Below are 72,089 nucleotides of genomic sequence, written 5' to 3'. Positions count from 1 at the left end.
CTCACACCTAAATAGAAAGGCCACATATTGACATAGAAAAGCACATCATCATGTTTTATTATATTTTTACTTATTTTCTTAAACCTATACTAATGATATTTTAATCTGCTTTCCCTGCCTGTCTCCAACTTGGGAGTTTTGCTGTATTAGTACAGTCCATGAGAGTTTTACACCATTGGTCCAGGGGAAGAAAGCATCTTGTTTCTTAAGCAACACATATTGCCACAAAACATAAGTAAACATTTCAATGTCATTCAACCTTTTGCTAAACACTATATTCAAAAATATATGACTTGGATAAAGGTTATAAATGAACAAAAATGAGACAAATGCATGCTGATAGCAAGAGCTTTTATTCTATTAATAGTATTTAAAAATCATGTGCTATGTTCATAATTTAATTAAAATTTAGGTATTGTAAAAAATTATTCATCCAAAATGAACCAGAAACCCCACTGCTAAACAGTTATTTCATATTATATAGAAAAAGACTATTTCATTTGGAAAGACTGTGTGAGACAGTAGAAAGAATGAACTTGAAATCACAATTCATGGTTCAAATCCTGATTCCACCATTTTACTAGCAAAGAGACCTTGAACAAGTCATTACCCTTTATTCAGCTTCAGCTTCCTCATTTCTAAAATGAAGGGATTGGACAAGATGATCTCTAAGGTCCCTTGAAACTCAACAGCTTATGATTTGCTGTGACATTTTGTTAAATGTTTGTGAGCTATATGAAGGGTCATGAGAAAGCATTGCTCAGAATTGTCAGAAATTTTTGTAAGCTTTTGGAGAGGTGAAAAGTCCAAAATTGTGTCTGTGATTAGAGTGCAGAATCTTAAAATCGCATCAACAGCCCCTCTGGTTCCCTCTATGCTTTTGTGAAGCCAGAACCAGAAGAAAGTCAGCTCTGCCAGCCAATTTCATGGTATTTTTCTCTGCGTGGGCTGCATTTTCATTGTGGTGATATCAAAACCTTGACCTTTCCTTTATTTTTTAATCCTTATCTTCGATTTGAAAGATTGAAAATATTTTTAGAAACATTTCTAAATGCTTTGACAAATACATTCCAAAAATATTCAGGAAGGATTTGACACACACAGTATAAGCATAAAAGGCAGAGGAGAACATTATTTAGAAATAGCTATCTCTATGTAATTGCATCTTATTAAGAAAGAAAGCACTTGTGTACTTAAAGTTGCATATCCAATGATAGTGTGTGCTTCCTATAGCAGTATGAAAATTTCAGAGGATGGATAGGGGCCATGTGGAAGATTCTGAGTCTGCAATGCTCCTAATTTTCCTTTTTTTTCTTTGCTATAATCTGTAAAACTAGAATTTTAAAGCCATCAAAAGAACTTTAAAGATCAGCATATCCAGCTTTATAAGCCATCAGCCTATTTAGTTTTATTGATAATTTTCAGGTTAGCATTGTAAAAAGAGGGTGACCAAATGTAGCATATTCCATTTTCTGACTAGTTGTACTTAAAATATTAACAGTAACAGGACTGGAAAAAATATACTCTTATAGGCAATCAATGTATTTTGAAAGATAGGACTAACTAATGAAGAGGAGCCAGTAACTTTACAATGTTGTTGGCTCACTCTTTTGATTACCTAATCTTGGCTCTCTTTCCTTTTTTTATGGTCCCATTCCTAGAAAAGGCAATTTTTCTTTATTTTCTCTTTGCTCACTCACTTTTCAGTTCTTTGAAATTTGACTGCTGTCCCTGCTACCTGACTGAATCTGCTCTCTTTAAGGTTGGTCAAGACCTTTTCATCGAATTCTCCTTGGCATCTACTACATTTGATGCAACTGACCACTTCATTTTAATTAATCTTCTCCTTTCTTAACTGTCTTAGCACTTTACTTACATGACCTGTCAGCCTCTTTGCTCTTTTTTTTTGTGTCATCTTTCCTGACTGCCCATTGTCTCATTTGTTAACTGGTATTGCTTCCAAGGTTCTCTGTCCTTGGATCTCAGTCTTCTTTTCTTCTTCATACATTCCCAAGACTTCAATGATCATTTCTCAAACTGATATCTTCAAAAGATCTTTTTCCTTAACATTAGCCCCACATTTTGAATTAACACTTAACATATTAAAATGTAACCTTCCCTATCTTTTCTAATTTCCCTATTTATATATCACCACCATACTCTTAGATTTCTACATTTAGAGCCATCTTTGACTCTTAGAATCATAGACTTAAAGCTAGAAGTGACCCCCAAAGGTCATCTGGTTCACTCTCATTTTACTTATGAAGAGTCTCCTGGAGGTTAAGAAATTTATCCAAATTTGTCATGGTCCTTTGACTCTAGAATGAGTGCTTTTACCAGTGTACCACACAGCCTTCAAAATAAGTAGCCAAGTCATGACACTGTATCCCCCAACATTTCTTGTATCTATTCTCTCTTTTTATTCCCATCCCAACCACTTTACTTCAGCCTCTCACCTCTTCATGCTTACACTTTTGGAATAATCTCCAAACCAGTCTTTCTTCGTTCCTTCCTTCCTTCCTTCCTTCCTTCCTTCCTTCCTTCCTTCCTTCCTTCCTTCCTTCCTTCCTTCCTTCCTTCCTTCCTTCCTTCCTTCCTTCCTTCCTTTCTTTCTTTCTTTCTTTCTTTCTTTCTTTCTTTCTTTCTTTCTTTCTTTCTTCCTTTCTTCCTTTCTTCCTTTCTTCCTTTCTTCCTTTCTTCCTTTCTTTCATAAAAATTAATAATTTTGAAGAAGAATAAAATGAGCAAAACCAGCACAATTTATATAATAGTAAATACACTGCAAAGGCAAGCAGGTTTGAAAATTGTACGAAGTAAGATTAACATAGATAATCATAGACCAATTGTGATTCCAGAGAACTGAGGATGAAGCATAACATCCAACTCCTGACAAAGAACAAATCAGTCTTTCTTGATACCAGCCCTACCTTTGATAATCTAAGCTCAAATTTTAGCCAGAGTAATCTTAATAATTCAAATTATGTCACATTCTATTAAAATATTCAGTGGCTCTACATTGTCAAAAGTTCATAATCATCAGCAATCTTTCCGGAATATAGTTTTTTTAAAAAGAGTATCTTAAATTTCCCCTAATTATGGCAAAACTACCTTGTTTGTCTCTATTAATTTCGAACTGTCTTCTGCTCTATTTATATTTTTTTGTATTGTATTGGCACTGTTTTCTTTCTTCTTTTTGGATTACTATCACTATGCATCAATTTTACTGTTCCATTTCCTTCCCAACCCCAAAGGAGCCCTATTTATGGCAAATAAATGTTATTAAAAGTCACTTGGATTGTTAAGTTGATTGCTTTTTATTTTAAGTATTTATCAATTTCATTTAAATTTTAGCTTAGGATATAATTGACCAAAATTATTTTCTGATAATTTTCTTTATTTCTTCTTCATCTACTATGAATTATCCATTTTCATAGTTTGTTAAAAATGCTTTTCTCTCTTAAAAGAATTACCTAAATAAAAAATAAGTGCATTTTAGTTTTTTATACAGTTGCTAGTTTAATTCATCAATATCATATTTTTGTTCTTTCACTTTTTTCCTCTGATTTGCAAAGTTACCATTATTTTAATTAAATTATTTTAAAATTTCTTACTTTGGTAGTTTTTTAATCAGATATCCAATTATTGATCAATTCTTCCACTCTTTTACCAATAAAAATACTTAGAAGTAGCCATTTTATTCTAATGACTTATATGACTTCATATCAAAAGTTTTGGATATTGTTTCCTTCCTGATACTTTCTTTGATAAACATTATTTATTGTTTTTGTGATTTGTTCTTTTACTACACAATCTTTAGGTTTATATTATACTCCCTTTAAGTGTGAATCCTTTCTTCCAATGTCCTTTGCTGGTTGTAATTTTATACACTGTAGTCAATAAAATGTTTTTAATAATTCTTTTTGGTTTGTGCTTTTAAAAAAGCCTTTCTGAAAAGTATTTTAAAATATACTCATGTATTAGGGAAAATTTTTTATATGCGCTATACAAAGCTAGGAAATTTATATACTAATTCTGATTCCTACTTTACAATCATTAGAGTTATAATTCTGAATATAGCTAATGTTCTGTTCAGGTCATTAACTTTTTTTTTAACTTTTATAATTTTTCTTGATTTGTCTAGGCTTGAAAGAGACACATTGATGTCTCCAAATAATTTAATTTTGCCATCTCTTTCTCTGTGTATCTAGATTCCCCCCTTTAAATACTTAGATACAATGCCACTTGGTGCTTATGTATGAAGTTTTGATATTTCATTATTTTTGATGCCCTTAAGAATAATGTTTGTTTCCCCACTTATTGCTTTCATCCACATCTATTTTTTGTTATTTAGTGGTCTGAGATAATGATTACCATTTGTGCTTTTTCTGATTTGATTGATGCATAATAAAGTCTCAGAATTTTCAGATACAATGATTTAATTAAAAATATACCCCCAGGTAAAAAAGTCCACAATGATAGAAAAACCAGCCCCAAAGAGGCTCCATTTATTAGCTAATGAATTTTATTCTGAGAAGTGGCCCATACCCTGACAACCAAAGATGAAGAACTCCTGTAATATTCTTGATCTAGTGAAGTGGCTACTGATACTGGAGATTACCCTGATTGCAGGTCAGCTCAAAGATCTCCAGGAATAGGCTTCCCCATCTCCAGTTCCCTGGACAGACTTCTTTGGGGAGCTGGTTTTCTTTCCTGTTATAGCTCTGACAGATTATATGTGTGTCATGGACACATACCTATATGGAAAGCCTAGAGGCATACTCTTAAGTTAAATAAAGAACATCATCTTTTTAGCAGAGGGTCCTTCTAGGGGGCACTTCCAAGCCTGGTTGGAGGCAGTCACAGGATATCATAACTGGGCATCATCATTCATGCCAGGTTTTGCTCTGGCAACTTTTAGCTATTACCAATCTCCCCTGGTTTCTCTTGTGGATGAAGAGTTACTATCCATGGTCTCTTGATGGAAAATCATTGTAAGAGAGGCAGCGATGATGACAGGGTGGTAGGAGAACCACTGAGTTGAGAAATAGATTGTAACAAGAGAATGCTACGTCACAAATCAGATACTTTGACCTCTGCCCTGTGTGTAGAGTGAACTTCAACACTACTTTGTATTTTCATTGTATTTGTATTCATATTATACCTTAGTGAAAATCTTCTAGATCTACCTCTTTTCCGAAAGACTACCATTCTGTCTAGTCTGAATTAAAGTGACTTATTACTCATTAAATATCAGCTGGAAATTGCTGGTATAAAAGATATAAAGGAATTGACATGGGCATAAAAGTTGATAAGGGGTCACAATGTTTACACAGTTTTCAAAATAAGTATAACTGAAAACTGACTGTGAAAACATGTCCCAAATCACCAATAATAAGAAAAATTAAAATTAAAATAATATTGAGGTTTTACTTTTGAAAATGTAAATGGGTAAAGATGACAACAGATAGCAACAGTTAATGTTGGAATGACTGTGAGAGGTCAGAAACATGAATACATTGTGGGTGGAATTTCAAAGTGATCCAAACATCCCGGATATTAATTTCAAATTTTGCAAGAAAAATGACTCATCTCACCAAACTCTTTGATCTAACAATACCAAAAGAATCAAAGACAAAATATATGCCAAATATTCATATTACTTTTTGGAATCAAAATATCAGAAATAAAGTGTTTGTCCATTGATTAGGAAACTACAGAAAAAGCTAGGATATATGAGACTAATGGAATGTTATAGTGCAATAAAAAATGATGAATCTGATGAATTAAATGACACTTAGTAAGATTTATATTATCTGATGTCAGTGAAATAAACAGAACCAAGAAAACAATATGTGTAGAAACCTCTTATTAAAAGAAACCTAACTCTTAGTATAGCTGAAAAATCACTGAAGGTCCTAGAAACGTGATAATAAAACATCTCTCATCTCATGTCAGAGAAAGTGGGACGATGAGAACAGTGTATTACATGATCATTATTATTGAATGTTTTTGCTTTGCATCAACGTATTTAAAAAATTGTTTCTCTCTTCCTTTCCTCTTCTTCCTCCTCCTTTCTTTTGCTCCCCTTCCTTCCTTCCTTTTTTTTTAAATTTTCCCTATTGTTTGGTTTTTAGTAATAATAATAAGTAACATTTATATAGCTCTTACTATTTTCCAGGCACTCTGAAATTACTATTTCATTTGATCCTCACAACAACCCTAGGATGTAAGTACTTTTATTATCCCCATTTTACAGATGAGGAAACAGAAGCAAACAGAAAATAAATAACTTGACTGGGGATCACATAGCCCATTACCCTCTAAGGCCATATTTGAATTAACTTCTTTCTAATTCCTGGCCCAATGATCTATCCACTATGCCTCCTAGTTGCTCATTTTTATAAACTTTTTTCTTTTTCCATAATTCTCTTAATACTTTGAACCAAAATATCAGTTTGGTTTTCCAATTTAAAAAATTAGTCTGTCACCATCAGCAGAGCAGAAGGAAATAAAACAATGGTGTATACATTAGAAAATGCTGAGACTATTCAATAATGAGTTTGACTTCATCTCCAGACATTTGCAGAAGAAGAAAGAAGGCAGCACCTTCTTAATATTCTAAAAAAACAACAACAAAAAACAACTTTTGACTGTAGGCCACTTAGTTAAGTATCACTTAGGGACAAACAGCATAATTTATTGGAAAGAGAAATTCACTTGGAGTTAGAATATCTTTGCTCAAATTTAGAATATCTAGGTGTGAATTTTGGTTTGCCACTTTCTAACTATGTTGATCACTGGCAAGCCAATTTCACTCTTTAAACTTCAGTTTCCTCATCTGTAAAATGGGGATAATAGTTCCCAAACTACTTACCTCACAAGTTTGGTAGGAGGAAAACTCTGTAAAAGTGAAAGTGTCATAGAAATATGAACTGTTAGGGATAGAAAAAGCAATCTAAGTTGTTGCCAATCATCCATGCTAATTAAAGATTACTCTGGTTTGAAATCAAGGATTTGATGCTAAGCGTAATTCTATTTTATTAGTCCTTTCCTAGCTATGCTTCTGACTCTCTAGGATGTTGACACCATAAGTCAGCTGCTATCTTCCCCCTGGAACTTCCCTGTAGCATGCTGGTCATTTTCTTCTAAAGGCTCTTTATTTTGAGAATACTTCTTGACCAGTCATACCTTATTCCCCTCCTAGTTGTGTCTGTTACTGACCAGGTCTTTGCCACCATAACTCAGCTGCTTTTTTTTACCTAGAATTTCCCCGGGAGTCTTATTGCCCTAGAATGTCCTACCATCATGCTGGTCCCTTTCTCTTCTGGGTGAGTTTCTTCGGGGGACTCCCATTTTGGTCATACACTTGGGCTGGCCAAATTTCATTCCTTTCCTAGCTGCATTTCTTACTCTAAACTTCCCATTCTTCTGCTTCCCCTCTCCAACATTTCAGCTTCATTTTATGGGTTATAGTTTTCTATTAGAATATAAACTCAACTGCCATCTTTTTTTTGTTTTTATTTGCATCCCTAGTATTTAGCACAATGCCATACACATGTAAGGCACTTAAAGCTTTAAAATTTATGAAACATTTTCTTAATAACAACCTGCTCAAGTAAGATATTCAAATATCATTATTTCCATTTTACACATGAAAAAATTAAGTTGCAGAGAGGTGTGGAGTCTATCTATTATTTTCATAGCTGCAAAGTCTATCTGATATAGGATTTATACACAAGTTATTTCTTTCTAAGTGAAAAGCTCTTCACCTATATTACAATGAAGTCAAAAATTCCAGAGCCACTGAAACCTAGATTTAAAGAAATTCTAAATTCTTGAGAGTTCAGGAGGGGAGGGATATAGTTTGAAGCCTATAACTTCAGAAAACTCATGAGGAGAATTGTTATTACATGCATTTGGTCAAATAAAATATCTTTTCAAAAAAATAAATTCTTGAGAATTTGAGTTGCAGATATTTTTTAATGGCATCTTTTGATAATTAAAATGTTTGGGAGCAAGGGAAATATACATATCAATTATGACTGCTGAAATATGTTTTCTACTGTGTCTTGGTTTTATATAAATATAAGATGGTCGCCAGGGAATATATTCCCAATTTATGAATATGCCCAAGCCAACTGGGTTTTATAGAGAAATTTAATTTATAATACACTGATTAATCAATAGAAAAAGAGAGAAAGTAAGAAAGGAATAAGAATGAATAAATCAGTCAGTTGGTTTTATCACTCACCCAAGGTCTCTCTAGGTAAGGCTTCTCATGCCAACCTCAGGCTCCACCTTCAAGAGAGCCTCCTTTCAAGAAATGTTTCCAGAGAATTCTCCTCCTTCAGAGACAGCCTTCTCTCCTGGTCCTCCAACAGAGCAACCTCCTCAGTCCTCCTTCAGAGCCACCTCGCTCAGAGCAAAAACCTCTCAGAGCCAACCTCTCCTCAGACCCCGCTATCTTCAAGGAAACCATCTAAGTCCCCTCCCCTCAGTTCTCAGATCTACTAATCACTGTCGATGTCTCCCCTGTGCCAATGGTGGCTCTAGCTTAACCCAGGACTGCCCAGAGGTCTGTTTCCTTTGCACATGTCTGTTGTAGGTCATATTCTCAAATAATTAAATCTTGATCTATGCTGCAGCCCTTCCTAAATCCTGTTAGACTGAGTAGGGTGGAGATTGTAAGTGCCAAGACCTGGTTCTGTCATTCCAAGTATCTCTATTGTATCAATTCTAAAATCAATCATGACTCAAAGAACTTCCTGTTCTATGCTTAAGCATAGGTCAAAGCCCTTTCCATTGTTTAGCAAAAGGTTTCTGTCCTAAAGTAGTCTTAAGTAGAGAGGAGAAGGATCCTCCCAATGCCAAGGGGTTTCACATTCCAATAGAGTTCTTACTATCAGTAGGTAATTTTTTCCAAGTATGAAATTTCCAACATTCATAAGTCTAAGAAATTTTAAGGTTTACAATCTCAAAGGGAAGGAATTGATGATCATGATGGCGACCACAAAACTATTTCCCTTTAAATTGTAAATAGCTACTGTCTCAGTATATGAGATAACATTTCAGCAAAGCAATACTGCCACATTCGCTTCATCTCTGATTTGTGTGAATTCAACCAAGATTTCAGATGGTTGCTTCAAGTCAAAGTGAGTTCTAATTACCCATCTGATTTTCATGTAATTTTCAGTAAACCAGAATTTCTACTGTAGCTGATCATCTGGCAAGAGGTAAAGGAAACCCTGAATTCTCAGAGTCCTTTGCAATCCTCTTTGAAATCAGCTTCTGAAATGTTTAAGAAATCATTGTTATTTTAAGGAGGTACCATCATATTTGTACCATTTGGAATGGGGTAGGGTAGGAAATAGGGCATAATTTGGAAAACTGTGGGTAGAAACCCAAAAGCTCACTATCAGGAGAGCAAGACAGGCATCTAAGCCATCCTGCTAGATAACTGCTCCATTCCTTAATCAATCAATAAAACAAGGAGCCCATTGCTAAGGGCAACAAAGAAAATAAAGAACAAGCGCTGTCCTCGAAGAGCTTCTGTTCTAAAAGGGGAGACAACCTGTAAGCAAGCATGCTCATCTAAGATACAGACAAATCTTGGGAGGCAATGTCAGAGGGAAGGTGCTTGGCCATTCTGGCTGCATAAGAAATGGTCGTTTAGCTATGTCTAAGGGAGAAGCCAACGCTTAATAAACCTTGCAGCCTCCTCCACAGTACAACTATTTTCCAGAATAGTTTGTAATGGCTCAGCAAGGAGTTTCACCTGCTGAGGAAACCCAAGGAACACCATCCCAAGACTAACTCAGTGCAAACCCTGTTGGCAGCTGAGGGCTATAAAGAGAGGAATTTGTGGCTTAGCCCTCTAATGGCATTGCAATACTAAATAGGCTCATGTGTTTCCTTGCAAGGAAAGGACTATTTGCACTGGAAAACATGCTGCTGAAAGCTGCTGAATTCTGTATTTAGAGAATATTTTAGAAGCTAAGGTCAAGGCAAATACTCTGCTTCCAGTGAAATGTTTGTCATTTTCTCATATAATTGTACTTGGCAACCAAGAATAGTCTATTGGGTGAATGATGGATTTATTTATTATTTTTTTAAAGGGAGTCATTTTTAGTTTAAATATTGCTTTAGAACAACTGGGAAACATAGCCTTCGGGGTTATTTATTCCTCTTATACCTGGTGTTAATTAGACGATGGGCTAGAATTTTCTCTGTTGGATTGATTGCTCTTAATGAAATTTAACTCTATTCTCTAGGAGAGGATGACATAAAGAGTAACAGCCAGAGATTACTGAGCTCAGGGTTAGTGAGGAGAGAGTGGTGGGGCTGGTTTGAAGTCGAATCAGCCCCTAGGTGGGGGTGTTGTACTGTTAAACAGGGATCCTTTAGGGTGTTCTATTTGGTTGAAGAATGCAAAAAATAAAAGCTGCACAGCCTGTGTGTGCTAGCCTTCCAGCCACCAATTTAACCAAGTTGGTGTTTCATGACTTGATTTTGTCGTTGCACTAAATGAATCTTTCCTGAACCCAGCAAAATAAAAACCCAATTCTTCCTCTCCTCCCTGCCTCTTCCTCCTTCCCCATTCTCCTCCTAACCCCCAGGGGTAATGTGGAATTTTGTATGTATGTATTTATGTATAGGTGTCTATTTTGAGGCCAGGTCAGACTTCCATTTCCCTGTCTGTGCACTCCATCAGGGCTGGACTGCCTGGTAGGAACTCTTGAAAGAAAAGAAAACTTATTCAGCTTCTGCTGAGTCTAGGTTTCACAGAATATTGGCACTCAAAGGGACCTTGGGGATCATGCAAGCCCTAGTTCATTACTCTTAAGAAATCTAGGGGCATAGAATCATAGATCTACAGCTGGAAGGGGACTTAGGGGCCACCTAATCCAACTGCCTTGTTTTATAGAGGAGGAAACTCATGATAGGTTACACCAATGACCCTCAAAGAGATGGAAAGACTTGCCCATGGTTAAAGAAGTCATAAAATGGCAGAGCATGCATGGGTCGAACCAAGACCTTTTTTCTAATTACTTGTTTGATCTCCCTGTTTGCCTACAAAGCAAATTTAGACTTATTTGCCTTGGCATGCGAAGATCCTCTACAATATATTACCCTACTTAATAATCTTAATTTAAGCCCTTTAATTTTTCAGATAGGGGGAAAAGAAATTCAGAGAAATTGAATGATTTGCCCAAGGTCACAAAATAAGTTAGCAAGAAAAACCTAAGTCTCCTGATTTCTACATTAGTATTCTTTCTATGATGCCATACCTGGCTGGCTCTGTCAATTCATAAATCTAGATACCATGAAGATTGGATTTGGCTATCTCCTGATTGTAACAATGAAGGTACTTAGCTCTTCCTTTATTGTGAAGATTAAATTGTAATCCCCTGTCTATTTTTAGATTTTAATCCTCAAAGTGTTAACTCAGTATTTAAAGTAGATCTACCCATTTTAACTACAAAAGGTGTTAACTAACCAAAAAAGGTATTATCTAACTACAAAAGGTGTTAACTAACCAAAAAAGGCATTAACAAACCCCAAAAGGTATTAACTAACTACAAAAGGTGTGAACACCCATTTCATACATTGAGTGGGCAATCATGGAAAGGAGCCTCAGCTGTGATTGGTAGACGTAAAAATTTAGGGGAGGTGATGCAAGAGAAAAAGGTCTTTAAATAGAGGAAACAGAGGCACACAAGGAGGGGAGATAGATCAACAGATCAATCAGTCACTCAGAGTTGAACTAGAAGACAGTCACTTGGATTTGTAGTGAAGAGAGTCACTCAGAATTGGAGTGAAGACAGATACTCCAGGAGAGACTGGAAGACAGACACTTGGATTTGGAGAGAAGACACTTGGCTGTGGAACTGTTACCCTGGAGGAGCTCATGCAGGAGACGTCAGACTGCTTTCCTTTTAAACCATCACCTTGGTGAGTATAAAGGCTGACTTTTTTCCTTGCCCTTTCTGGAGGTGTGAACTTCCAAGAAAGGCTTATTGTCTTGAGACTCCTTTCCCCTGACTGGTACCTTAGAATTTCTAAATGCCTCAGAGGAAGCTGGAGCTTTCTCCCTGTCTCTCTCTCTTCCTTTTCTCTCTTCCTTAAGATCTTCCCTGTGTTGTAAATAAACTACCAGTAATTCCATTTACTTTAGTAATTCATTTTTGGGATTTAGTAATTAAATCCCTGGCAACCACCAATTAAATATTTGGTCCAAACACATAGATAATAAATTTAACAATACTAAAAATATCTTCTATGTGGCACAATTGGAATCATAAGATTATAGTTTTGGAACTATAAAGGACCCTTAGAGTCATCTGGTTCAATGCCATAATTGCATAGATTAAGAAGTTGAGAGAAACTGAGTGCCTTAGAGCAGGTCATAGAATTAGAAAAGGGTAGAGACAGAATTCACACCCAGATCTTGGGATTCCAAATTCAGTAGCACCCTTTTCACTGCACCATTCTACCTCACATAGGTAAGTCTATTGATCCTTGGTACCTTGGCCCTCACTCCCACCTCTTTTGACAATGCTTTTCCAAAGGTACAAGGACTTTCCAATCACCAAATCTAAAGCTTTATTTTCAATCTTCATTGTTCCTGATCCCTCCATAGACTTGACACTATTTGGCCACTGATTTACTCTATAATTCTGGCTTCCTGTTTCCACTCTACCTTTTTTCCCCCTTCTGTGTCTCTATTGAAAACTTATCCACTTTCCAAGTGATGTTGATATTTTCTTAAGTTTCATGCTTGACTTTCTTCTTTTGTCAGTCTCTATTTTTCCCCAGGAAAATACATTTCTTCTTTTTTAAATTATAAGAACTCTTAACTTTCTATCTTACAATCAATACTATGTATAGGTTCTAAGGCAAAGAAGTTGGAAGGGTTAGGCAGTGGGAATTAAATGACTTGTCCAGGGTCACACATTTTATCTGAGGTCACATTTGAACCCAGGACCTCCCATCTCTAGGCTTGGCTCTCAATCAACTAAGCCACCTAATGGCCCCCAAAACATACTTATTCTTAAAATTTTTATTACAACTTCCTTGCCAGAAACTCCCCAAACACTCTCACTCTCAAACTCTCTCATACTTTCTGTCTGTCTGCCTCTTGTCTTTCTGTCTGTCTGTTTCTCTCTCTCTCACACACACACATACATTTTTAATTCTCAGTCATTTCAGTGAATCACAACAATACAAATCAAGTACATTTACTCTTTTAAAAATTTAATGATCTTTTGCTTTGGCATTATTTCAATTTCTGGATACATGACTTTCTTCTACCACTTCCCTAGAGAATCTTCCCTTGCAACAAAAATTTTGGGAAATATGATTATATGATCATATATGTTCAACCTATATCATGTTACATGACTTCTTGTGAAGGTGGAGGGTATAGAGGAAAGAGAAAAAGAATGAGAGATAGATTTTTGGATATAGCTAATGTGGGAATGTGTTTCCTTGGATTTACTATATACTGTTATTAAAAATCATATATATTACATTATTGTTATGTTACATATTATGTTATACGTAAAAAGTGGAATAATAGGTTTATTAAACTAACCATTGACACATCAACCAAGTCTGATGATATATGGAATATTGCCTTGTCTGATATCCACTCACCCAAACATCATGAAGAAAGGGGAAAGGTTTTATTTTCTCAACTTTTTGTTTGGGGAAAATCTTGGCTTATAAAAATTCAGTGTTCAATTTCACCCCAGATCTGTCTGTATATTTGTCTATCTACACACAAATGCACACACATAAACCATTGAAATCTCTGGAAATTCAGCCCTTTAATTCCAACTGTTACATAAGCACCTCAAATTCTACTTGTATGAAGTTTGTTATTTTTCCCTAAAAAGTCCAAGTCCTTTTGATTGACCACTTTTTTCCCCATTACATCATAGTTCACCCATGTTTTTCACATTCAAAAAATTTGATATTATCTTTGATTCTTCTTTCTCTCTCCTCTTTAATTGATTACTAAGGTTTCATTCCATGAACATTTTATTTGGTACCTACCATAAGCAAAGTATGAGTGAAGATTATGAAGTTATGAAGATAAGCAATGAATCCTAATGATTAACAAACAGCTGCATATCTTAAGCCCCACCTGTCACCTCTGTGGTTTTTCTCCCTTTATTGCTCTTGGTTAGGTTCTAGCACTCACTTTTCTGGACTATTTTGATGACTTTCTAACAGACCTTCAGGCTTCCATTCTCTTTCCCTCTAGTCCATCTTTCATACTACAAAACAGATTTCTTTGTTGTTTGTTTGTTTGTTTTGCATAGGGCTGGGCTGGTTACATTTTTCTTTTGTTCATAAAAGCTTCCTACTACCTACCAAGTAAAGTTCCAACTTTTTATTTTTTTTTTTGGCCTGGCATTCAAGGCACTCCAAAATTTAGTAGCTCTTACCTTCCCAAAGAGCATCTTGGTGGCAGAGTGGACAGAGTGTTGGTTCTGGAGACTCATCTTCCTGTCAAATCTGACTTTGAATATTTACTAGTTCTGTGACCCTGGGCAAGTCAATTAAACCTGTTTACCTCAGTTTACTCAACTATAAAATGAACTGGAGAAGGAAATGGCAAACAACTCTAATATCTTTACCAAAAAAATCCCCAATGAGTTCATAAAGAACTGGGCACAACTGAATAACAATGGTACCTTCCCAAACTTTACTCACTTTGATTACCTCCAGGTTCCAGTCAAGTTGAACTACTCACTCTAAATACACTCTAAACCTTTCCTTCTTCACTTTTCCCCAAAGTCTTCAATATTTCCTCTTCCTCTCTGTAATGGCTAAATTTCTAGCTATTTTTTAAAAGCTCACCTGAAATATCATCTTTTCCATAAAGCTGATCAGATTCCCTGATTCTCTAGGCAATAACAACCTTTCTTTTCAAACCTCACATCAAATCTTGCTTGCAGTTTTTGGGTTGCATTTATCATATAATATTATTTATTCTAGATATCTACATTTATGTCATATTCCCCTATCCATGAGGAATCACAATTTTGTATATTCCCAAATAGCCCAATGCTTCACACAAATTGCTTAATAAATGTTTGTTGATCGTGTTAAATGTTTTCATATTTCTTTTCAACTCCTCTGATGCAAATATTCTTCTTTTGCCTTCTCCTTCTCCTTTTTTCTCCTAACAGTTGCCATTCATTATCTGTTGAAGGATGGGTGGCTCACATGGATTTGCTTTATCTATACTGGGATTTAGTACATAGCACTGAAATCTTACTTGAAGGTAATTCTATAATGGCAAGCATTTACTGTGAGAATTTCTTTATTGGGCTAAAAAATCAGGAGAGTCCAAATATGATTTAGGGAAACATATCAACCATTTTGTGTCAAGAGTGATAGAATATGCCACTCCATGACAAATATCTCTATTCCATGCCATCTTTTTGTGCTGTATGTTAATCACCTTGACCTTCCTAGCCTTCGTTCCCATGATTCTCAGGGTTTTCAACGTTTTTTGTACACAAGTTTCTCAATATTTTTGTTACCACTTTTTAAACCATTTTGATATGTATCAATTTTATGAACATATGATGAGAGGGAAGGATTTCTTACTACTGAAATATGTTCATATATTACTTTACTAACAAAATTCCATTCCATCAGTTTGCAGTTTCTAAGAGGATGTGGCAAAAGGTGGGGAAGTGAGGAAAGGAGTCTGGGAATACAATGGTGGCGAGATCATTTGAGGAAGAACCATTCAAAAGCTAACAAGGGTGCCAATTCTTTTGAATGGAAAATTGTTCAGGGCTCAAGCAAAATTTTTAAGCCTAGCTCAGCTCATGATGTGGCAGCTCCAACAAACAAACAAATAACACAAAATAAAACAAAACACAAAACAGATGTTATCCTAGGATGTTAACAGAAGCATCATGTACACAACCCAGGAGTTGATTTACTCTTTGAACTTTGCTCATGTTGGGTCAAATGTGGTTTGTGTGTGTGTGTGTGTGTGTGTGTGTGTGTGTGTGTGTGTGTGTGTGTGTGTGTGTGTGTGTTTAGTTTTGGGCGCCATAATGTGGAGTCTTTAAGTGAATTCTAGATGGTCACATGAATGGAATATTGAAGAGGGGATTCCTGGGCAAACAAATAATGGACAGGATGACCTCTAAAGCCTTTTTTAGTTCTATAATTGGGCTATTTTGTGAGAATGAGGTGATCTGGCCATTGGGTGGTTGCAGGATCAGTCATACCATGAGAGCCTTTAAAACGTGAGACAGATGTGAGGAAAGTCATTGGAGTTATACCTTAGAGTTGAGAGAATTTAGCTGTGAAGCTTAGCTAAACTATGGAGAGCATCTGACCCAGAGAAGCCAGCAGAGATGCTAGAAGCAGCACAAGGGCACTGCAAGAAAGGCAAACAAATTGGACGTATGTTAATTGCCTTGACCACAAATATTCCTTTACATGTGATTTTTTTTAGTTAATACATATATTTGTTTGATATAGTCAATATATGTATGTACACTTTCCACTAGTACTGTGTATATTTGGGGGAGACTTTTATGGAGATACTCTGTAGTTTTTACTCTCATTAATACCATTTAAGTAAATGTATCTGCTAATTAATTGTGACATCTGAATATTAAAGACAAATTAAACAGAGTAGGTTCATGGGCTATAATTTTTAAACTACAGACCCACAGAGTACTTCAGTCACCTCCAAGAGGACTCAACTTATAAATGTAGAGTTTGTTTTTCTATTACCTTCTCTTATCAGTAGTATTTTTAAGAGGACTACCACCAAACTCAAGCTATATCTATGTTCATCTAGGGAATATGATCAGGTTCAAGCAAACACCTGACCACTTTTTCTCCTTGATGAGAGGTGAAAGGGCTCCAAGATCTATATCCGAATCTTGACTCCTTCATAAAAGGAGTTAAAGAGTGTTTTCTTTCTCAGTTTCTGAAAATAATATATAGTTATTAAGTGTAAATCAACAAAAATCATGACTCTTCTATTCTGCCCACCTCCCAGGGTAGATCATTGTACCTAGATCAATTTCATTTTCTAAGATTGAATTGCTTTGGTTATTTCATGTTTTGTAAATTTGGGAATTTAATAGTTTTGTGTCTAATGCTCCAAGTCTTTTGAATTTTCAGTTTTGCTAGTATGTAATTTTTTTATAGTTGGTATACTATTAGTCCTTACAATCCTATTCATTTCTTCTATGTTTTGATCTTTAATTTTGTAATTTGCTTTTCCTCTCTTCTTTTTGATTAGATTAGCTAAAAGTTGATCAATTTTGTGAGGTTTTTCAAAGTATCAGGTTTTAGATTATTTTCTCAATTCTATGGTCTCCCCTGGACCTATTTCTCCATGTCTGATTTTCAAGATTAGTTCTTTCATTATTATTTTTACTTGAACTTTTATTTATTTTCCAGTTTCTTTTAACTGCATATACAGTTCATTAACCATTTTTTCCCTGTTTTTGTTCATGTATAATTTTTACTCTGCGGATTATTTTAGATACATGCCAGGAACTTTTATCTCATTAGTGTGATTATTTTTTACCCCTTTGAGTCCCGAGTCCTGGTTTTTAAGGATATTATCTTCCTTTGGGTTTGTATCTTTGCTTGTTTTCTCTATATTCATTACTATTTGCTTACTTTATAGCCTATGAAGAATATGTTTAGTATTTCTGCTTTTTAACACTATATTTTCTCTGCCATAGTACAAGATCCACTTTTATAGATATCATATGGTATTTAATATATTAATATAATTTAATAATTAATATTAAAACATGGTTATATATTCTTTAGAGCAGGTAGATGATACAGTGACTAGAGTGCTGGGCCTGATTCAATTCACCTTCCTGAGGTCAAATCCTGCTTCAGATACATACTAGCTGTGTGATCCTGGGCAAATCACTAAACCCAGTTTGCCTCTGTTTTTTTTTTTTAATCTGCTTGCCTCAGTTACTTAATTTATAAAATGAACTGGAGGAGTAAGTGCCAAAGTCCAGCATCTCTGCCAAGAAAACACTAAATGGGATCATGAATAATTGCACACGACTAAACAGCAAAAAATGTTCTTTATTGTTCCCATTACAAAAATAATTTGTTTTTTAGCTGTAAGTTTTTCAATAGTTGCTGGAGTTGACGTTCACTTTCAAAAATCAAACTAAAACTTAAAAAACAGATGATAAGAGTAGGTTCCATGGTGTGGTTAGAGGAAGATATTGAAAGATGCAGTCAAAGCCAAATCGCATTATAGATAAGTTACAAAATATATTGCCGTCTCCCTTTGTTTATGTGATGTACTTAGGACTTTATGGAGGTAATCTGAAAACACCCTAATTTACTATCTCTTGATCTATTTCAGTTTATGAAGTAGAAAGTGATCAAGTACAATTTATAACACATAGACAGTAGAAGCACTATCTTAAAGAATCGGAAGCAACTATAGGGATGATTTTTGTCTGGAACTTTCATTTGACAGATGAGAAAACTGAGTCTGAGAAATAAGAAGTGATTTTTTCAGTGACACACGTGCAGTAAGCAGTAGAACGAGGGACTGAACAAAGGTCCTTAGCTTCCAAACCAATTTTCCCTCCCACTACAATACAAGACTCTTAAATCAAGAATTTCTAGATGCTAGAGTCTTGGTGGAGGTGGGGCTGAGGAATAAGGATAATATAATAAGATTCAGATCCTTGGTAAGAAATCCATTGCTGGGAAGAACTTAATTGAATGCTAACCTGATGGATTAATGGAGGGTGATATAAGTTTAGATGTGAAGATACATTTAAATGGTAATTCAAGCCTATTTTTAGAAGTCAATCAACTATGAAATCACTAGAGTGTGTATCTAATAAATTATAGTTAATCCTAAGCAAATGCATGTTTAATGCTTTATCTACATAGAAATACTTGATTAATTATCATTTTAAAAATCTAATGGTATTTCAACCACTTTCACCTCACTTCTGGTAGTCTGGTTTGTTTTGCAGTGAAGGGCAGAAGCAAAAAATGACATTCTTATCATGGTATGCTAACAGAAATAAAATCAAGTGACATTTAAGCCGTGGCTAAGTAAGGTCAAAGATTTAGAGTTGCAAAGGACCATAGAGGCCATCAAGTCTAATCTGTTCATTTTACAGATGAGGTTTATATTTATATAATATATATATACACACACATACATACATACATATATACATCTGTGTGCATATATATACATAGTATTTATAGTCTGCTGCTATCTGTATATTATTATATCTAATATCAATTATATATAATTATTATCTACTTCCAAGAACTCTCTATATAGATAATAATAAACGAATATATGTATATACATATATATGGAGTGAGAGAGAAAGGAGACAGACAGACAGAGAGGGGGGAGGAAGAGAGACAGATAGAGAGACAGAGAGGGATGGAGGGAGAGAGACATATAGAGAGAGAGAGAGGGAGGGAGAGAGAGAGAGACAGAGACAGAGAGGAGGGGGGGCGGAGAGAGATAGAGAAAGAGATGGAGAGAGGGAGAGAGACAGAGAGAGAGAGAGAGAGAGAGACAGACAGAGAGACAGAGAGAGAGAGAGAGAGACAGTGGGTGAGAGAGGGAGGGGGGAAGAGGGGGAGAGAGAGAGAGAGAGAGAGAGAGAGAGAGAGAGAGAGAGAGAGAGAGAGAGAGAGAGGGAGAGAGAGAGAGAGAGCGGTAGAGAGAGAGAGAGAGAGAGAGGGAGAGAGAGAGAGAGAGAGAGAGAGAGAGAGAGAGAGAGAGAGAGAGAGAGAGAGAGAGAGAGAGAGGGAGAGAGAGAGAGAGAAAGAGGTAGACAGAAATATCTCGGAAGCAGACTCAAACTGTTATTTCTGACCCCAAGGCTCTTTTCCACTACTAGACTTGAGAGAATGGAGTGAAAAATAAAAAGAAAAGTGCAATGAGTGACAGGGTGCAAACCCAAAATTTTGGCTGGAGCGCAAGGGAAAGAAGGTTCCTGGCTTTCTCGGAATTCTGGGAGAGAGACTTCTGGGGGTTCAGTGCACGAATTTCTGGGGGTTAGCTTGGGAGCAGTGAGAGAGTTCACAGCTACTGACTTCGGTCTCCTCAGATCCTGCTTGTGATTTCCCTGTGTAATTTGGTTCCTGTTGATGGCGAGAGATTCCTGCCAGCCATTTCCTGATATGACTTCGTTCTATCTGTGCTACTTAGAAGAGAGAAAAGCAGCTTGATGGACCTGAACTGTTACTGGACTTCCACAGGTGCTAGCCGGTACCTTTGGTGACGGGGCCATTTTGGTCACCAATGTGATCCAGCCCACGTGATCGGATACCTTTACCAACAACTGTTTTGGAGCAGCTAAAAGACGAGGGAAGCCAGGATAGGGAATGGGGGAGGGGACATAGGACAATCGGGAAGGTTGTGAGATAGCATCAAGCCAAAGAAGTGAGACTTGTGAAAGTCTCTTAGATGTGGGTTAAGCAGAGTTTTATTAGCCTGGGGATCTCCTTGGCCCTCCACCCACTGCCAGTCCTTGTTATTTACTTCATTAAACCTTTTTTCAACATTTATACATCAGTCAGATTGTGTTTTTGAGAGCTTCCGGCCTGAGGGTAGCCATCTTGCCTTCAGAGCCTGAGAGGAGCAGAGACAAAAGACTTGATTCTACCAACCTGTGAAGTGACCAAAGCGGGTTATTTCAGGCCAGCCTGCCTCTCTGGCAGTGGCACTAAAAATACTATGCTTTTATTCATCCACAAACTGGAATATTTCCCCAGGAGGTTCATGGTAGGAGTAATATCTACTAGTGTATCTACTGTATGGGTTCTCTAAAAGGGAGAGGAGTCTGTCCTTAGGATTCCGTTGGTTCAGTAGTCTAGATTCACGTTCCTCATTTGTCTTGTTTCCCTCGGCCATAAACATTCAGCTTCAAGCCCTTGATACCCTTCACACTTGAGGGAGGCTCTTTATTACCAAATAAGAGCTTGTCTCTCATTTGCTTCCTGACATTGGGCGACAGTGACCTTTGGTTATTACCAGGCCTTGTCCAGCTGGATGGGCTTGTTTCTTTGTGGAGATGAGAGGGGATGCATCTACCAGAATCGCTTGGTTATCTAAATATCCTTTCCATTATGTAGTAAACTAGCCTTTGCATACTGGCATATGGTTTTACTTCAGTTGTATACCTGAACTACTAACCAGAACTGAGTGAGTCCCTGAGTTTGAATGCATTTTATTTTCATGGAGATTCAACAAGAAGTCCAGTAACCTTTGAGCTTGAGAACATTCCATTTATGTTTAATTTTTGATTTGAGGAGCAATGTCACCAAAATTGCCCTCGATGAAATGCAATACTGCTCTAGTATATTTATCCAAATAGCCTCTGTATCCTTTCCTTGGAGAACTGAGCTATAAAGCAAACATTTACTGAGGGAAATTTAATCACATTATAATGAAATAATTGTGGAGTTTCCATTAGCTAATGTTCTTGTTCATTTATAATTTAGCCTACAATAACTTGACAAATAGCTGCCTTTATGCTATTCTGAGATAGAATATGACAAATTAAATAATTAAAATGATATTCTGCAAAGAAATAAAAGAAAAATCCTTTCATTCATCTCCAATGGGCAGTTTCATAATTATAAGGTTATTCTCTTTTTGCAAATTAAAATGTCTCCTATTTGGTTACAGACATCAGGTATCAGTGATCTTTGGTTCTCAAGGTATAATTCACTTCTACTTAAAATATTGTTCTCTAGTTATTTTTCTGGGCTAATAGCACAACGGGTATAAGACTTTATATAAATTAATGCAGACTGCAACTGAGTAGATTCTGGTTAAATATTGTGCTCTCTACACAATACAGAATCCTTTGGATGTTATTTACTTATGAGGGTGAATTTGTGGAGACCAGTTATAGGACCAAGAGTGAGGAGTGCTCAGAGAACAGAGGATAAATTAGAATTAGACAGGGCAAATTCTTCCATTCAAAGTAGAAATATAGGAACTGTGGCTTTAGTAAGGAATTAGGAATATACAAGTGAAAAAAAGAGCAACACTTGGTCACAGAAGAAAATGGAAAATGAAGGTAGTAGGATACAAAGAGAAACAAATAAATATTTGAGGAATGGGAGCATTTTCATTCTGGAGAAAAAGCAAATCTAATTTTAGGAATCTCCTGCTTAATGTTATGCAGTAATGGTGAACCTTTTAGAGACTGAGTGCCCAAACTGCAACCCTTATTGCATCTGAGCACCCCCTGCCTCCTCTGCCTTACCCCAGACAGGGGAGGGAAGAAGTGCTCTCACTGGGCTGGGTGATGTGAGAAATGTCCTCAGGCATGAATGGAGAGGGGGAACCAGGCCCCTACAGCACACTCCACTAAGTGTGCCATAGGTTAGCCAACACAATTATATGGAATCACCTTACATTTCATAAACAAATATAAAAGTAATATACCAAAACAAACACTTAAGAACAATGTGACTTTGGTATTGGTTAGTAACTGCAAAAGCTGATCAGTGGAGCAGATTAGGTAAACACGATTCTTATAACCATGGAAAAATATTCTAAATTGACTAAATAAAATAAAAAAAATGAGTCTTCCTGTCTCCAGGTAGAACATTCTATCCACTGTACCACTTCACACCCAGGAAGCAAGAAAGATTAGGTAGAAAGATGCTACCAAATGAGTCACTTCTTTCTCAGAGTGGTCTGCCATGTTACCTCCCTTACTGTCAACCTCCCAGCAATGGCCTTCCCAACAGTCATTTTGCACTGTCCTAAGATCTTCATACATGGAGACCCCTGGCCAAGGAGTGTGCTGATATCTCAGACTCTCTTCCTTATAGGGGTTTGTTTCCTAAGGACCAGGGTCTTGCCCTATGATAAGATATCTCCCTCCTCATTTGACCCATTTAATAGAATTTCTTTTAAAAGGCTGAATTAAAAGTACTTTTCATGCTATTCGCCCTATAAACATTTTTGATGGCCTCCCAGGATGCTAGAATGGCAGTTATAGTTCTATTAATGAGCTAAATTACATGAATTTATAAAATAAGTACCTCATAGTTTGCATTATTTATATAAAATTAGACATATGAAAACTAAATTGACAAATTGAAGGGTTGCATTTCTTAAGACTACAGATACAGTGATTTTTGCAAAGAAATGGATAGCTTTTGGTTAAATATACTTTTTTCCAATTACATGTAAATTTTTTTAATTTTCATTTTTTTAAAAAATTGAGTTCCAAATTCTCTCCTTCCTGTGAAAGGGAATTTTTTATTCTCTTTGTCTATTTTGAGTTAACACTTGGTTAACCCTAACTTAAGTATCCTTCCTTAGTACCTCACCAGCCTGTGAAGTATGAATCAGACTTTCTTTTAGTACCCCTACTTAGTACTTCACCAGACACTAAGTAAGAGTGTTCTCAAGTCATTTGATAAAGTGGGTAACAACTCAATCAGTCAGGAAATTGTGAATCCTTTTGATAAGAGTTTATACCTCCAGAGGATGAGAAGTGGCTCACATAAGACACTGCCCCTCCTCAGTAGTGCTATACAATTTTAAAGCTGTGATTGGTCACTATGAAGAGGGGAATAGACAAGAAGTCACTATAAAAGCCCTGAATTTCTGGGGTTAGAGGTCAACTTCAGGAGTCATCCTTGACAGGTCATCATCTTCAGCTCAAACTGCCTCTTGGAGGGAACATGGATGAGTGAATAGCTGGCTTTCCTTTCCTGACTTATGGAGAGAGACTAATTCTGCTTGAGGGTTAACAAGTGTGATAGACTAAATATCTTCTCTACCCTCTTTTTGTATTTCTCAACTTTTACTCTCTCCATCTATTTTGTAAATAGAAACTATTGGAAGTCATTTTTACTTGAGCTATAATATTTTAAATTGGCGATCACCATATTATTTATAATTTTCATATATTTTAGTCAACCTTTAATTTTAATTCCTTACACTCCTCATCCATCATTGAGAAGAGAAGCAATTTGATAAAGATTGTACACATGCCCTTGAGGAAACATATTTCTATATCAATCATGTTATGAAAGAAAATGCAAACAAAAAAACAAGGAAAATTTAAAGAAAAATTTAAGTATGCTTTGATCTTCACTCAGATGCTACCAATTCTTCCTCTGGAGTTGGATAGCATTTTTCAATATGAGTCCATTGGAATTGTCCTAGATCATTGTATTGCTTAGAATAACTAAGTCATTCAGGTGAACATCATACAATATTGCTATTACTGTATTCAGTGTTCTGGTTCAACTCACTTCACTTCACATCAGTTCATGTAAGACTTTCTTATTTTTTCTGAAAGCATCTTGCTTGTTATTTCTTATGGTACAATTGTATTCCATCATAATCCCATACCACAACTTAGTCTGCTATTCCTCAACTCATAGGCATTGTCTCAATTTCCAACTCTTTGCTACCATAAAAATCTGCTAGAAATACTTTTGTACCTAAAGTTATTTTTCTTTTCTTTATCTCTTTGGATATAAACCTCTTGATGCTATTATTAGGTCAAAGGATATACATAGTTTTATAGTCTTTGGGGTATATTTCCAAATTGATATCCAGCATATCTGCACCACTTTGCTTCTACCAATAGTACATTAGTATCCCAATTTTCCTATATTCCTTGTAACATTTGTGATTTTCCTTTTCTGTCATACTGACCAATCTTATAAATGTGAGGTAATACCTCAGAGTTGTTTTAATTTGTATTTCTCTAACAAATAATGCATTTTTATATGACTATAGGTAGCTTTGATTTTGTCATCTGAAAACTACTTGTTTATATCACTTGACCATTTATCAATTGAGGAATGACATATTCTTATAAGCTTAACTCAGATCTGTATATAGTTCAGGAAAGATGTCTTTATTGAAATTTATATAAACTTTTTTTCTTTAGTTTTCTACTTTCCTTCTAATCTTGGCTTCATTGGTTTAGCTTGTACAAAAACTTTAATATAATCAAAATTATCCAGTTTATATACCATAATGCTCTCTATCTCTTCTTTGATCATAATTTTTCCCTTATCCATAGATCTGACAGGTAAACTATTCCAAGCTCCCATATTTTGTTATTGGTATCACCATTCATGTCCAAAACATTTATCCATTTTGACCTTATCTTGGTATATTGTGAGAGATGCTCATCTATGCCTAGTTTGTGCCAAATTGCTTTCCAGTTTTCCTCACAGTTTTTGTCAAATACTGAGTTCTTATACCAAAATCTTGGATCTTTCAGTTTATCAAACACTAGATTATTGTGGTTATTTATTAGTGTACTGTGTACCCAATCTATGCTGCTGATACATCAATCTATTTCTTAGCCAGTACCAGATTGTTATGATTAATGCTTTATAATTCAGTTTGAGATCTAGTACTATTAGCCCCCTCCATTCACATTTATTTTTCATTGTTTTCTTTGATATTCTTGAACTTTCATTCTTTCAGATGAATTTTTACAAATTTCTTTTAGTTGTATAAAATAATTTTGATAGTGTGATTAATTTGGCATTGAATAGGTAAGTTAATTTATGTAGAATTGTCATTTTATTACATTAGTTCAGCCTACTCATGAGCAATTAATATTTTTCTAGTTGTTTAGATATTACTTTATTTATGTGAAAAGTGTTTTGTAATTGTGTTTATATAGTTCCTAGGTTTCTCTTGGTAGGTAGACTCTCAAATATTTTACATTGTCTGCAATTTTTTAAATATTCTTTTTCTATCTTTTGTTATTGGACATTTTGTTGGTAATACATAGAAATGCTGATTTTTTGTGGGTTTATTTTCTTTTATAGTAATTATTTCTTTTAAATTTTATTAAAAAAATGTCCATGTTTACATGATTCATGTTGTCTCCCCTCTTTCCTACCTTTTCCCAGAGCTGACAAGCAATGTGGGTTTATTTTCTATCCTATAAATTTGTTAACATTGTTAACAACTAACATTGTTAATTATAATAATAATTATGTTTCAATTATTTGAATCTCTAGGATTTTCCAAGTATATCATATCATCTGCAAAGATGATAATTTTATTTCCTTGTTACCTGTTCTATAATTTAATTTTTTCTTCTTATTGCTATAGCTTTGGTTTCCAGTAAAATACTGATTAATAGTGATGATAATCAGCATATTTGATTCACCCTTGATCTTAATGGGAAGACTTCTATTTTATCTTCATTATAGATAATACTTGCTGAGGTTTCAGATAGATACTACTTATCATTTTAAGGAAATATCCATCTATTTCTATGTTTTCTAGTATTTTTAATAGCATGAGTGTTGTATTTTTGTCAAAAGATTTTTTCTGTATCTATTGGGAAAATCATATGATTTCTATTGATTGGTCATTCTTTCCCTAATATTGAATTAGTCTGCATTCTTGTATAAATACCTCCCTGATCATAGTGTATAATCATTGGATTTATTGATGTAATCTTGCTGATATTTCATTTAAAATTTTTGCATCAATAGTCTTTAAGGATTGGTCCATCATTTTCTTTCTCACTTTTCACTCTTTGTAATTTAGGTATCAGTGCCATTTTTGTCATAAAAATGTCATAAAATATAATGTAGAACTCCTTTGCCTTTAGTCCCCAAATAGTACTGGAGTTACTTTTTCTTTAAATGTAGAAATTCATTTGTGAATCCATCTAGTCCTGAGTTCAATTTCATAATTTTATTTTTTCCCATCATAGTTACCTCATACTTGTGCCCTCTCCAGGTACACTCTTTTTAACTGTCCAAATAATGATAAAGATTTTAGGAGTTAAAAACATTTTATTCCTATATGGTGTGACAAGGAAATCACTTTAAAAGACTGATATATATTAATTTAAGGTCGCCAAGGAATTCAGCTATGTAATTCCTAAATGAAAACTCAAGTAAGCAGTCAATCTTTTATGGAGTTTAATTACAACAGGAGGAAGAAAGGAATTAGAGATAGAGAGAGAGAAAAGGGAGAGAAGGGAATAGGGCTTAAATACCCCTTCTGTTTAGTCTGGGCCAAAAGGCCCAAGCCCTTAGATAGCTGGGGCAAAGAAAAGAGATCAGTCCCTATTACTCACGTGACCAAAATGGAGAAACAGTCTCAGAGGCCCCCACCTTCAGCTTCCTTCAGAGCAAGCTTCTCAGAGCACACTCCAACCACTCAGACAAACTCCTCAACCACCACCTCTGAGTCTTCAGACCCCTCTCTCTTTAAGGAAACCATCCAAGTTGCCTCCCCTCAGTTCTCACATCTACCAATCATTGTCCATCAATTTCCCTGTGCCAATGGAGGCTCTAGCTTAACCCAGGACCGCCCAGAGGTCTCTGGCTTTGCACATGTCTGTTGAAGGTCATATTTTCAAATAATTAAATCTTTGATCCTTTGCTACAGCCCTTCCTAAATCCTGTTAACCTGAGTAGGGTAGAGATTGGAATAATTAAATTTTGATCTATGCTGCAGCCCTTCCTCAATCCTGTTAGGACTGAGTAGGGTGGAGATTGATTCCAAGTATCTCCATTGTATCAATTCTAAAATCAATCATGACTCAAAGAAATTCCTGTTCTATGCTTAAGCATAGGTCAAAGTCCTTTCCATTGTTCAGCAAAAGGTTTCTGTCCTAAAGTAATCTTAAGAAGGGAGGAGGAGGAAACTCTCATGCCAATGGGGTTCACATTCCAATAGCCAAGACCCACTATCAATAGGAAATTTTTCAAGTATGAAATTTCCCAATGGTGAAATTTCCAACATTTATAAGTCTAAGAAATTTTGAGGTTTACAATGGGTATATAAACATTTTTACACTATCAAGTCCCTTATGATTCCTCCTTCATGTTTACCTTATTATGTTTGAGACCTATATTTGAAAGTCTATTTTTTATTCATCTCATGTCTTTTCATCAATAATTGAGAGTTTGTAAGTACCTAATTTCATTAAATTTCCATTTTTCTCCTTAAGGATTATATTTTTTCATTGGATAGGTTATTCTTGGTTATAATTTTATCTCCTTTACCCTCCAGAATAACATATTCCAAATCCTCTAATTCTTTAATGTAGAAACTGATAAATCTTATGCTATTCTGACTGTGGATCCATTATATTTAAATTATTTCTTTCTGGCAGCTTAAAATATTTTTCCGTGAGCTATAAAATTTGACTATAATATTCCCTATAGTTTCATTTTAGGATCACTTTGAATAGATGATTGGTGGATTCTTTCAAATTATATTTTCCCTCTGTTTCTAGGATATAAGGGCAGTTTTACATAATAATTTTTGTCTCTCTTTTTTTTTGGAACATGGCTTATATATAGTCCAATAATTCTTCAATTCTCTCTCCTTGATCTACTTTCTAGGTCAGATGTTTTTAAAAAAACCCTCACCTTCCATCTTAGAATCAATACTGTTTATTGGTTCTAAGGCAGAAGAGTGGTAAGGGCTAGGCAATGGGGGTTAAGTGATTTGCTAAGGGTCACACAGGTAAGAAGTATCTGAGATCATATTTGAACCCAGGACTTCCTGACTTTGTGCCTGGCTCTCTATTCACTGAACTATCCAGCTACCCTCTCAGTTGTTTTTCCAAAGAGATATTTCACATTTTCTTTTATTTTTCATTCTTTTTATTTTGTCTTATAATTTCTTGATATATCAGGGAGTCATAAGTTTCCACTTGCCAAATTTGAACTTTTTAAGGAATTATTATTAAGGAATATAGTGGTTTTTATAACTCTATTCCCATTTGGTCAATTCTATTATTTTAAAAGATTTTTTTCTTCAGTGGATTTTTGCCTCTGTTACTATTTGTCCTCTTTTATTATTTTAAGATATTGCTTTCTTTAGGATGTTTTGTGTCTCCTTCACTAAGTTGTTGATTCTTTATTTGTGATTTTCTTGTATTACTCTCATTTCCCTTTGTTTTTCCTCTACCTGTCTAATTTGAGTTTTAAGATTCCTTTTGTTCACTTCCAAAGCCTGAAATCAATTTGCAATTTTTCTTTGTGGCTTTGCATTTAGCTGCTTTCATTTCATTGTCTTCTGAGTTATGTTTTGATCATTTCTGTTACCTTGGTAACTTTCTATGTTCACATTATTTTTATGTCATTTATTCATTTTTTCCTTCTTATTTCTTGGTTTTTAACCTTATATTAAAGTTGGACTCTGGCCCTTTCCTCTAAGAAGGCGCCGAAGCCCAAGGAGGAAGCGGTTGTCCTCCACAAGACAGAGGCCAAGTCCAAGGCCTTGAAAGCCAAGAAGGCAGTGTTGAAGGGTGTCCATAGCCACAAAAAGAAGAAGATCCAAACGTCTCCTACCTTCCGGCAACCCAAGATGCTGAGACTTCGAAGGCAGCCCAAATACCCTCGGAAAAGTGCTCCTCAGAGAAACAAGCTTGATCACTATGCCATCATCAAGTTTCCCTCGACCACTGAATCAGCTATGAAGAAGATTGAGGACAACAACACTCTTGTCTTCATTGTGGATGTCAAGGCCAATAAGCATCAGACCAAGCAGGCAGTAAAGAAGCTGTATGACATTGATGTAGCCAAGGTCAACACACTGATCCGGCCTGATGGAGAGAAGAAGACCTATGTCCGACTTGCTCCTGACTACGATGCATTAGACGTTGCCAACAAAATTGGAATCCTCTAAACTTTGTCCAACTATCCTGCTCCACCTTCAATAAAACTTTTCCAGTAAAAAAAAATAAAGTTAGACTCTGTTCTGGCATGGAGAAGGAAATGTTCCAAGCTTTAAGTTTTCGTGCTGTTACTTTCAGAGGTATCACTGTGGGTCTGCAAACTCTCAGATCTTTCATGGTGGTGTGATCTAAGGAGCAGTGTGGTCACTACTGTTCTGGACTATATCTGTGACTTGGGTCATTGTTCAAGATAGTGCTCTTCCTTATGCTGGGACCATGATCCAGAATTGTGTGTGGTCAAAACAATAAAGTCCTAGGGGGCAGCTGGGTGGCTCAGTGGATTGAGAGCCAGGCCTAAAGACGGGAGATCCTGGGTTCAAATCTGGCCTCAGCCACTTCCCAGCTTTGTGACCCTGGGCAAGTCACTTGACCCCCATTGCCCAGCCCTTACCACTCTTCTGCCTTGGACAATTCTGAGGGATTTTGAGAAAGATGCTAACCACATCCAGAGGAAGATAAGAAAAACAACTGCTTGATCACATGGGTCAATGGGGATGTGATTAGGGTTATAAACCCTAAATGATCATCCTAGTGCAAATATCAATATGGAAATAGGTCTTGACCAATGACACATGTAAAACCCAGTGGAATTGTGCCTCGGCTATGGGAGGTGATTGAGGGGAAGGGAGGGAAAGAACATGATTTTTGTAATCCTGGAAAAATACTCTAAATTAATCAAGTAAATAAAAAATTAAAAAATACAACATTAATAACTTTGAGCATATTAAATTAAAAAGATTTTATACAAACAAAATCAATGTAACCAAGATTAGAAAAGATACAATGAAGGAAAAAATTACAACAAATTTTTCTGACAAAGGCATCATTTCTTAATTATATAGAGAACGGAATCAAATTTATAATAATACAAGTTATTTCCTAATTGACAAATGATCAAAGGATTTGAATAGTCAGTTTTCTCATGGAGAAATCAAAGTTTTCTGCAGTCACATGAAAAAAAAATGTTAGAAATCACTATGGATTCGAGAAATACAAATAAAACAACTCTCAAGTATTACCTCACACCCTTTAAATTGGATAATAGGACAATAAAGGAAAGTAATAAATGTTGGACTGGATGGTAGAACCGTGAACTGATCCAACATTCTGGAAGGCAATTTGGAACTATATCCCAAGGGCTATGCAACTGTGCGTACTCGTTGAACCAGAAATACTACTACAAGGTCTATATCTCAAAGAGATTAAAAAAAGGGGGGGGGCCCTATTTTATTTTGGTGACAAAGAATTAGAAATTGAGAGGATCTTAGTCATTTGCAGAAGGTCTGAACAAATTGTGATATATGATGGTAATGGAATACTATTGTGCTATAAGAAATGATGAGTAGAATGACTTCAAAAAAACGTAGAAAGACCTACATGAACTGATGCAGCGTAATGTTAGGAGAACATTGTACACAATAACAGCAATATTGTATAACAATCAACTATGAAAGACTTAACTATTCTCAGCAATACAATGATCCAAGATAATTCTGAAGAATCTATGGCAAAGAAGGCCATCCACCTTCGGAGAAAACCAGTGGAGAGTGAATGCAGATGAAAGATGACTATTTTTCACTTTATTTGTTTTTATTTTAAGGTTTAAGTTTATATGAATATTTTAACATGACCAAATAGAAATATGTTTTGCATGATTATTCATATATAAGCCAGATGAAATTGCTTACCCTCTCGAGGAGGAGGGAAGGAAGGGAGACAGGAAGACAACTTGGATCTCATAATTTCAGAAAACATATGGTGGAATGTTGTTATATGTAATTGTAAAAATAACATTTTAATGAAAGAAAGCACCATATTCTCTGAATTTTTATTTTGCTGATTTTTTTTTTTTGGCCAGGGAGAATGCATTTTGCACTGAAAAATGAGAAAGAAAAAGAACTAAGAGGGTATTGATTCCTAGGATGTTTAAAGGAATTCAGGCTTCCTTGACAAATTCAAGATACCTAATTTACTGATTTAGAAGATTGGTTAGCTGAGGCACTTTTAATGACATCTGAAAGATTAGGAATGGGAGAAGTTAGGGTTGGAGAAGAGCAAATTCTGTGTGAATGCTGGAAGAAGAGAAGGAAACTGAGTCTGCACGTTATAGATCCATAAAATTGCCTATGATTCTTAGGGAAAATCAAGAATAGTTGAAAGGGAATTAATTAAGGGAAAGGAAAACATGAAGAAAGGGAATCATCAAGAATGTGCCAGTAAATGTTTAACAACTAGCCCTTCTCCCTACAAAAGTTATACATATGACACACTATTGAATTTAATCTGCATTATTAACATTTCATTTCTCACTTTAAGTCTAAGAAATCAACAGAGTAATAAATCAAATTAAGAGTCCAAGGACACCTTAAAATTGAAATAACTATAAAATACTCTTGCAACATTAAAGAAATAGCCAAAAAGCAGAAATAAAAATGTCTTTATTTCTTCTACATTCGTCTGTGCTCAGTTTGCAAAGAAAGTTAGCAGTAGGGTGATAATACATGACTTAGTAAAAGCTGTCTGGATGGGGATCTACATGAAGGAAATGATATTTTCCCACCTTTTTAATGTAGGGCTGCAAAGTCAAAATGACAACTGACAATTGTTCAATATAAGGTCAAAAAAACAAGCTCCCAGTTGGATTTGTTTAGGGCTTATGTTATCTGTCTTAGATTAATGAAACAATTGTCCCCAGTTTTACCACCTGAGGCTCTTCACATCTGACTCAAGTACAGTGCTGGAGTTGAATAAGATTAAAACGTTTTTTCCCCCCTTTTTTTATGCCCTTTCCACTCAAAGAGCTACAGAGGTTCAAACACAAACATCATTTCTCAAAGAGAAATTATTTCTTTCTCACTGAATTTCTTGGAGGGACATTTGTGAAAGGAGATTTTTCTTTGAAAATTATGTCCTTTTGCTGAAAATAAGATTATTATACCATATAAATAATAATGATGATAATGATGATGATGACAATGACAACATAAAGGGTATGCCTTGGAATAAAGAATTCAATGGTTACAGAGCTGTCTTTAATTCATATTCAATGGCACAAACACAAGTAAGTCATTTAATCTCTTAGTGTTGCCAGTCAATTCCCCCAAATTATAAATACATTAGAAAGGTGATGGACTAAAGAGTCAAAAGATCTGAGTTTGAAATCTGACTCTGCTATTTACTTCCTGTGCTCTTTTGGGGAAATCGCTTAACATTTTGGTTCTCAAATTTTTTTTTCATTCAAGAAATTAAAAGACTGAGGGACAATGTATACGGAGAATTATAAATATGTGTGGTGTGTAATTATCATCTGTTACCCCAAAAACTACAATTCCAGGGAAAACTATGATCCCCAGAACCCCACTCACTTCCTGTCCTTATGTGCTGATGTAGGCAGGATATAAATTGGGTGGAAGCCCATCTCTCTGTCTTTTTTCCTTCCTGTCTCAGTTTTGGTCGAGCAGGGAATTTTGAGCAAGTAGAAAAACTTAGTCACATGATTCTATTTTTGTCAGGTAATGAACTTTATAAAATAATATTCAAAGTATTGAACACTAATTTAAATCCTACAATGTTAGTATTCTGGATCACTAAGAATATAGATGTATAAGAAGATAAGAAAGTTAAGAAAGAGGATCAGGTTGTGATGAGATTTAAATGACAAAGGAGTTGTATTTTATTCTTAAATTAATAGGAAACCACTGGAGATTATTGAGTAGGGAAGGATGATATGAGAAAATTTATACTTTGGAAAAATCATTTGAAAGTTATATGAAGAAAAGAACATATTAGGGAGATATTTGAAACATTTTTGCAATTATTTAGATGAGAAATAAAAGAGGGCAATAGGTAGGAAGTGGACAATGTGAATGGAGAGAAATGACATACAAATTTTTACAACAAATTGGGTAGATAGAGTGAAGGAGAGGAATTGAGGGTAATATCAAAATTTCAAAGCTAGATGACTGGGAAGATTGTTGTATCCTGTATAGTAAAAGAAAAATTATAGAATAGGGATGATTTGGGGACAAAAGATAAGAAATTTTTGGTTCTGGATATACTGAATGGCAGCCTATTATAGTGGGAAGGGCATTAGATATGCAGTCAGAACATGAATCATGTAACCAAGAAAAAATATTCTAAATTAATTAATTAAATAACAATTTTCAACTAGGAAAAAAAAAAGATATCCAGTCAGGAAGACATGGATTTAAATTCAGCTCTTAGACACTAATTGCGTGATCCTGGGCAAGTCATTTGAACTCCCTGAACCTCTGTTCCCTTCTTTTTATAAGAAGACTTAGACTTGATTACTTCTAATGTACATTACTTCTTTCACAATTTGAAATAGCCAATAGGCAGTTGGTAATATGGGAAAAAAGTCAAAACCTGGATATATAGGTTTCAGAATCATCAGGATAGAGATCATAATTGAATATACAGGAGCTAAAGATATCACCACGTGAAATAATATACAGAGAAAGGTTGAAAAGGTTCAGGACAGTCTTGGAGGTCCCCCAGTTATGAGCACGACATGAATGTAGTTGACATCAGAAGAGAAGTTGAGAAACCAGGTTAAAAAAAAGGGGACCATCAGGTCAATGGTATCAAATATTGTAGTATGTAATTGGAAATCTTGTGCGTTTGAACTACATTTCCCAGAAGCCCACTGACTTCCTGTCGTTATGTGCTGACATAGATTGGGTGGTCTTCTGTGGCTAGCTCTTTTTGCTTCTTGGCAACTGTGGTGGGGCGGGCTATTTGAACAAGTAGATTAGTTATGGGCACTGGGCTTTATTTTACCTTTTTATTCCTTTATTTCTAGTGATTATTAATATATCTTATAAATATAATATCTATAATTATAGTATATTAAGTTTAATCTTTACAGTAGAGAGGTAAAAAAGTCATTGAAAATTAGATTATATATTGCAATTAAAATATTGTTGAAAACACTAGAAAGAACAGTTTCACTGAATTATTGAGTCATGTTATAGGACTTAGAAGAGAGTAAGAGAAGAAAAGAAAAAAGTAGAAATATCTAATGTAGAAAGGTTGGTATTTTTTGGGTTTTGGGGGGAATCTGAGTCACTTAATTTGCTACTTTGGGTAAATCACTTTACATTTTGGCTCTTGATTTTTTTATTTTAAAAAATAAAAGGCTGAGGGACATTATAGGCAGAGTACAAGTAAGGCAGCATTCTGGATCTTCAAGTATGGGGAGAAGACAACAAGGTTAGGAGGGGGAGTCAGTGGAGAAAGGAGGAGAAATATGGGAATTATAGTCAGCAGGTACAATAGGATAGATGGAAGGTTTTTTAAAGTTGTGATGATCTGGGCATGTTTTGAGGAATATTAGACAGAGTGAAATGATAGTGGGATTAAATTACTGGAGAAAGAAGAAATGAGATGAAAAGGAAGAGTCCTTGCATCAGAAGATGAACAAAAAATCTGAGCATAAAAGGAAATGGGAAGCATGGTGGGGGAGGAGGAGGAGAGCTTCAGGGGCTTGTTTTTAGTAGGTCTTAAAGGGGATCCTTCCCCCCATCCCCAGTTCCCATGAGATTTTACTTTGTGATTCTTTTGGGATTTGACCATCCTCCACTCACCTGAGTGTTATCTTCTGCACACCGTTCTCTATTTTGAATTAATCAACCAAAAATTTATGAACCTCCATACTTAGTATTAAGTATGTTTAAGTATTAAGTATTAAGGTGTTTAAATTTTTGATTGATTAATTCAAAATACACAAAGAGAATAAAAAATTCCTTTTCATACCACCAAACATCAATAATAAATTTCCTCAGGATGTAGTTTTGGCTAGTTATTGTTCTTCTTAAGGATAGACAAGAGTCTAAGATGCTAATAATGAATAATTATTCATTCCATCACTGAAGTGATTTCCACTGCAAAGACTGGACATAGAGCCTATCTTGAGTAAGGAGTCAAATGAAATTAGAAGTTATCAAAGAACCCAATTAATTGGGAGGAGCCAAGTACCTGAACGTAAGAAGAAAGCATGCCAATAAAAAAAATAAAATGATAATGTTCATATTGATGCTTTCCAGGGTTTCATGGATCCACATTACCCTTTTTATCTGGTGACACCATATTTATGTCTATTTCTGACCTGCAATTCTCTTTAGACTAATGCACGCAGTCTAATGTCATGAAGTCAGTTAACACACAATATTTGTTCATCTACTGAAATGACCTTAAAATTGCCTGATAATACCATGGAATAATCTTCTTGCGCATTGAGGTGAATTCCTCTGAAGAAGCATTTTCTAACCTGGAGATGCCCAAGTATAAGTCAATCTTAATTATTCACTCTGGATATTCTAGGTTTTTTTTTCCTCCACATCATTTTCTCTTCACTTTTAGCTAAAATGGTTGGAGGCTTTTTTGCTTTGTCAACAAGGGACTGGTTCTTTGAAATCTATGTCTAATGGAAATTGTCTTATATAGGATGAAACAGAAATTTATGAAATAACAATGGTTTCCATGGCAACTGTGTAATAAATATTATAATGTAGAATTATGGTTTAGAATCAAAGAATTTTAGAGCTAGGAGGGATCTTAGAAACAATTTAATGCAGGACTCATTTTACAGACAAAGGAGCAGGCTTAGTGGAAATAAGCATGGGGTCTTCTACAGAGTCGTTGCCAAATATTTCTTTGTTGAGTTGAATGTAATAGAGGTGAAAAGACTACACCAAAGTCCTATAACCAAAGGAAGAAGCTATAAACTTGCTTGACTCGCCTTCTGATGCCTTTTTTATTATACCAGAATGCCCTAAATACCCTCTAGAAGTTGGGTCCCATATCTGCTTGCCTGTGGCCAGATTTTTTTAATTATATTCATAAAGACTGATTATTAATGGGTTTGTTTTGTATCCTGATACTTTACTGAAGATATTAATTTTCTGATTAATTTTACTTCAATTTCTAGGGTTTTCTAGAGAAACAATTATGCCAACTCCAAATAATGAACTTTCATACCTCCCTTTTTGTCCATGCTTATTTCCTCAATTTCTTTTTATCTTATTGCTTAATTTATTCATTATTGCTTATATTATTATTGCTTATTTATTTGTTATTGTTTATCATTTTTATCTTGTCAGAATTTCTAGAATGTATTAAATAGTGGTAGAAATTTTACCTTGCTCTTAGAAAGATCTTTAGCATCTTAGCCTTTACTAGTTCTTGGTTTCTGATGAATACTATTTACCATTTTGAAGAAAGGTCCATTAAAACTATGCTTTTAGGTCTTTGTGTGTGTGTGTGTTTTGGTGATATTGCTAAAGATATGTTGTATTTTGTTAGAAGATTTTTCCACATATGTTGATATAACAAGGTGAGGCAACATGGCATAGTACCTACAAACCTGATCTTGCTACCAGGAAGACTTGAGTTCAAATCCTTTCTCTAGCATATAATCAACTCCTGCCTTTTATACATTTTGAACAAATTTGATTATAAAAATATACATTTTTTTACACAAAAAGCTAATGCAGCTAAAATTATGAGAGGAAGAAGAAACTTGGGAACAAAATCTTTCAACTAAGTTTCTCTGAAAAGCCATCATTTCTAAAATATATAGTTATCTGATCCAAATTTGTAAGAAAAAGAGCCACTCCCCATTGGTGAATAGGCAGGAGATATGAACAGGCATTTTTAGATCAAGAAATACAAATGATCAATAACTATATAAAAGTTATCTAGATCACTAGAAGGAGAAATGCAAATTAAAACAACTCTGAAGTACTACTGCATACCCACCAAATTGGTAAATTTAAGAAATTAAAGGAAAATTATGAAATTCAAAAAATTACAAACAAAAAAAAGGAAAATTACAGGGACAATGGAAAGATCCATATTTTAATGTACTTTTGGTGAAACTAGAGATGAAAAATTCTGGAAATTGATTTGGAGCTTTGCCAGAAATGTTTTTAAACTGTTCATACCATGAGATTCAGCAATACAACTATTAAGTCTATACCACAAAGAGATAAAAGAAAGAGGAAAAGGACCCATATGTCCAAGGAAAAAGATTTTTAGCAGTGTGTGTGTGTGTGTGTGTGTGTGTGTGTGTGTGTGTGTGTGTGTGTGTTGGCAAAGAATTGGAAACTGGTATGCCCATCAGTTGGGAATGACTTAACTAATTATGTATGGTACATGAATATAATGGAATATTATAATGATAGAAGAAATAAAGGATACAATTTTAGGAAAAAATTGGGAGGACTGGTATAAACTGATGCAAAGTGAAGGGAGTAGAACCAGGAGAACAGTTTTTACAATAACACCAATTTTATAAAGATAATACATTTTGGGGGGTGAATCAGACCCAGAGATGGGAGGTCCTGGGTTCAAATCCAGCCTCAGACACTTCCCAGCTGTATGACCCTGGGCAAGTCACTTAACCCCCATTGCCTACCCCTTACCACTCTTCTGCCTTGGAACCAATATACAGGATTGATTGTAGGGCATAAGTTAAAAGTAAACAAACAGAAAAAAAAGACTTGGTGGCTGATCAACACAGTTTACTAACCACAATTTAAAAAGAAGCATGCTATCTACCTTCAGGTAAAGCTGATGGATTTATAGTGTTGACCAAAATATATTTCCTTCTCTTTCCTTACCTTTATTTTTTTGGGGGGGGTCAGGACATGGCTAATGCAGGATTTTGTTTGCATGACTACATACTGTTCTTAATAAGTGTGAGAGAGGGAAGGAAGTGGGAGAAAATTCAGAACTGAAAATAAAACAAAGTTGAATTTTTTTTAAATGCAGAAATATATGTGAGTAGATATATGATAATGATTCTCATTCAGAAGTCATCAGAAATCTGTATGAAGCATGTATAACTTTTCTAAAGTTCTATTCAAATCTTAACATTTTTCTTTCTGGGGGCAGCGGGGTAGCTCAGTGGATTGAGAGCCAGACTTGGAGATGGGAGATCCTGGGTTCAAATTTGAACTCAGACACTTCCCAGCTGTGTGACCCTGGGCAAGTCACTTAACCCCTAGCCCTTACCACTCTTCTACCTTGGAACCAATACACAGTATTGATTCCAAGATGGAAGGTAAGGGTTTAATTTTTTTTCTTCCTTTTTTATTAGATTTGTCTAAATCTAAAAGAGGCATAATAAGGTCCTCAATAATTATTATTTTCTCTATTCCTTTCCTTTAGGAACATAGGTGCTATGGCACTTTATATATGTATATATATACATATGTATATATGTGTGTGTGCACGTGCATAATTATGGTGTCTGAATAAAATGTAATTTTCCTACTTATTTCAGTTTGTCAGTCAATAAAAATTTGCTGCTACCTTTTCTGAGATCATGGTTCATTTGACAGTTCTGAATATGTACATTAAAATTGGTATTACACAGATGTTAATTCCTTTAAACCTGTCTCTCCCAATCAGTTCTGATTTCAATAAGATTCCTGACATATTTAATTATAACCTCAATTAAAATTTCTTTATAGTTAATGTGTCTGGAGGTTCTCAACTATTTTGAAGTGTTGCTTTTATCCAATGCTTCAATAAAACCTCCAAATTCAACTCAAAGCTTTAAATTTCTTTCATTGGCTTATAGTTAAATCCATCAAGTCCAAATGATACTTGATAGAATTGGTGGAAGTCACCAAGATTTAAGAGCAGTCTAATAGTTTTTCAGGGCATCATGTAGATTGGTATCATTTACTTACATTAAATTATTCATCAGAAATTTTGGTTGACTCCTTCAGTTTAGAAACTATATTAAGTTATGCTTGACCAAGACAATAACAGATTTAACACTAGGTAGAACCATAATGGGCACATTTTATAGATTTGTTTTTGCCTTATTGTGTTAATGGACTAGACAGCAGTTTTTTTACATGGACATCATATACTCTAAATTGTCACTCTATTTTTGTCTATTTTATAAATATAGAATACATGAACATGCCATGAGCATGTGCCCCAAATCAAAGTTTTGACAATAATCAGTAAAGGCAGTGAAGATGTTATTTCAATTTTGGTCAACTTGTTCAATAATTACTAGATTGATACATTACTCTTTATACCCTTGAGTCAGTTTGGTATACCACTCCTTTGTCCAAAAAAAGTTTCCTGGAACGTGCTTATAGTTTATTGTTTTTTTTTCCCTTAAAAACCCAAGTGGCAAATATTTTCTATAAAATACATAAACATGTAAAGGACTGGCATGGTGGTCTTAGCTATCAGGGAGACTAAGGTGAGAGACCTTTTGAACTTGAGAGTTCTGAACTGCAGGGGGCTATGCCTTCTGGGTGCTGAGCTAAATTTGATGGATGAGCTCCTGGGAAAAGAGGAATGACCAGGTTTCCTAATTAGGGATGAACTAACCCAGGTCAGAAACAGAACAGGTTAAAGCTCCCGTGTCTGTCAGGAGTAAAATTGGGGCTGCAAGTAAACTCTACCCTAAGACTAAGTCTTCATTTTGAGTGTTCACTGGCATCCTCATCTTTTGTTAGTAAATAGATAATGTCTTCTGTTAAAAAGATGTGATCAAGTTTACATTTGAGGAGCACCTGGGAAAATATTTTGCTAGTAATTTGTGTGCACCTGTTTGGAGAAGTGCTTGAACCAAAAATGATGGATCTTATCCAGCCATGATATTTTGTAGTTTCTCAGAGAACCTAGGATTAAAGTCTGGATATCATTGTTCTGTTCAGTATATTAACAGTGAGTAAACGTTCTGTTTCTCATTCAAGCTAACTAATTTTCTCATTGCCTTGGTCTTATTGAACCAATGAGATATGACATTTTCTAAGTCTTTTCTTAGGGGTGATTTCTTTATTTCTTTGCTTCTTACATCATTATATTAAAGTTCTGTAATTTTAATTTTGTTCTTTGACTCCTTTAAACACATTAACCTTTTTTTCTCTAATTATTCTAATTATTCATTAAGGGATATACAAGATATATAGGAGAGACAATTACCTCTGGTGTGAGGGCTTGCTGAGCCCTTTCAGGGCTACTTTCCTCCTTTGGGGTAGCCCTGCCACCTAACATCCAGTGAAGAGTAACTGACAGCCCTCAAACCCATTGTTGAGTTACGGGGGATGTGGATCCCAAGCATCCAAAAACTTTGCACAGGGAAAGAGGCAGATGAGAATAATGTGTTTCCATAGCCAGGAAGGTAACAGAAGAATGTGCTGTGGAGCACTTAGAGCTTGGTTAGAAATCAAGGAAGCCAGGGTCATTCACAGATCTTGAACCATCACGAGTCATTTTGATTTGTTTTGCCACTGTACTGCAATGGCTCTGGATGAGACAGTGAGGCTGATGACACTGTGCAGCTTTGACTCGCTTACATCCAGTTTATGCAAGAATCAATAGATATCACCAGTGATGTTAGTTTGGTCCACTTTGAATATGAAGGACAACAACCAATTAAAGAAGGGAATCCACTTTTCTGAAAGATTTGTTTTTTAGATTCTATTCTTCATATATATTTTTGTTGCTTCTAATTGAATGATATAGTGTCCAAGTTTCCTATTGTGCAAACCAGTTAGGTATTGATATAATTTTCCAATGACTTTCTGTAGTTCCTCAATAGGTCTTCAATTAACGTCTGCCAGGATAGAGTTTTGCCGCCTTCTTTCCTCCTTTTGATAGTTCCATCCTTGGTCCTATGGTTTATACTATGACAATGACCACTACATATACTGTTGGGGTAGAAATCCTGAGATATTTTCATATTTTCAATCAATATAATGGGGAAAATGTTCATTTATGATGATTAGAGCAAATGCTAGTTTTTGAAAAGTACTCATTTGGCAAAATTGGTGTATTAACTTGCATTCATGGCATCAAAAATAAAAAAAAAAGATTTCTCAGAATTCCAATCTAAATGTGTCCATTTTCTTTTCAAAATAATTTGGGTTATCAGTACTGTTTTTGTCATATGATTTGCTTTTAGTTATAATGCCTGCAGTTTTTATTAGATGAAGATTTTCAGTGGCCTCAGGTTTTTCAACCTTTCTCTTTTCAAATTTCAGCAAGTCCTTAACTTCAGCTTATTTAATTTAATCTAGCCTTAGGAATTTAGAAAATCTACCTCAGCTCAGTACTCCCAAGTTCAAGAGATCATCTATCCTTAGCCTCCCTGTTAGCTAAGATTATAGACATCTGCCACCATGCCAGTCCTGTACATGTTTCTGTACTTTAGAGAAAATATTTGTCATTTGCATCACTAAGAAAAAAGATCTAGCCTTATTTGTGATAGCTCTCCTGCACTGGTCAATAATATGTTATTGTAAGCAATAGCAAAAATATTTCCTATAATTAATAAAACTGGCTTTTAATTTGGTATAACATAATACTAGAATGAAATGAAAATATTAATATCTTAAGTCCATCTCAGTTGTACTCACAGGTTTGGGTTTTTCCCACTTTGGTGGGCAGCACTATCTGCAATGAAATATTTCTAGCAGGTGGGATATGGATGAGTAGATATTATTTTCTCTTATTTTGCTTTCTTGCGGTACCAGAGCACAAAGGAGTCCCATTGCTAATTCTCATGCCAATCTAATCACCATGATGATTTCAGGTACGACCAGTCTGCAACTTCATCCTTGTCTGTATTACTTAATGTTGAGGAGTACTTTTTAGTGTTATTGACAGACCAATCCACCAGCATTTCAAGCCTTCACAGTTCTTTAATGAGCTCCATTTTCTTATATCACTGTTCTCCCACTTCCTTCCTCACAGCATTAACCATTTTATGGATTTGGAGGAGATAATGATTGCAGTCATGATGAAGAAAGTTTAGCTCCACAGCTCCACTCAACAATCACAATGGCTCCTACAAATGAGAGCATCTCGCCCCTGGATTCCCATAGTTGAGAACTGGGGCATCTCCATGGATGAGTCATCTGAATGTAAGTAATGTAATCCCTGAGTCCTACTTTCCAGTCTCTGCTTCACCATCCTTCAGGCTAAACTACCTCCAGGCAATTAGAGAAACAATAAAAACACTCCATATCCATCTTCTTGACTGAAGACTTTCTGGTTTTCAGTTTCCACTTTACTTTCAACCTTAAATCTGATCTGCTCCATTTTAGCTTTGTTCCTTTGGGGGTGACTTGGAATCTTCTATGCCATCTGCAGTAGGAGCCATCATGCTCCCTTTAACACTAGGTAACATAGTGGATATAGCACAGATCTAAGAGTCAGGAAGACCTGAATACAAATCCTGCTTCAAACACTACTTAACTAGCTGTGTGGCCCTGAGTAAATCATTTAACTTCTCAAACCTTTATTTTCCTCATCTATAAAATGTGTGAGCTGTCCTAGATGGGCTCTAAAGTCCTTTCTGGTTTTAGATCTAGGATCCCTAGAATCCTGTAATCTTATTCCCCGGAGATTCTCTCCCACAATAGTTTGAGGCAGGGAGCTAATTAAATCTAGTGGACCTCTTTTCTATTGCTATTCCAGGAAATCAGAGCACCATGACTGGTTTTATGGGTCCTGGATAGGAGAGAGAGAAGCAAAGTCATTGGACCTAATCAAATGAGTGGTATAATTTCTTGTATATCAACTGCAGGCATGGTAAGTGTAAGAAAAATCAGAATGTTGGTTTCAATTCCTGGTGGGTTTCTGAACCTGCCCTGAGACTTAGAAAGAACATTGCCCTCCTTTACATGCTTTGCTATAGTCACAAATTTTTTATTATATAGTCACGCTCTTTTTATTACAGTATTTTTCATCTTTTAATTATTTCCTATTTATCCTGTAAGTAGCTAGCTTTTTTATATTTACACATTGTCTAATTATATTGTAACTAATTATGTTGTAACTCCTTGAGGGCAAGTACTATCTTTTGCTTCTTTTTGTATCTCTAGCACTTAGCACAGTGACTGGCACATAGTACATGTACTGATTGATCAAATTCAAATTGCCACATAGTATATACTTCATATTTATCTATTGATTGGTCAAATTCAAATTGGAAATCAGTCAGAAGCTATATTGAACAGTCTTATTATAGAATAAATATTTTCTTGAGAAAAAAAGAGAAGGGTAGAAACGTACCTATACATTTAAAATTTCTTCCTTCCTTCCTTCCTTCCTTCCTTCCTTCCTTCCTTCCTTCCTTCCTTCCTTCCTTCCTTCCTTCCTTCCTTCCTTCCTTCCTTCCTTCCTTTCTTCTTTCTTTCTTTCTTTCTTTCTTTCTTTCTTTCTTTCTTTCTTTCTTTCTTTCTTTCTTTCTTTCTTTCTTTCTTTCTTTCTTTCTTTCTTTCTTTCTTTCTTTCTTTCTTTCTTTCTTTCTTTCTTTCTTTCTTTCTTTCTTTCTTTCTTTCTCTCTCTCTCTCTCTCTCTCTCTCTCTCTCTCTCTCTCTCTTTCTCTCTCTCTGTAATAACTTCTAAATCAATAAGCATTTATTAACCTACTATGTGCCAGATATTGTACTAGGCATTTGGTATGTGAAGATGAAAGTGAAACAATTTTTGCCTCAAAGAGTTTCCATTCTATGAGAGGAGACAACATACATGCATGTGTTAGTTTATATACATGCATATATACAGATGCAAGCATATATGTATATCAATACATGCATATACACATGCATACATATAAATGCAGGAATTACATAAAAATAGTGAGAGTATTGGGGGTCATTAGCAGTCAAGCAATAAAGAAAGGCTTCATATAGGAGGTGGTACTTGAAATGAGCTCTGGAATTAACTAGGGGTTCTAAAAGCAGACTGAAGGCTAGAGTATATTTTTGTCAGTGAAAAGCCACAAAAATATAAGAGATAGAATACCATGTGTGAGGCACAATTCTATTTTAGATATGTTAAGTTTGAGATATCTATGCAAAGTCCAGTTCAAAATATCCAATAGGGTGATGTGGGGCTAGAGCCCAGGAGACTGAGTAGGGATAGATCTATATGAGACTCAGAATAAGGATGATAATTAAACTCATGGGAATTAATGACATCTCTAAGAGAGGAACTATCAAAAGCAAAGAAGGTCTGGGATAATGTATGGTGATACCCATAGTTAATGGGTATGATTTGAGGGAAGACTCATCAGACAAGACATGAGCTGGAACAGACAGTCAAAGAAGGAAATAAAAGCTGTCTTGTAGAAACCCAGAAAGAAAAGAGTATATAAGGGAAGGGAACAGTTAGTAGGGAAACTGTTGTAGAGTTCAAGATGAAGGGATATTGAGAAAGTTCATCAAATCTTGTAATTAAGAAATTTTTGATTACTTTGGAGAGGAAAAAATGGTTTAATTAAGTTGGAAGCCAGATTGTGGAGGATTTGGAAATGAGTGAGAAAAAGTGGATGCAATGAGTATAGAGAGCACTTTCTAGAAGCTTGCCTCATAAACAGAGGAGAGCTATAGAACAATATGTGGAGAGGATAAAAGGATGAAGTAGGAACTAGAAAGGGTTTTTAAAAGATGGTGCTGACATGAATGTGTTTGTAGGCAGTAAAGAAGGAATTAGGATATAGGAAGAGACTGAGGATAATGGTGATGATTTGAGGGGAAGAAATCTACTGAAGTAGAAAGGATCAGTGGTACAGATAAAAGGAAGATGGCCTTGGAGAGAAGTGCCATTTCTTCGTCAAAGAATGAAGAAAGGAGGAGAGTGTAGATGGTGTTGAGTTTTGACATGTCAAGAATAATGAGGCAATTTCTTCATCTGTGAGGAAGGAAGAGGGACAGTGTTGAACACTTGTGGAGAGAAGGGAAATTTTGTAACAGAGAAGAGTAGGACACAGAATTAACTTAGGGAAGAGTAACAAGATTGTCTTGCTCCAGTGAAGGTCTAGTTGAGATTAGATAACAATTTTTTGTAAATTTTAGTCCATTTGCATGACTTTGTCTAACTCTATTCAGAAGCACATGAGCAGGAGTCGGAGAGATGGATGGTTAGAGTAATCCATGATTGGAGTACGTCAAAGCATAAATGATGATGGGGTAGAGGAGTGATTTATAATCATTAAAAATATCCCAAAGTAGAATGAGCTGCCTCTGAGGGTAATGGTTTCCTATTTCAGCAGAGGTCTTAAAAAATTGAATGTGTATTTGTTAGGTGTGTATTCGAACGAATTGTGGTTTTTTTTTCATCTATACATTGGGTTTTAGCTCTGAGAATCAATAAGTCCTTGATCTTTATGTGCCAATGTTTTCAGGCTGTGAATGTCCATCATTGGTTGTATCTATTACTATGGGTTGAGCAAAGCACTTACATGCTTTACTGGTCCCTAACTAATGAGTTGACTTTGCTCTTCTAAAGCAGTAATATATAATGAATAGTGTCTGTTGAGTCGATAAACCTTTAATCAGTACTGTCTTTAAATGACAAACCTTATAGCATCCTAAGAATTAAGGTTAAAGATTTCCAAATAGAATCATCTTTCTTCTTTTGATTTCTGCCCCCTAGGCATACAATAATGATGAAAAACAATCGTATATTTCCTATGCTTACTTCATTCAGGAATATTTACCTACTATATGTATCTTTCTTCTTTAAAGTGCTTTTAAATATCCAAAGCAAAAACATAATAAGCAATACCAGCCATTAATTTTTGTCCTTCTTAAATAATACCTTCCATACCTAAAACTTAGTGCCTAAAATTCAAATCTTTTAAACTCTGTGCTTCAAACTAACTTCTACCCACCATTCAGATCCTTTGATGTTTATTTCAGTGTTTTATAACCAGTATAGTATTTTGTTTTAGCTAGGATTTTATTTTAGAGGTAGGCAGTTTTCTGCAGCTTCCAATACTTCAGAATTATGGAATGTTAGAGAAGGGGGAAAAAAACTTCAGAGGCCAGATGATAAATCATCTTCATCTTGCAGGTGAGGATTTGATCAACCAACAACTCAATCAAAAGCATTTATTAAGTTCTTTCTATGTGCCAAACACTGTGCTAGTAAGTCAGAAAGCAAAGATAAAAAAATGGAATAGTCCCCACCCCTCTCAGGCACAAAGACATACACAGAACATAAGCACACACACACACACACCACCACCACCACCACCACTACCACCACAACAACCCTGGAGCTAAGTACAAAGTAAATATGAGGTCAACTCAAGAATGAAAAAGCTCCAGCAACTGAAGGATGCAGAAATGGCCCCATGAAGAAATTGTCAGTAACCACGGGTATCCCCCAAAACTCTGCCCCGAGCACTCAACTTCTCCTTCACTTATTGATCTCATCAACTCTCTTAGATTCAATTGTTATCTCTTTGCAGATGATCCTAAGCTATATTTATCTACTCGTCAGCTCTCTCCTGACCTTCAGTCTCCCATCTCTAAGTGCCTTTTGGATATCTTGAATTTAATGCCCTGCAGACATTTTCAACTCAGCATGTACAAAATTGAACTCTTTTCCTCTCTCCTTTTCCCCAAACCATCCTTCCTTCCTACCATCCTTACTCTTCTCAAGGGCATTATCATTCTCCTAGGTTACCTCAACACTTCTTTATCCTGTCCTCTGACAGCACCATTAGGATTATTGATAGTGCTTGATCTTTCAGCCTCAACTCTCTCCCCAGTAAAGTCCATTTTCCAATTAGCTATCAGAGTAATCCGATGGCCTTAAGGACAGCCATCTGCCAAACAGAAATAATCCTTTCCTTTCCTATGTACTTGGGAGAGTGTAAAGTTAAAATAATTACACACACATATAAACATATACACCATCCCATATGATACCATATAAAATCATACCATGCCATACTATGCCATACATGCCATACTATATCATACAATACCATATAACATAATACAACATACTATATTATATATTAATATAACCTATATAATATAATCCCTCTATTAATTATGACATAACATAATTTATACATTAACATTATATAACTAGCATTTCAGTTAGGTTACATATAAATACATGGATTCCATATAAATATAATATTCATATATCATAAATTTAAAATATATCTATTTATGTATTACAAAATTGAAATAAGGATAATAATAACACCTAATGTTCAGGATTGTTGTGAGGAACAAATGATATGGTATTTATAAAGGCTATTTGTATGGCATCTGGAACAAGTAGGTGCTCAATAAATACTTATTCCTTCTCCCCCTTAAACAGAAATGAAGTATCCTCTGATCTAAGCTTAGAGGACATCTTAGAGATGACCTTTTCCAACTTTCTAATTTTATAGATGATGAAAAATGAAACACAGAGAAAAAGTCACATAACTAATCATTAGAATTTAATACAATTCTTCATTCTAATCCAAACCATTCAGGAATATTTTTCCCATTCTTCAAAAACAAAAACAGCAAACATTATCCCTGTTATCTACACCAGAAACTGAGTCTTCTTCTCCTAGATGATACCGAGGCATTAAAACCTTCCCACACCACTTCTTTTTGGAGGAGGGATGTTGAGAAACTGATGAAATCTCTATCTTCAGTTAGAAGCAACCTAAGCAAATAGGGAGATCTCACTTCCTTCTAACCATCAAAAGGATGGAAGAGATGCTCAAGGAAAATTGTATTAGAAGATTAAAAAAATACAATTTGAAGCCAAGGATATTTGTTAACGTTCTTTCTGTCAAGTTACCCGAATGAACTGTTTAAGTAAATATTTAATGTTGTCACCTCACATATTCAATTTATACAGTCTGCTTTTAATGCCATAATAATTTTATAATACTAATAAAATTTTAATTAAAATAAATGAGCAGAGCATTACAACTGAACAGTTTTAATGCAGACAGATGTCTGGAGACACAAATAGTACCTAAGTCGCTTCTCCTCCTTTAGCTAGAACAACATTTCAGTGACAAAGATGTCATTAAAAAATATAAAGACAGGCAGTCCCCCAAATACAAACAATTTATTTATAAATTGGTGATTGTTTGCAACTGCGAATGTATTTTTCCTCTTATAAAAATGGTGTGATAAAAAAAACAAAATGGTAGAATCAAAGTTGAGGTTCCCTATTACCTCCAATATCAAATACAAAATCTTTTGTTTGGCTTTCAAAGTCCTTTTTAAACTGAACCTCTCCTTTACAAATTTTACTGTTGCTTTTTCTTGATTCACTGTACTCTGAGAACCAGGGACACGGGTCTCCCCTGCTACATTTCCTGACTTCATGCAATTTCACTGGCTATCTCCCATGTGTGGAATGGTCTCTCTTCATCTCTATATCCTGGCCTCCTTGACCTTTTTCCAGTTCCACCTAAAACTTCTGCCTTCTACAAGGAGTCTTTCCTGATCCCTCTTAATTCTATTGTCTTCCCACTTTCAATGAACTCCCATTTATCTTGCATATGTCTTTTTTGTATGCTTTGCCTTCTACACTTTCCTTCCCATTAGACCATGAGCTCCTTGAGGACAAGCACTATTATTTTCCAGCCTTTCTTTGTGTCTTCATGCTCAGAACAGTGTCTGAGACATGGTAGGCACTTACTAAATGCTTCTTGACTGACTGATCAAGGTTCAGAGTATTACAATAATAAGTCCCTCAAAGTACAATCTATTGCCTGTGCCATGTTGGGGAGGGTGGCATAGCAGAGCTAGAGAGTGCCAACCAAGATTGATGTACCATGGGGATTTTGTGTGCCTTGATATGCTAACAGCTGCTGTGAAGACCTGACACGAACCCTGAAACACTGGCAAATTGGTCTCTGATGATACCATTTATTGGGTTAGCACTCTGTTTAGTGTGATACAACTGCTACTGAGAGTTAAATAAATGGAGCCGCAGAAAGTTGCAGGCTGACTTTACTCAAGACTGCTGAAATAATCAACTTGACACAGAATGAATAGTGCTCCTTTATGTCCTGGTATCACAACAAGGCAAGCAAGGTACATAGTGGGAAAATTGGAGATACTTATTTCCCACCTTCTAGAAATGCTTTAGTGTAGTAGTGTAGTGTAGTGCTGGCTATGGAAGAGGGCAAACCTCTGAAGTACAGCACATGAAATAAACAGAAGACCTGAATACTTTCAACATTCATTATATAAATCATAAAAAATACCAGAAAAGATCTTACCTGATACAGAAAAGGGCTTTTTGCCAATGGTATCCTCCCCTCTAAACTGTACATGTATCATGGAGTGGCATAAGGCAGTTAGGAATAACTTCATCCCTTTGCCTAGATCAGATGAAATCTTCGACCAAATTGAGGAACTTTTGAGATATAGACAGGGAAGTTAAAGAACCCAAATTTTTAATGCAAACTCTAGATAGTCTACCAAATAATGAAATGGAAGACAGAAAGGACACCAGTGTTTCAAATGATTCTTAAAAGGAGTTAGGCATACATAGATTGGAGTTTCTAAAAGGAATTTTTTAGCTTGGCAGCTTGAATTCATTTTTTTTAGAATTTGCTCTAACCAGAATTTTCTATAACCATTATGATGAACACACCCACCTACAATATTTGACCAAATGTAATATTTCAGGACTTGAAAACAATAGCATTACACTTCTTATTGTGGTAATGACATGGTGGCCACAGTCAGAAGTGTAAGATGAAAGACAGAATTAGCAAAGAATACAGTCAAAGCCAAGAATCATGACTCCTCATGGCAGCAGCAACCTGAGAAAGCTAAGAAAGTCACAAGAAGGTTTCATCAATATCTAGGCGGTACACACAGTTCACAACAGAAAGGCCATCATGTACAATTAAAAGTAATGAAAAGAAACAACTAGAAAAATGTACAGAATACAAAAGCATATTAGATTCTATTATTGTTCATGAGAGTTTTTCTTGGCAAAGATACTGGAATAGTTTGTCACTTATTTATCCAACTCATCTTACAGATGAGGAAATTGAGGCAAATAAGGTTAAACAATTTACCTGGGGTCACACAGCTGAGTTGGCTATGCTAGAGCACAGAAGTGGGAGGCAAAGGCTAAAATTCAGCTTTCTTCACAAAACTCAAAAGTAGCAGAATAAGAAAGATAAATGATGAATGTTTCCCAGTGGCCATGCATTGTTAACAAAGCTCTCAACTTCCGGGTAAAAATGGCTGCAATCTAGACGCGACTTGCTTCCCCTCCCTGGCACCGAACGAAATAAGACTACCTCAAAAGAGCATAAAAATCACCTTTGGACAAAAGGAGGGACTCTCCAGTACCCCACAGAAATGAAGGTACATGGGGTTTGAACATTCCCACACTATAAGGAGGAGGAAAAGCTCGCACAAAAACGTGAACTGAGCTGCCCCTCCCTGCCCCCCCAAACCAGAATAAGCTATTAGAGCGCTCACTGGGACAGCTAGTGAGTGAGGAGCATCTCTGTCTGGGGGGGCACACCAGGGTCCTTGGGATCTAAACATTCCAAGGAAACGACCTCTCAGGGCAGTTTCACTGGAGAATCCTGCGCTGAGCACAGAGGGATGCGGAGCTGAACTTGGGGCAGTTGCACTGAACATCTGGGCAGAGCTAAACACATGGGCAGGCTGCACTGATTGCCTGGGCAGTTGGGCTGAACAAAGGGACCCAAGCTCTAAGAAACCGCAGAGGCTGGGAAGAACTAGTCTGAGGCAACCTAAAGTCATAGAAAACCCACCCATATCACCCAGACCCCAGACCAAAAAAAGAAAGTGTTATAAAACCACTAAAGGGATGGCTCACATGTCCCAAAATCAAGCCTCCAAGAAGAAAGGGGGGGGGAGTGACTATTGAAAACTTTTATGGAGGGAGTACCCAAGGAAAAGAAGAGAATGAAGATGAAATCCAAACAAAATCAGAACATGCCTCCCAAAATGGAAACTATCCACAAGCTCTGGGAGATCTAAAACTGGAGCTTACCCAAAGGAGGGAAATATTTTGGAAAAAAATGGGAGAAAGAGATCAGCAGTCTGATAGACAAGACTTCACAATTGGAGAAGGAGCTGGAAGCATCTAATAGAAGGGTAGACAAAGCTGAAAAACAAAACCAGTCCCTAATGACCAGAATTAAGCAGCTGGAAGACTGCAAGTATCAAATAAAGCAAAACAGCAAGTATCAATAAAGCAAAGCCAAAAAATTAATGAATTAGAAGAAAACATGAAATATCTCACTGAAAAGGTCACAGACTTGGAAAACAGAGAAAGAAGAGACAACCTCAGAATTATTGGTCTCCCCGAAAACCCAGAGATAAACAAAAACCTCAATGCTATTCTACAGGAGATTATAGAAGAAAATTGCCCACATGTTCTGGAGCAAGGGGGCAAATAGAAATAGAAAGGGTTCATAGAACACCCTCTATACTAAATCCCCAGAAGACAACCCCCAGGAATGTAATCGCCAAATTCAAGAGCTTCCAAGAAAAGGAGAAAATCTTACAAGAAGCCAAGAAGAGGAGCTTCAGATATAGGGGGGCTCCCATAAGGATCACACAGGACTTAGCGGCTAACACACTAAGAGACCACAAAGCATGGAACACAATATTTAGAAAGGCAAGAGAGCTGGATCTCCAACCAAGAATCAACTACCCAGCAAAACAGACTATAGACTTCCAGGGGAAAGTATGGGCATTCAACAAAATAGAAGATTTCCAAGCACTTGCTAAGAAAAGACTAGAACTTAGTGGAAAATTGGACATCCAATCACAGAAAACAAGAGAAACATGAAAAGGTAAATATGAAAGAAAGGGATAAGGAGATAAATCTTATCTTTTTCTTTAAGTAAAACTCTCTTCTATAAGGACAACATTTTTATCAAATTATATATATTAATATGTGGGGAAAATGTATTGTGTAACTCTCAAAAATTGTATGCATCATAAGAGTAGTTAGAAGAATCATACATAGGGAAAGATTGGGGCATCAAGAAGATTTGGTGAAAGGGGGAGCAAAGAAAGGAAAAGGGAGGGGGGAACCTTCGATAATACTAAGATTTACTTCAAGAAATGGGGGGGATTAAATAGAATAATCTTTCTCATACAAAGATACACATGGGAAGGGGAGGGGACGAACTCTCATATGAGAAGGAGAGGAAGAGAGCGTGAAGTAGAATTACTTAAACCTGACTCTCAGTGAAATCAAATCTGAGAGGGAAGAACATCTAGATCCAGTGGGATCTTGAATTCTATCTTATCCAACAGGGTAAGAAAGAAAGGAAAATCAAGGAGGGGGAGGGGGAGGGAGTACAAAAAGGGAGGGAAGGAGAAAAGGGAGGGGAAGGGAGCATAAAAATGGAGGGGCTAGAAAGGCAAACATATCAAGGAAGGGGACTAGGGGGACTGACCTAAAGTAAATCACTGGTTCAAAAGGATATAGCTAAAGAAGAAAGGTCAAAACTAGGGGAAGATATCAAAATGCCAGGGAATCCACAAGTGACAATCATAATTTTGAATATGAATGGGATGAACACACCCATAAAACGTAGACAAATAACAGATTGGATTAGAACCCAAAACCCTACCATTTGTTGTCTTCAAGAAACACATATGAGGAGGGTTGATACTCACAAGGTTAGAATTAAAGGATGGAGTAAGACATTTTGGGCCTCAACTGATAGAAAGAAGGCAGGAGTTGCGATCATGATATCTGACAAAGCCAAAGCACAAATAGACCTGATCAAAAGGGATAGGGAAGGTAAATATATTCTGTTAAAAGGGAGTATAGACAATGAGGAAATATCACTAATCACCATGTATGCACCAAATGGTATAGCATCCAAATTTTTAATGGAGAAACTAGGAGAATTGAAGGAGGAAATAAACAGTAAAGCCATATTAGTGGGAGACTTGAACCAACCACTATCAAATTTAGATAAATCAAAACAAAAAATAAATAAGAAAGAGGTAAAAGAGGTGAACAAAATCTTAGAAAAATTAGAGTTAATAGACATATGGAGAAAAATAAATAGGGACAAAAAGGAATATACCTTCTTCTCAGCACCACATGGCATATTCACAAAAATAGATCATACACTAGGTCACAGAAACATGGCACTCAAATGCAGAAAAGCAGAAATAATAAATGCAACCTTTTCAGATCATAAAGCAATAAAAATAATGATCGGTAAGGGTACATGGAGAGCCAAATCAAAAATTAATTGGAAATTAAATAATATGATACTCCAAAGTCGGTTAGTTAGAGAAGAAATCATAGAAACAATTAATAATTTCATTGAGGAAAATGACAATGGTGAGACATCCTTTCAAACCTTATGGGATGCAGGCAAAGCAGTACTTAGAGGAAAATTCATATCCATGAGTGCATATATTAACAAATTAGAGAGGGCAGAGATCAATGAATTGGAAATGCAAATCAAAAAACTTGAGAACAAAGAAATTAAAACCCCCCAGAAGAAAACCAAACTAGAGATCCTAAAAATGAAGGGAGAAATTAATAAAATCGAAAGTGATAGAACTATTGAGCTAATAAACAAGACTAGAAGCTGGTACTTTGAAAAAACAGACAAAATAGACAAAGTATTAGTCAATCTAATTTAAAAAAGGAAAGAAGAAAGGCAAATTAACAGCATCAAGGATGAAAAGGGGAACCTCACCTCCAACGAGAAGGAAATTAAGGCAATCATTAAAAACTACTTTGCCCAACTATATGGCAATAAATATACCAACCTAGATGATATGGATGAATATCTACAAAAATATAAATTGTCTAGACTAACAGAAGAAGAAATAGATTTCTTAAATAATCCCATATCAGAAACAGAAATCCAACAGGCCATCAAAGAAATTCCTAAGAAAAAATCCCCAGGGCCTGATGCATTCACCAGTGAATTCTATCAAACATTCAAAGAAGAACTAACCCCAATACTATACAAGCTATTTGACATAATAAGCAAATAGAGAGTTGTACCAAATTCCTTTTATGACACAAACATGGTACTAATTCCAAAGCCAGGCAGGCCAAAAACAGAGAAAGAAAATTATATAGACCAATCTCCCTAATGAATATAGATGCAAAAATTTTAAATAGGATACTAGAAAGAAGACTCCAGATCAGAAGAGTCATTCACTATAATGAAGTAGGAATTATATCAGGGATGCAGGGCTGGTTCAATATTAGGAAAAACATCCACATAATTAACCACATCAACAAGAAAACCAACAAAAATCACATGATTATATGCAAAAAAAGCCTTTCATAAAATACAACACCCATTCCTATTAAAAATACTAGAAAGCATAGGAATAGAAGGGCCAATCCAAAAAAATAATAAACAGTGTATATCTAAAACCATCAACTAATATCATCTGCAATGGGGATAACCTAGATACATTCCCATTAAGGTCAGGAGTGAAACAAGGATGCCCATTATCACCTCTACTACTTGACATTGTACTAGAAACACTAGCAGTAGCAATTGGAGAAGAAAAAGAAGCTGAAGGCATTAAAATTGGCAATGAGGAGACCAAGTTATCACTCTTTGCAGATGACATGATGGTCAACTTAAAGAATCCTAGAGATTCAACCAAAAAGCTAATCGAAATAATCAACAACTTTAGCAAAGTTGCAGGATACAAAATAAACCCACATAAGTCATCAGCATTTCTATATATTTCCAGCACAGCTCAGCAGCAAGAATTAGAAAGAGAAATCCCATTCAAAATTACCTTAGACAAAATAAAATACTTAGGAAGCTATCTCCCGAGACAAACACAGGAACTTTATGAACACAACTACAAAACACTCTCCATACAACTAAAACTAGACTTGAACAATTGGAAAAACATTAACTGCTTATGGGTAGGACGAGCCAATATAATAAAAATGACCATCCTACCCAAACTCATCTATCTATTTAATGCCATACCCATGGAACTTCTAAAAAAATTTTTACTGATCTAGAAAAAACCATAACAAAGTTCATTTGGAAGAACAAAGGATCAAGGATATCCAGGGGAATAATGGAAAAAAAATACAAAGGAAGGGGGCCTTGCAGTCCCAGATCTCAGACTATATTATAAAGCAGCTGTCATCAAAACAATTTGGTACTGGCTAAGAGACAGAAAGGAGGATCAGTGAAATAGACTCGGGGTACGTGACCTCAGCAAGACAGTATATGACAAACCCAAAGATCCCAGCTTTTGGGACAAAAATCCACTATTTCATAAAAACTGCTGGGAAAATTGGAGGACAGTGTGGGAAAGATTAGGTTTATATCAACACCTCACACCCTACACCAAGATAAATTCAAAATGGGTGAATGACTTGAACATAAAGAAGGAAACTATAAGAAAATTAGGCGAACACAGAATAGAATACATGTCAGACATTTGGGAAGGGAAAGATTTTAAAACCAAGCAAGACTTAGAAAGAGTCACAAAATGCAAAATAAATAATCTGGAATACATCAAATTAAAAAGTTTTTGTACAAACAAAACCAATGTAACTAAAATTGGAAGGGAAGCAACAAATTGGGAAACAATTTTTTGAAGCAAACAATCTTCATAGAAACCTCTGACAAAGGTTTAATTACTCAAATTTACAAAGAGCTGCATCAATTATACAAAAAATCAATCCATTCTCCAATTGATAAATGGGCAAGGGACATGAACAGGCAGTTCTCAGCCAAAGAAATCAAAACTATTAATAAGCACATGAAAAAGTGTTCTACATCTCTTATAATCAGAGAGATGCAAATCAAAACAACCCTGAGGTATCACCTCACACCTAGCAGATTGGCTAACATGACAGCTAATGAATGCTGGATGGAATGTGGTAAAGTAGGGACACTAATTCATTGCTGGTGGAGTTGTGAACTGATCCAACCATTCTGGAGGGCAATTTGGAACTATGCCCAAAGGGCGACAAAAGACTGTCTGCCCCTTGATTCAGCCATAGCACTGCTGGGTTTGTACCCCAAAGAGATAATGGGGGAAAAGACTTGTACAAGAATATTCATAGCTGCACTCTTTGTGGTGGCCAAAAATTGGAAAACGAGGGGATGCCCGTCAATTGGGGAATGGCTGAACAAATTGTGGTATATGTTGGTGATGGAATACTATTGTGCTAAAAGGAATAATAAAGTGGAGGAATTCCATGGAGACTGGACCAACCTCTAGGAAGTGATGCAGAGCGAGAGGAGCAGAACCAGGAAAACATTATACACAGAGACTGATACACTGTGGTACAATCGAAGGTAATGGACTTCTCCATTAGTGGCAATGCAATGTCCCTGAACAGTCTGCAGGGATCTAAAAAACACTATCCACAAGCAGAGGATAAACTGTGGGAGTAAAAACACAGATGAAAATCAACTGCTTGACTATAGGGGTGGAGGGGATATGACTGAGAGACTCTAAATGAACACTCTAATGCAAATACCAACAACATGGAAATGGGTTCGAAACAAGAACATATGTGATACCCAGTGGAATCGTGCGCCGGCTATGGGAGAGGTGGTGGGAGGAAAAGAAAATGATCTTTGTTTCCAATGAATAATGTTTGGAAATGACCAAATAAAATAATGTTTAAAGTGAAAAAAAAAACAACCCACCCCCCCAAAAAAAACCAAAGCCCTCTATTAGCTTTTTGTCAAATATAAGCTTTGTCTCACCTTTCTAACCAGGAGATATTACATACCTACTATCCAAAGATGAAGAGCCCTCTGATTTTGCCCAATGTAGGCTAATTATAAGTTCATATAAGATATGAAACATTCACAGCTAATCACCTTAAAAATCTAGGAATACTTTAAAGGAAACAATATGTGGATTGAGGAACAAAGGGATTTGTTCCAGGCATATAAATGTCAATTTATTATGGATTCAGGAATTGTTGAAAAAGACACTCAAATGCACCCCCATAATGTAATCACTAACTTTATTGATTGGGGCTAAGATTTTGATTTCATTTATTACATGGGCTGAAAATTTGTAAAATAAGAACTAAATATAATAAGGATGTGGTAGCATTTGGTGCCCACACCTCAAACTTTTCTATTTTGAAAACAAACACACTAATGTAGAGGATAATTGATAGATTAATATAATTTAGTATAATATAATATATGATGAGATGACATGACACTATAAAATAATATAATATGATGTAATGTGATATGATATGATATATAATATAACATGATATGTGATGCAATATAACATAATATAATGTGATATAATGTAATATAATATAATAATGACAGCTATTATTTTCAACATGATATTTTTTTAAGAATACAGTTGAAATTCAGCATGGTTCTGCCTAATCAGAAATTCTTGATCATCTTTCCTAAACAGAACTAAGCATAATTTCCAAATTAAAGAGGGAGTTGAACTAAAGCATCTGATTAATTAATCCCTTGTGGTACATGGATAGGATCAATGTATGCAACTTCACCAGGGATGAGGGTGGGGGGAAGAGTTAAACAGCTTCTTCATCTTGAAGACTTTCTCCCAAGAATATGAAATTTTCATTTGAACTTGATGAGTATCAGATTATTAATGTGAACTAAGAAGGTACATTATAAGTAGCTTATAAGAGTCCATGAAATGACTAAGATCCAATCAAAAGATTATAATGACAATATCCATGTGAACACAAATGGAAATATATCAACAAATAAGCATCAAGCAAATTTCTGAGTCATATAGACTTGTTTATAGAAAATGGTGGAGTTTATAAGAGATTGAAGATAAAGCCATGTAGCCAACAGAGATTACAGAGAGGTTATTAAGGAGCCCATGTTTACCAGCTTATGTAGTCATTGCTATAAAGTTGTAGAGACTCTGCTATATATTAATTAAAATCTGTAAAAATTTTACATCTACTGGCTACCTAGTATCTAGACATTACAGGTGGTTAGTATTATACATCCAGTAGCTTCTAGCCCTTTATAAATTAAGAATTAAGACTTTAATCCCTGTACTATAAATGTAAACCCCAACATGTACTTGGAATTTCTGCAAATAAACTGGACTTGAATCAACATTATAGTTAGAACTGTTGCCCACAACTGCCCAGACACAACTTTGGTCCAGAAAAAGTCAAGAACAATGTTTTTAATAGATGTCACCATAATGAATACTGACAGTCTCCAAATGAAAAGCTTTAAAAATAAAGAGACCTAGAGGAGAAATTAAAAACATGTGGGAACAAGAAGAGGTACATGCCATCCAACCTTGTCCTCTTGTCTGGTATTGGAATGGTCCCAGATATGCTTACAGTGAGACCTACAGAGGTTGTGTTTACAGAAAACCATTCCTTTTTATCTACCTGCACAATAGCCGGCAGAATATTAAACATATAAAATAAGAGCCAGATAGCAACTTGTCCAGGGATTACTTATATTTAAATCTCATTAAAAAAAAGATGAGAAGAATGTGATGACAGTGACAACAGTAGGAATTAATATAAACCTACCAATATTCTTGAGAATTCAGCAAATAAACTGGAATATCATCATAGTTAAAACCATCAACCATAATCTCTTGGACACAACACTGACCCACAAAAATTTAAGAACAACGTTTTTAATAGTTGTTGCTGTACTAAACACTCAAAACCTCCAAACTCTGTGGAATGAACAAATCTCACAAATGAAAGCTAACTGGAAAATCAGAACCATGTGGGGACAGAAAGAACATGTTGTCTTTGTCATCTTATCTATTACTGGAACTTTGCCAGAAGGGATGAACCAGTTTGAGGGTAAATGGTCAGGTTCAAACCCATTGGTGAGTTAGGTGAATGTCTACCCAAAGCCTGTGAAGACTGGAGGAATTGGAGGATGAGGACAATTTGTTCCAACAGCAATGAAGGTTGCTGAAGTAGGCTCTGTGGTGTGCTTAGAGCTGGATCAGATGTCACAGAAGCCAAGGCCATCCATTGTCTTGCTGAGGGACTTTGATGACTCTGAAAGACAGAGTGAGGCTGAGGACTTTGTGCAACTCTGCCTCTCTTAAATCCAGTTTATGAGCCAGGCAAGACATCACCCCCATGATGGTATTAGTCTTTCTTGAAAACAAAGGATGAACAACTACTGGAGATGACTTAAAGACACTTTCATTGAGTCCATAGAAGATGAACCTGTGGATCAAATTAATTTAATGAGTTCACAAGCATGTAATAAACACCTATTATGTACTAGCCACTGTGCCAAGCACTGGACCAAAACCGTTGCCCAATTAAAAAGTCATTTATCCTATTCACCTGTGCAATAGACTGTTGAACAGTAAACATCAAAGAATAATAGCTGGATAGCAACTTGTAGTAGGATTCTTGAATTCAATCAAAATAAAAATGAGAACAACATGGTGTTAATAATGGTAATAGTACTAGTAGAAGTAGAAGTAGTGGCATCCATGGAAGCAATGGCTTATATTTATTTTTTGCTTTAAAATTTATTTTACTTAAAATTTTATTTATATTATATTTATTTATTATATTAAATTTTATTTATGTCTTTATTTGTTAGATTATTTTATTTTTATTATATTTATTTTAATATATATTATATTTATTTTAAAGTACTTTCTAATTAAGAAAAAATATATTAGGAAGAACACTAAATTTAAAACCACAAAAGCAAGCTTAGAATCTTGACTTTGCTACTACCTTTCTAAACTCAAGTTTTTTCTTCTGTAATTGAAGGATTATAATAATTGAGCCACGACAGCGAGGCAGTACAATGGATAGAGTACCCGGCTTGGTGTTAGGAGTTAGTACTTGACCTTGGATACTTACTGCTTATGTGACCATGGGAAAATCACTTAACCCTGTTTGCCTCAGTTTCCTCCTCTGGGAAAGGAGCTGGAAAAGGAAATGCCAAACCACTTCAGTATCTTTGCCAAGAAAACCCCAAATGGGGTCATAAAATGTCAGCCATGATTAAAATGGCCCAATAACAATAATTATGCCTTCAACTTCACAGGGTTTTTGGTCATTCTGACTCAAGGTCTAGCACTCTATCTATCCACTGCATCACTTATCTGCCCCAATAATAATAATAATAATAATAGCTAATATTTATTCAGCACTGTGCTATGCACTTTAAAATTATTATCTCATTGGATCCTCACAACAGCCATGGGAGGTAGGTATTATTATTATCCTCATTTTTACAGATGAGGAAACTGAGACAAACAGGGGTAAAATTATTTGCCCAAGGTCATATAACTAGTAAGTATATGAGGCTAAATTTGAACTCAAGTGTTTCTGATCCCAGGTCTGCTGTTCTATCCAATTTAATTTTTTTCTTCTTATTATATAATACATATTTCCATATTCATTAAGTTGTGAAGGAAAACACATTACACCTACCCAAGAGAAAAATTCCTGGAGGAAATAAAGTGATGAATGGCATGCTTTATTTTTTAATTGAAATTTTTTTATCTAATTAATTAATTTAGAGTATTTTTCCATGGTTATATGATTCATATTCTTTCCCTCCCTTTTTTCCTCCCCCACCCCCATAGCCAATGAGCAATTCCATTGAGTTTTACATGTGTCATTGATCAAGACCTATTTCCATATTATTAATATTTGCATTAGGTTGATCTCTTAGAGTCTACATTGAATGGCATGCTTTAATCTGCATTTGAACTCTCAGTTCATTCTGTAGCAGTGGATATTCTTTTTTGTCAAAAGTCCCTTGGAGTTGTTCTGGATCTTTGCACTGCTGATAATAGTTAAGTCATTCATCATCATACTTTACTGCAGTTACCGTATGCAGGGTTCCCCTGGTTCTGTTCACTGCATTGTGAATCCCTTTGTATAAGCCCTTCCAAGTTTTATTGTGATCATCTTGTTTGTTATTTCTTATAGCATAATCGTACCCTTTACAGTCATGTGCCAGCACGAATCCAGACATTCCCCCATTCAGTTTCCCTTCAGTTTCCAGTTCTTTGTTACCCCCAAAATAGACACTAGAGACATTTTTATACAAGCAAGTCCTTTCCCCCTATCTTTGATCTCTTTGGGAAACAGATTTGGTAGTGATATTGCTGAGTCAAAGTTTTATGGTCCTTTGGGCTTGGTTTCAAATTGTAGATCACAGTTCTACCCAGAGTGCATGAGTGCCCCCAATTTTTCCACATCAACTCCAACTTTTATCATTTTCCTTTTAGGTAATATTAGCCAGTCTGAGAGGTGTGAGGTAGCATCTCAGGATTGTTTTAATTTGCATTTCTCCTAATAATTGTGATTTTTAAATAAATTTTATATGACTAAAGATAGTTTTAATTTCTTCATCTGAGAATTGCCTTCTATTCTTTCTATAGAAAGAATGCTTTCTATTCTTGCAATTTTGACTTAGTTTTTTGTCAGAGATACTTGCTATGAAATCTTTTACTAGTATGTTGTTTTCTCATCTAGTCTTGGTTGCTTTGGTTTTATTTAAGCAAAATCTTTTTATTTTTACATAGTCTTTAACATCTATTTTACATCTCATCACATTCTCAATGTCTTGTTTGGACATAAATTCTTCCTTTATCCATAGATATCAGAGGTAAACTATTTATTGCATGCTACCCTAATTTGTTTATGTTTAATTCTTTATTTCTAAATTATGTATCCATTTTTACTATCCTTAGTATATGGAGTGAGGTCCTGCTCTGTGCCTAGTTTCTGCCATACTGTTTTGCAGTTTTCCCAGTCAAATAGTGAATTTTTCTCTCAAACACTTAGATCTTTCAGTTTTTCAAATACTAGATTACTATGATCATTTACTATTGTGTGCCTAATCTATTCCACTGATCCGCTATTCTCTTTCTCAGCCAATATCAGACTGTTTTGATGGTTGCCACCTTATAATACAGTTTAAGATGTGGTACAATTAAGACATCTTCCTTCATATTTTTCCCATTAATTCCCTTGATATTCTTGACTATTTGTCAAGATGACTGGATGAATAGTTTTTCCTAACTCTATGAAATAATTTTTGGGTAATTTGATTGGCATGACACTGAGGAGGCAAATTCAGGTAGAATTGTCATTTTTATTATATTGGTGCAGATTATCCATTGGCAATGAACATTTCCCCCATTTGTTTAGATCCTACTTTACTTGTGTAAAAAGTGTTTTGTAGTTGTGATCATGCAGTTCTTGGGTTTTTGTTGGCAGGGAACTCCCAGGTATTCTATATTGTCTATAGTTTTTAAAAATGGGATTTCTCTTTGCTGTAGGACTTTATTGATAGTATCTACCCACTTTGTAATTCCTAATAAGGCAGTTTGATGTACTGGACAGAGGGGTAACCTGGGAGTAAGGAACACCTGGGCCTGAGTCTTGTTTCTGGCACATATTAACTGTGAATCCACGTTGCTTTAAGACTAAGTTGAGATAGTCTCAGCATGGAGAGATCTTTCACAAGAAGAGTAACCGACTCTCATTAAGTCATGGGTCCAGACTACCTCCCTGCTCTCCAATAACACTTTCTCCCCCCAACACATACCCTAGTAAAAATGATCTAGGAATACAGTACCTGAAAACGGGGAAATAGATGTTCTGAATTAACTAGGATATGTTTAATAGACTAATAGTAAAAGCCTTTCCCCTCCTTTTGATGTAGGGAGTTTGGGGTGCCTACCTTCCAAATGGCATAAATACATACAGTGAAATAAAGTAGACGAGGGAATGACGGCAAGAGTTTTGTGGTTGAACAAAGTGAGCACTTTAATTGAATTTCCACCAGATGGGAAATAATTATTTATTATTTCTTCATAATAAGTGAAGTCACGAGTGTCCCTCCAATGATAAAATGACTTTATCCAGCCTCCTGCTTTAATGTCCTTACTTGCTTCTGATATGATATTTCTCTAGCTCAGTATAATGACCAACAGTGCATAAAAGTCATAATTTCTTGATTATTAAAATCTTGTTTAGTGAAGATTACAAATAGAATCTATTTGAAAGACATTACTAAGCAAGTAGGTTGTAATAATCAACTCGCTTAGAACAACAGCTAGCTTATAAAACCTTAATGATGTGCTTATTAGAGAATCTACATTCAAAACATAACCGCAAAAATAAACACAGATACACACATTTTTTTGATTAAGCCAATCCTGAGTACTGAATTAAACCTCAAATAGGATACTGTTCCGATAACATGAGACAGTCCATCCCCAGCCCTCAAACAGCACCTCTGCTAGGCTGAAAACTAAAAAGTCCATTCATTGGGACGACGCATTTCAGACTCCTGACAGCATCCCTGCAAGCTCAGTTAAAAACCACGACAGCATCGTTTCTTGGCTGGAGTGGCCATGTTGACTTCCTGGTTCCAATTGTTGTTGATCTTAGTTTTTGAAGGAAGCCAGTGACAACACACTTGTCCCTGAATGGGAGGTGAGGCAGAACTGCACAGTCATCACTCTCTCCTTCTTCCAGAGTCATCTAAGTCTAGTGACAAGACAAGTTAGGACAGTTTAGATCTTCAATGTCTGACCAAAAGCTAAGTTCTTCGACGTGCCTGCTTCAGCCACCTTCCTGGCCACTGGGAAAACTGTTCTCCTCCACTAGGACCACCAGAGGAAGCCTTCACCCATTTGGGGTGGACATCTTCCTTGACTGTGAAAAGTATTAAAGCGTATCAGCTACCTTCAACCTGAGTGTTTCATCAGGGTGCAACCTCTGCCCATGCAGTTCTTTGGTCCCAGTAGGAAGGGTCCAATTGCTTATGAAAGCAAAGGCTTGAGAGCAACAGCAATGAGAATAATTTGGGCAGAAGTAATCAACCTCGAGACTGATCTTTACCATATTATTCTGCCTTTGAATGGAGCCTACTGGACTGCTTTGGATGACTTATCAAGCCCTTGGATGTAATAGTAAATCCCTTGGATATAACTCTTAGGAAGAACTCATATTTTCAGAGTTCTTAAAGATGACTGACTTTACTTTTCACAGAATATTGTCAAAATCAAAGTGTTTAGCCTCAAAATACATTTACACTCTTAGAATTATTGAGGAACTCCTGAAGAACTTCTGTTTGTATAAGTAATTTATTATCACATGAATTGAAACTGGAGCATTATTTACAAAATAGTATAGATCTCATGGACTCCCTAAAAGGATCTTAGGCACCCTCAGGGCTTCCTGGACCAAGAAAATCATTGATATTATACAAAGAATGTTGGAACTGAAGTTTAAAAAACATCCAAGTTCAAAAATGGGATGTCTATAACATTTTGCAAGATATTTAGCCTTCCTGGGTCTTGGCTTCCTCAACTTTTCAGTGGAAGTATAGAGGACTGGTCCTGGAGACAGGAAAACTTATTTTCATGAGTTCAAATCTGACCTCACAAACTTACTAGCTGTGTGACTGTGGGCAAGTCATTTAAACCTTTTTGCCTCATTTTCCTCAATCCTAAAGTGAGCTGGAAAAGGAAGTGGAAAATCATTTCGGTATCTTGGAAAGAAGACTCTAAATAAGGTCTTGAAGACCTTATTGGACTCAACTGAAACAATGAACAAGCTCTTTTTTTTCGGGCAGGTAGATAGTACCATAGTGGATAGAGTGCCGGGTCAAGTCAGAAATATTTATCTTCCTGAGTTCAAAGGCCTCAGGCCCTTATTACTTGTGTGTCCCAGGGAAAGTCACTTAAACCTGTTTGCCTTAATTTCCTAGTGTGTAAAATAAACTGGAAAAGGAATTGGCAAACCATTCCAGGTTCTCTTCAAGAAAACCCCAAATGAGATTATGAAGAATTGAATGACACTAAGACAACTCAACAATAAATCATACTAAATGGCCCAGAGCCATTCCAGTTGTAGATGTATGGCTGAGCTTCCGATTTTTAAATAATCCTGGGGAAAAGGTGAAACTAGACTACAAATATCCCTTAAAGGTAAAATGAAAATTAAGTATAGGCAGTGATGTACTGGTAAATATTAATTAATCTCAAAAAAAAGGTATACATGAAAAGTTTTAAGATTATTCTGTATTCAATTCAAATATGGGCACTGCCCATCAATTTCTCTAGATGATAAGTAGCAAAGCAATAATTGAGCCTTGGTTTATAGTCTTGGATGATTTCCAACATGTAAATGCTGAACCAAAAATTGTTATATTGCCTTTGTAAAAGTGAGATATTTGTTAGAGGCATGATATGGTAGAATATTCACTGGACTTGGAGTCAGGAGATCTGGATTCATTTTTCACACTTGACAATTACTGGCCATCTGACCCTAGGCTAGTCACTTTACCTCTATGTACAAACTAGGGCTAGGTTCTAGACCTGTGATTTTGTTGGCACAGAGAACTCTTGAGTGGGGAAATTCCCACCACCAATGTGGATAGGGATTTTCTCTGACATGTATAGGCTTAGAGAGTTGCCAAAGTATTGAAAGGTTAAATGTCTAGCCCAGGATCACAAAGCCACTGTGGGAAAGGGGAATCCAGGTCTTGCTGACTCCAACCACTTTCTATCTACTAGCCTATTGCTCTTAATTCTCGTTTTTAAGAAAAAAATGATCATGCTGGTCTCTTGTAGAGTTTTGTGGAATCTACTTGGTAAACTTTAAAATACTGTGCAAGTATGACTTACAGGGATAGTTAGGTTGCTCAGTGATTAGAGCACTGGGTTTGGACTTAGAAAGACTCATCTTTCTCATCATTGGTCCACATAAGGACCAATCCTGTGCCAAGAAGGGCTGTCTCACTTTTATGAATGCAGGTGGTGAAGGGGATTAGAAGAGAAGTGAAAGTGGTGAGTTAATTTTTTGAGGGGGACTCCCATTTTTTCAATAAAGCTATGAGATAAATAAAGCTAAAGATCTCTATGAGATAGGAATCTTCTTTTAGCACTTTCCTCACTTCAATTTCCTCATCAGAAAAGTAAGTTGAAGAAGGAAGAAGCAAACCATTCCATTATCTTTGCCAAGAGGGCCCCATATGCTGTCATGAAGAATAGGACATAATTAAAATGACATAATAATAAGCAATTTATTATATATTTATTTTTTATATTTTTTTATTTTATATATATATATATAAATATATATATTATATTATATATATTATATATTTATTATTATTATAAGATGCATTCAACTTCCACTTTTCCATTTTCACTGATCTTCTTTAAAATAGGGGAAATAATTTGAGATTAGCAAATAACTCAGCAATATGGTAGCTATGAGGTAAAGCTTACGGGCACTGTACAATAGTGAAGGGCATTTGGGATTGAATTAAATGTAAATCAAAATAACTCTGAGATATTACACCTATCAAACTGGCTAAAATGATAAAAGGCCAAAGTGGCAAATGTTAGAGGGGATCTAGAAAAATGGGGACATGAGTACACTGCTTGTGAAACTGTGAACTGATCCAACTACTTTGGAGAGCAACCTAGAATTATGTTCAAAGAGTTATAAAACTTTTGACCCAGCAATACCACTATTAGGTTGTTTTCCTAAGGTGTTCAGGGAAAAAGGAAAAGAATCTATATGTTCTAAAATATTTATATCAGCTCTCTTTGCGGTGGCAAAGAACTGGAAATCCCCATCCAGTGGGGAATGGCAGAGCATCTTGTGATGCAATACTGCTGAACTGTAAGAAATGAGTGGGTTAATTTAATTTTTTAAAAAATGGCAAGAACTACATGAAATTATGAAGAGTGAAGTGATCAGAACCAAGAGAACATTATATACCGTAATAAATATTTTTGAAGAATGATTTCTGTATGTCCACCTCTAGAGAAAGAACCAATAATAAAATTATGCAGAACAGTTTTACAAATACACATATCTTTTAGTCAAATAATGGCTTCTCTAATTTGAGATGATTGGGAGGGAGGGAACTGGGTATTTTAAAGTAACAAATAAGAAAATAAATAATTTTTTAAATTAAAAAAGCCTCTAAACAAAACTCAAATAGAGGACTACAATACACCTTGTCCAAAAATGAAGCCTTTTGGGGGCAGCTGGGTAGCTCAGTGGATTGAGAGCCAGGCCTAGAGATGGGAGGTCCTGGGTTCAAATCTGGTCTCAGACACTTTCCAGCTGTGTGATCCTCGGCAAGTCACTTGACCCCCATTGCCTAGCCCTGACCACTCTTCTGCCTTGGAGCCAATACACAGTATTGGTACCAAGACAGAAAGTGAGGGTTTAAAATAAATGAAGCCTTTTGTATTTTTCCTCTCTTCTCCCCTATTTTCTTGATCTCTGGATATCCATCCATGTGCCTTGAAAGCCACATTCTTTTGTAAACACTCCTATCAGTAATTTTTATTGAACTACTAGAAATTGCTTCCTGCTTGCTGGCTTGTTCCTCTACTTCTGAAGTAAGAGACAAAGGGGAAACAAAGCTTGCTTTACTGATTTATGAAGTCATGGCCACCACGAGGAGAAGAACCGTCCCCTCTGTAGAGAGTGATGAAACCATGCTTACTATATATTGGTATGAGGAATGACGAAGTCTTGAAAACTAGAGTGTGCTAAATACAAACATAGCCTCTACAAGGGACCATGTTCAGTACATCAACAGGAGATCATGGCAGTTGTCCATCCAGTGACTGATTCCTGTGAGAACTAAGATCCTACCCCTCTGGCAACTATAACCCAATGAGATCTTTTACCATATATTTCTCTTTCCTCTTTGCCCACGCTCCCAAATTCCTCTACCTCTGAATATTCCATTTTAGGTCTTAAACCTCCTCTTGTGTGAGATAAAATGGAACATAAGAAGTTTAGGTTTTACTAGCATGGCTATTTTTTTTATTGGTGAAAGCTTCCTAGTCTCTAAGGAAACCAAAACAGTAGTAAGTCATGCAGATAGCCCTGAGCAAAGTGACCTTTGTGGGAACAATTGGAAAGAGGGAACAATATGCCAAGTTAATCCAAAGGGGAGAAGAGCAAAAGTGGAGAGAATGCTAGATTTAGAGGAAAGGGATTGAGGCTCTAATCATGGCTCTGCTACTTATTGGGAGATCTTATCGAGGTGTGTAAATATATAAAAGTTTCCTGATCTGTCAAAAGAAGGGATTGGACTTGGGGAGCTCTAAGGTCATCTCTGCATCTATGATCCTATGATCTGCTGAACAGACCAGGTGATCTTTATCATTCCTTCTAGGCCCAAATCAATGATTCTAGCATCCATAATCTTGTGAGCAAGCAGGCTGAAGGGGGAAAGGAGGTTATAAGGCCGTGCATATAAATCATAAGGCTTTCCATTTAATTAGGGTTATATGAGTAAATGTTTAATAACTAGCTCTCTGAAATACAAACTTTCTTTTAGGTTTAATATGCATCATTAACATTTTCTCCATTGTTTTCTTGTCTACACAATCAATGAAAGAATACATCAAGCTTTGATTTGTAACATTTGCCAATTTCCAATGCTCACACTAAAAATTTAACAACTGTCTTTCATGAGCTGATATGAACTGGCTCCAGCACTCCCCTGAGAATAACCTAGTAAAGCAAACTAGTAGAGACGGAGCTAACCCAAAACAATAAAGGAAGATGTAGGCAGATAAATAAATTTCTTTTGGTTTGGGACTTTTAACATTTTTGTTTTGTTTTATGTTTATTTTTTTAACTCACCTTCTGTCCTAGTAATGATGCTGACAGAAGAGAAAGGGCTAAGCAACCTGGGTTAAGTGACTTGCCCAGGGTAACACAGCTAGGAAGTGTCTGTGGTCAAATTTGAGCCCAGATCTTCTCATTCCAGTCCTGGTGCTCTATCCGCTGACCTACCCAGATACTGCTGCTTTGCTTTAATTTTAAGACAAATATATGATTTTTGGTTCTGGAAAATCACATTAATAGTTTCTTTCATTCAAGAGCTACTTTACTGCTATTTCTCACTGTGGCATGGAGATGACACGGATTCTTGAAGGAGCAGAATGAAACTGTAGCACTCCATAGTAATGCATGATGGAGGAGCTCTATTAGCCACGAAGACTTGCTTCATTAGCTGTTGAGCCAGAACTTTGGGGTCTGTGTCTAGGAAGGAGCCACCTCCTGATGGTCTTCTTTCCCTCATTGCATGGCCCTGTTAACCCTCATACTGCAAATGATGCCTTCCCTCTTCCCAGGTTCCAGAGCAGCCAGGAACTGGTTATAACAACAGTGGCAGAGGAAGTTGTAGACTGGCCAAGAGAGAAAGAACAGGAGAGGGAGATAGAGAGACAGAGAAGGGAGAAGGGAGAGGAGAGAGGAGAGAGGAGAGAAGAGGGGAGAGACAGAGAGAGAGACAGAGAGAGAGACAGAGAGAGAGACAGAGAGAGAGACAGAGAGAGACAGAGAGACAGACAGACAGACAGACAGACAGAGAGAGACAGAGAGAGAGAGAGAAATAAGCAGGAAGGAAAAAGTCCATTTGGTGTTCATCAGACTTCATTCCAGTGGCATTAAAAATACCTAGAGAGCAGCCCTGTTGCAAATATTCCCCCAGACGTGCGTACTCCCATTCTCCACTGATAGCAATCATCCCATGATCCTTTATTGTCTAGCATTGACTCTGTGTATCATTAAAACTGGCTATTCCATATCTGATTTATGTTTGTGCTCTTGGCACATTTTTTTTAAATATTCCCAAACTATTCCAAAATCATCATAACTGAAACTCTTGTTTAACATGTTGTCGTAGAATTGGGTGACAGATAAACAGTTCAACCCAAAGTTCTATTATGTGGAAATTTTCTTCCTGCATAAAATAACTATTTACAATTTTTGAATAGTTCTGCCATCATACTTACTAACCTTAGTCCTATTATTAGTGAATTCCCTCTCTAAAATTTGCCATTTTTTTCAGGCAGATCCATTTATATTCTCTGAAATCTTGAGATATTCCCAGGAATTCTAGTTACCCTTTTTTGCCTCATATTTATTACTACTTGGATTTTTAAAAAATCCATATGATACTATATTTGAATATGAAAGGCATCATGGTATATAGTAGGAAGTATGCTGGATTTTAATCAGAGAACCTGACTCTCCACTTATTAGATCTGTGACCTAAAGGAGATCATTTAAAGTCTTTGGGCAGCTATAAAATGAGGGGTTGAACTAGATTATAGTCTATTATCCCTAGGATAATGAGAACAACTTCAAATGGAAATATTTTATGTTTAAAATCTTTTAAAAATCTATTTCTTGAATAATTTGGAAATAGATTTTGCATGATAGTACACATAAAACCCAGACTGAATTGCTTGCCAGCTCTGGGAGGGGGAAAGGAAAAAGGAAGCGAGACAATATGGACCATATAATTTTGGAAAACTTATGTGGAAACTTATTAAAATAAAAACGACTTCAAAAACTTTTTTAAAAATCCATTTCTTTTTAAACAAGGCAGTGTCATACAATGGAAAGAGTATTGAGGTTGGTGTAAAGATGGCATGGATTCAAATTCAAGTTTTGACACTTAGCTGAATGAGCATGGTTGAGACTCTTAATTGGTATAAGCCTTAGTTAATAAAATAGGGATTCTTATCTTTAAACTGGGAATAATGTTCCCTATGCTGACTATTTCATGAGGTTATTTTGTTGTTGGGTCATTTTTGGTCAGTGAGAGGAGCATTGTATGTGGCGCAAGGCGTGCTCACACACAGTACTACTTCCGGTGACATCATCCTTTGCATCGTGCCTTAGAAAGAGGCGCCTGCAAAGGATTATGTGGCTGCACAATGGAAGACATCAGCGATCTGGGGAGGGGATTCCCCACTGTGTATACTGCTGCCTGGGGAGGGTTAGGGTTAGGTTTTGATAGTCCTGTCCTCCAATGGTGGCCCCGGTGTAAAAAGTTTGGGGACCCCTGGTGTAGAAATCCCTTCTACCCTACAATGTAGAAACTCCTTCCACTGTCTCTCATCAGAAATGCATCCACAATTCAAGATCTTAATAGAATTGCCTGGGGCATGGAGAGTTTATAGCATTTACCTAATATGTGTAATTTTACAGGCTTTGAAGCCAAGTTTTCCTGACTACAGAGTCAGCCCACTGCCTGGTCACTGTTTCTAATTCTCATGAGTGGACATCCCAATGGCGCAGTGGATAAAGCACTAGCTGCGTGTCCTCCAGCCAGTCATTCTTTGCTTCAGTTTCATCATCAAGTATTCAAGGCTCCTTTTTTTTTTTTTTAATTAGGTCTTTGACTTCATCATTGTAGGAATGAACTGAAGTTCTTATCAATACAAGTGATCACCTTCTATGCAATATATAGGCCTGAATAGTTGTCCAAAGAAATGTGAGATTAAGGGATTTTTCCAGGCACACAGCCAACACGAGACAGAGGAAGGACTTGAACTTAGATTTTTAAGAGCCTGAGGCCAGTACTCTCTCTATACTGTCTTAAAGTTTTGGTGCTTCCTCATTGGAACAACAAGCATCTTAAGTCCAGTATCTTTTATCTTTTTGTCCTATATGAATAGATGACTTTGGAGAGCCAATTTTTGGACTAAGTGTAAGCCAACATTTTAGCTCCCAAGACTAGCTCAATATAGC

The 72,089-nt window shown here is 35.9% G+C and overlaps 1 protein-coding gene and 1 long non-coding RNA gene across 2 annotated transcripts; both read left to right on the top strand.

The window, feature by feature from the left end:
• Positions 1–19,846: 19,846 nt before the first annotated feature.
• On the top strand, positions 19,847–43,453 carry LOC130454308 (uncharacterized). The gene is made up of 3 exons (XR_008911975.1): positions 19,847–20,806; positions 42,492–42,661; positions 43,218–43,453. It is a non-coding gene; the product is annotated as an uncharacterized LOC130454308 (long non-coding RNA).
• On the top strand, positions 21,087–29,734 carry LOC130454307 (60S ribosomal protein L23a-like). Its single transcript, XM_056797706.1, has 2 exons — positions 21,087–21,226; positions 29,197–29,734. The coding sequence occupies exon 2, from the start codon at positions 29,372–29,374 to the stop codon at positions 29,690–29,692; it is 321 nt and encodes a 106-aa protein (XP_056653684.1). The 5' UTR covers positions 21,087–21,226; positions 29,197–29,371; the 3' UTR covers positions 29,693–29,734.
• Positions 43,454–72,089: the final 28,636 nt, after the last annotated feature.

Source organism: Monodelphis domestica, chromosome 5 (genome assembly GCF_027887165.1).
Source record: "Monodelphis domestica isolate mMonDom1 chromosome 5, mMonDom1.pri, whole genome shotgun sequence".
NCBI classification, from domain to species: Eukaryota; Metazoa; Chordata; class Mammalia; order Didelphimorphia; family Didelphidae; genus Monodelphis; species Monodelphis domestica.
Note: the sequence above shows the minus strand (reverse complement) of the source record. Positions and strands in the feature narration are given on the sequence as shown.

Excerpts from the sequence above, each read along its gene's own strand:
- LOC130454307 (XM_056797706.1), top strand. The coding sequence starts at position 29,372 with ATGCTGAGACTTCGAAGGCAGCCCAAATACCCTCGGAAAAGTGCTCCT.